At 39.8% G+C, this 72089-nt stretch overlaps 2 protein-coding genes and 1 pseudogene across 8 annotated transcripts; 2 read left to right on the top strand and 1 right to left on the bottom strand.

Annotated features, from left to right (window-relative positions):
- The first annotated feature begins 25243 nt into the window (after positions 1-25243).
- LOC119524244 (60S ribosomal protein L36a-like) lies at positions 25244-27501 on the top strand. The gene is made up of 5 exons (XM_037822885.1): positions 25244-25354; positions 25783-25888; positions 26068-26135; positions 27017-27139; positions 27427-27501. The coding sequence occupies exons 1-5, from the start codon at positions 25244-25246 to the stop codon at positions 27445-27447; spliced, it is 429 nt and encodes a 142-aa protein (XP_037678813.1). The 3' UTR covers positions 27448-27501.
- Positions 27502-28249: 748 nt separating this feature from the next.
- LOC119524106 lies at positions 28250-35624 on the bottom strand (annotated as a pseudogene).
- Positions 35625-39718: 4094 nt separating this feature from the next.
- Positions 39719-41155, top strand: LOC119524186 (heterogeneous nuclear ribonucleoprotein H2-like). 7 transcript variants are annotated; one of them, XM_037822824.1, is made up of 3 exons: positions 39719-40820; positions 40875-41042; positions 41075-41133. In XM_037822824.1, the coding sequence occupies exons 1-3, from the start codon at positions 39719-39721 to the stop codon at positions 41131-41133; spliced, it is 1329 nt and encodes a 442-aa protein (XP_037678752.1). The 7 variants fall into 7 exon arrangements, with proteins under 7 accessions (XP_037678752.1, XP_037678753.1, XP_037678754.1 ...); XM_037822825.1 differs by having other exon boundaries at positions 40872-41155; XM_037822826.1 differs by having other exon boundaries at positions 40875-41155.
- Positions 41156-72089: the final 30934 nt, after the last annotated feature.

Here is a 72089-nt window from a genome sequence, read left to right on the forward strand (position 1 = left end):
AATAAATGCCCAGGGCCAGATGGCTTCACAGGGGAATTCTACCAAACTTTCCAGAAAGAACTGACACCAATCTTACTGAAACTCTTTCAAAACATTGAAGAAAATGGAACACTTCCTAACTCATTTTATGAAGCTAACATCAATCTAATACCAAAACCAGGGAAAGAGGCTACAAAAAAAGGAAAACTACTGGCCAATCTCCCTAATGAATATAGATGCAAAAATCCTCAACAAAATACTTGCAAATCGAATCCAAAGACACATTAAAAAATCATACACCATGACCAAGTGGGGTTCATTCCAGGCATGCAAGGATGGTTCAACATAAGAAAAACAATCAATGTATTACAACACATTAAAAACTCGAAAGGGAAAAATCAATTGATCATCTCAATAGATGCTGAAAAAGCATTTGACAAAATCCAACATCCCTTTTTGATAAAAACACTTCAAAAGGTAGGAATTGAAGGAAACTTTCTCAACATGATAAAGAGCATATATGAAAAACCCACAGCCAGCATAGTACTCAATGGTGAGAGACTGAAAGCCCTCCCTCTAAGATCAGGAACAAGACAAGGATGCCCGCTGTCACCACTGTTATTCAACATTGTGCTGGAAGTGCTAGCCAGGGCAATCTGGCAAGACAAAGAAATAAAAGGCATCCAAATTGGAAAAGAAGAAGTAAAACTGTCATTGTTTGCAGATGATATGATCTTATATCTAGAAAACCCTGAGAAATCGACGATACAGCTACTAGAGCTAATAAACATATTTAGCAAAGTAGCGGGATACAAGATTAATGCACATAAGTCAGTAATGTTTCTATATGCTAGAAATGAACAAACTGAAGAGACACTCAAGAAAAAGATACCATTATCAATAGCAACTAAAAAAATCAAGTACCTAGGAATAAACTTAACCAAAGATGTAAAAGACCTATACAAAGAAAACTACATAACTCTACTACAAGAAATAGAAGGGGACCTTAAAGATGGAAAAATATTCCATGTTCTTGGATAGGAAGACTAAATGTCATTAAGATGTCAATTCTACCCAAACTCATCTACAGATTCAGTGCAATCCCAATAAAAATTCCACCAACCTACTTTGCAGACTTGGAAAAGCTAGTTATCAAATTTATTTGGAAAGGGAAGATGCCTCGAATTGCTAAAGACACTCTAAAAAAGAAAAACGAAGGGGGAGGACTTACACTCCCTGACTTTGAAGCTTATTATAAAGCCACAGTTGCCAAAACAGCATGGTACTGGCACAAAGATAGACATATAGATCAATGGAATCAAATTGAGAATTCAGAGATAGACCCTCAGATCTATGGCCGACTGATCTTTGATAAGGCCCCCAAAGTCACTGAACTGAGTCATAATGGTCTTTTCAACAAACGGGGCTGGGAGAGTTGGATATCCATATCCAAAAGAATGAAAGAGGACCCCTACCTCACCCCCTACACAGAAATTAACTCAAAATGGACCAACGATCTGAATATAAAAGAAAGTACCATAAAGCTCCTAGAAGATAATGAAGAAAACATCTTCAAGACCTTGTATTAGGCGGCCACTTCCTAGACTTTACACCCAAAGCACAAGCAACAAAAGAGAAAATAGATAAATGGGAACTCCTCAAGCTTAGAAGTTTCTGCACCTCAAAGGAATTTCTCAAAAAGGTAAAGAGGCAGCCAACTCAATGGGAAAAAATTTTTGGAAACCATGTATCTGACAAAAGACTGATATCTTGCATATATAAAGAAATCCTACAACTCAATGACAATAGTACAGACAGCCCAATTATAAAATGGGCAAAAGATAGGAAAAGACAGTTCTCTGAAGAGGAAATACAAATGGCCAAGAAACACATGAAAAAATGTTCAGCTTCACTAGCTATTAGAGAGATGCAAATTAAGACCACAATGAGATACCATCTAACACCGGTTAGAATGGCTGCCATTAAACAAACAGGAAACTACAAATGCTGGAGGGGATGTGGAGAAATTGGAACTCTTATTCATTGTTGGTGGGACTGTATAATGGTTCAGCCACTCTGGAAGTCAGTCTGGCAGTTCCTTAGAAAACTAGATATAGAGTTACCATTCGATCCAGCGATTGCACTTCTCAGTATATACCCAGAAGATCGGAAAGCAGTGACACGAACAGATATCTGCACGCCAATGTTCATAGCAGCATTATTCACAATTGCCAAGAGACGGAAACAACCCAAATGTCCTTCAACAGATGAGTGGATAAATAAAATGTGGTATATACACACAATGGAATACTACATGGCAGTAAGAAGGAACGATCTCGTGAAACATATGACAACATGGATGAACCTTGAAGACATAATGCTGAGCGAAATAAGCCAGGCATAAAAAGAGAAATATTATATGCTACCGCTAATGTGAACTTTGAAAAATGTGAAACAAATGGTTTATAATGTAGAATGTAGGGGAACTAGCAATACAGAGCAAGTAAGGAAGGGGGAACAATAATCCAAGAAGAACAGATAAGCTATTTAACGTTCTGGGGATGCGCAGGAATGACTATGGTCTGTTAATTTGTGATGGATATAGTAGGAACAAGTTCACAGAAATGTTGCTACATTAGGTAACTTTCTTGGGGTAAAGTAGGAACGTGTTGGAAGTTAAGCAGTTATCTTAGGCTAGTTGTCTTTTTCTTACTCCCTTGTTATGGTCTCTTTGAAATGTTCTTTTATTGTATGTTTGTTTTCTTTTTAACTTTTTTTTCATACAGTTGATTTAAAAAAGAAGGGAAAGTTAAAAAAAAAAAAAGAAAAACAAGGAAAAAAAAAAGATGTAGTGCCTCCTTGAGGAGCCTGTGGAGAATGCAGGGGTATTGGCCTACCCCACCTTGATGGTTGCTAACATGACCACAGACATAGGGGACTGATGGTTTGATGGGTTGAGCCCTCTATCATAGGTTTTACCCTTGGGAAGACGGTTGCTGCAAAGGAGAGGCTAGGCCTCCCTATGGTTGTGCCTAAGAGCCTCCTCCTGAATGCCTCTTTGTTGCTCAGATGTGGCCCTCTCTCTCTGGCTAAGCCAACTTGAAAGGTAAAATCACTGCCCTCCCCCCTACGTGGGATCAGACACCCAGGGGAGTCAATCTCCCTGGCAACGTGGAATATGACTCCCGGGGAGGAATGTAGACCTGGCATCGTGGGATGGAGAACATCTTCTTGACCAAAAGGGGGATGTGAAAGGAAATGAAATAAGCTTCAGTGGCAGAGAGATTCCAAAACGAGCCGAGAGGTCCCTCTGGTGGGCACTCTTACGCACACTTTAGACAACCCTTTTTAGGTTCTAAAGAATTGGGGTAGCTGGTGGTGGATACCTGAAACTATCAAACTACAACCCAGAACCCATGAAACTTGAAGACAGTTGTAGAAAAATGTAGCTTATGAGGGGTGACAATGGGATTGGGAAAGCCGTAAGGACCACACCCCACTTTGTCTAGTTTATGGATGGATGGGTAGAAAAATAGGGGAAGAAAACAAACAGACAAAGGTACCCAGTGTTCTTTTTTACTTCAATTGCTCTTTTTCACTCTAATTATTATTCTTGTTATTTTTGTGTGTGTGCTGATGAAGGTGTCCGGGATAGATTTAGGTGATGAATGTACAACTATGTAATGGTACTGTAAAGAATCAAAAGTTCGATTTGTTCTGTATGACTGCGTGGTATGTGAATATATCTCAATAAAATGAAGATTAAAAAAAAGAGAGACAGTTTGAAGATGGCTGTTGGAAGCAGACCCTTGCTCTGGAGAAGCTAAGAGAGGATGCCCCAAGAGCAATTGAGAGTGTTGTTTTGAAGAAGAGCTGTGGCCTAGAGAGGAACATCCTGGGAGAAAGCCATTTTGAAACCAGAACTTGGAAGAGATACCAGTCATGTGCTTTCCCAGCTTGCAGAGGTTTTCCAGATGACATTGGCCCTCCTCTAGTGAAGGTACCCAATTGTGGATGTGTTATCTTGGACACTTTATGGCCTAAGACTGTAACTGTGTAACCAAATAAACCCCTTTTATAAAAACCGAAAAGAAAAAAAAAGTTCCCACAGTTTAGAGGTCCTGGAGAAACATAATTTTAACAAAACCCGCTTCTGGTTTAGGTGGATGGCCTCCGGACGCTGCACTGTTTCTCTAGGCTCTTTGCGGAAATTACTGCCGGATTTTCCCGCACGTAGCGGAGTGAGCCAGTCGCACTATCAGTCACTGACATCTAAGGAACCAAGGTTAAACGGAGACCTGAAACTCAAGAAGGGGCGAGCCAAGCAAAGATCAGTACGAAGACGTAGTAGCTTTTGCAAAAGTGGAAAGAATCTGGCTAAACACATTTCGATAGTGAGACGAAATTGACAGAATATTAAGACAATACAAGTTATCAAATTAGATTCAAGAAGGAATGGCAAATATGAATAATAGACTTAAACTAAGAAATAAATTGAATTAGTTGTCAAAAAAAAAGATAATAAAAGTACAGCTTAAACCATATACATAACGCAATTTAAGATGTACAACACTTATAGTAAAGTCTAAACTTGGGATTCTATTCCTCCTTGATATGTGCTGCTGGCAACTCCTGATATCACTTAAGCAACGAATGCACATGTACTCACTGAACGGAGATGAAGATCTCTTGAACTGACATATTATGTTCACAATGCTCCTCTAATAATGTTTCTTCCTATCCCCATCTCAGCACACATCTCTTCCCTGATTCCCTGGTTTAAATGGCCTTTGTTTGGAGTGACCAGCTGATACAGTTTCTGACCAATCAGAGTCCTTTCAGCTGAAACCCCAAAGAAGTTCCTTTTAACATTAAAACTATTCATTTACCTGAAAGCAATGGCAAAACAAGTAATAATACTCTATTCTCAGGAACTGCCAACTCATTGAGATTCCCGTAGTATTATTACTTTTACTTCCCTGACAAATTGCAACTAAGCACTCTTCACAATTAAAAACACAAATTACAGAAGATGAAATAAAGCCCTAAAGGAATTGAGTAGCATGATCAGTAAACAGGATCAGAAGCATTCCACCAAACCACGTCCAGCTGTGCTTTTTTTTTTATCATCATTTTATTGAGATATATTCACATACCACGCAGTCATACAAAACAAATTGTACTTTCGATTGTTTACAGTACCATTACATAGTTGTACATTCATCACCTAAATCAATCCCTGACACCTTCATTAGCACACACACAAAAATAACAAGAATAATAATTAGAGTGAAAAAGAGCAATTGAAGTAAAAAAGAACACTGGGTACCTTTGTCTGTTTGTTTCCTTCCCCTACTTTTCTACACATCCATCCATAAACTAGACAAAGTGGAGTTTGGTCCTTATGGCTTTCCCAATCCCATTGTCACCCCTCATAAGCTACATTTTTATACAACTGTCTTCGAGATTCATGGGTTCTGGGTTGTAGTTTGATAGTTTCAGGTATCCACCACCAGCTACCCCAATTCTTTAGAACCTAAAAAGGGTTGTCTAAAGTGTGCGTAAGAGTGCCCACCAGAGTGACCTCTCGGCTCGTTTTGGAATCTCTCTGCCACTGAAGCTTATTTCATTTCCTTTCACATCCCCCTTTTGGTCAAGAAGATGTTCTCCGTCCCACGATGCCGGGTCTACATTCCTCCCCGGGAGTCATATTCCACATTGCCAGGGTGATTCACTCCCCTGGGTATCTGATCCCACGTAGGGGGGAGGGCAGTGATTTCACCTTTCAAGTTGGCTTAGCCAGAGAGAGAGGGCCACATCTGAGCAACAAAGAGGCATTCAGGAGGAGACTCTTAGGCACAAATATAGGGAGGCCTAGCCTCTCCTTTGCAGCAACCGTCTTCCCAAGGGTAAAACTTATGGTAGAGGGCTCAACCCATCCAACCACCAGTCCGCTATGTCTGTGGTCATGTTAGCAACCATCGAGGTGGGGTAGGCGAATACCCCTGCATTCTCCACAGGCTCCTCAAGGGGGCACTACATCTTTTTTTTTCCTTGTTTTTCTTTTTCTTTTTTTTTTTTAACTTTCCCTTCTTTATTAAATCAACTGTATGAAAAAAAAAGTTAAAAAGAAAACAAACATACAATAAAAGAACATTTCAAAGAGACCATAACAAGGGAGTAAGAAAAAGACAACTAACCTAAGATAACTGCTTAACTTCCAACATGTTCCTACTTTACCCCAAGAAAGTTACATAATATAGCAACATTTCTGTGAACTTGTTCCTACTATATCCATCAGAAATTAACAGACCATAGTCATTTCTGGGCATCCCCAGAACGTTAAATAGCTTATCTGTTCTTCTTGGATTATTGTTCCCCCTTCCTTAATTGCTCTCTACTGCTAGTTCCCCTACATTCTACATTATAAACCATTTGTTTTACATTTTTCAAAGTTCACATTAGTGGTAGCATATAATATTTCTCTTTTTGTGCCTGGCTTATTTCGCTCAGCATTATGTCTTCAAGGTTCATCCATGTTGTCATATGTTTCACGAGATCGTTCCTTCTTACTGCCGCGTAGTATTCCATCGTGTGTATATACCACATTTTATTTATCCACTCATCTGTTGAAGGACATTTGGGTTGTTTCCATCTCTTGGCAATTGTGAATAATGCTGCTATGAACATTGGCGTGCAGATATCTGTTCGTGTCACTGCTTTCCGATCTTCCGGGTATATACCGAGAAGTGCAATCGCTGGATCGAATGGTAGCTCTATATCTAGTTTTCTAAGGAACTGCCAGACTGACTTCCAGAGTGGCTGAACCATTATACAGTCCCACCAACAATGAATAAGAGTTCCAATTTCTCCACATCCCCTCCAGCATTTGTAGTTTCCTGTTTGTTTAATGGCAGCCATTCTAACCGGTGTTAGATGGTATCTCATTGTGGTCTTAATTTGCATCTCTCTAATAGCTAGTGAAGCTGAACATTTTTCATGTGTTTCTTGGCCATTTGTATTTCCTCTTCAGAGAACTGTCTTTTCCTATCTTTTGCCCATTTTATAATTGGGCTGTCTGTACTATTGTCATTGAGTTGTAGGATTTCTTTGTATATGCAAGATATCAGTCTTTTGTCAGATACATGGTTTCCAAAAATTTTTTCCCATTGAGTTGGCTGCCTCTTTACCTTTTTGAGAAATTCCTTTGAGGTGCAGAAAACTTCTAAGCTTGAGGAGTTCCCATTTATCTATTTTCTCTTTTGTTGCTTGTGCTTTGGGTGTAAAGTCTAGGAAGTGGCCGCCTAATACAAGGTCTTGAAGATGTTTTCCTACATTATCTTCTAGGAGTTTTATGGTACTTTCTTTTATATTGAGATCTTTGGTCCATTTTGAGTTAATTTTTGTGTAGGGGGTGAGGTAGGGGTCCTCTTTCATTCTTTTGGATATGGATATCCAACTCTCCCAGCCCCATTTGTTGAAAAGACCATTATGACTCAGTTCAGTGACTTTGGGGGCCTTATCAAAGATCAGTCGGCCATAGATCTGAGGGTCTATCTCTGAATTCTCAATTCGATTCCATTGATCTATATGTCTATCTTTGTGCCAGTACCATGCTGTTTTGGCAACTGTGGCTTTATAATCAGTTTCAAAGTCAGGGAGTGTAAGTCCTCCCCCTTCGTTTTTCTTTTTTAGACTGTCTTTAGCAATTCGAGGCATCTTCCCTTTCCAAATAAATTTGATAACTAGCTTTTCCAAGTCTGCAAAGTAGGTTGTTGGAATTTTGATTGGGATTGCATTGAATCTGTAGATGAGTTTGGGTAGAATTGACATCTTAATGACATTTAGCCTTCCTATCCATGAACATGGAATATTTTTCCATCTTTTAAGGTCCCCTTCTATTTCTTTCAGTAGAGTTATGTAGTTTTCTTTGTATAGGTCTTTTACATCTCTGGTTAAGTTTATTCCTAGGTACTTGATGTTTTTAGTTGCTATTGAAAATAGTATCTTTTTCTTGAGTGTCTCTTCAGTTTGTTCATTTCTAGCATATAGAAACATTACTGACTTATGTGCATTAATCTTGTATCCCGCTACTTTGCTGAATTTGTTTATTAGCTCTCGTAGGTGTATCGTCGATTTCTCAGGGTTTTCTAGATATAAGATCATATCATCTGCAAACAATGACAGTTTTACTTCTTCTTTTCCAATTTGGATGCCTTTTATTTCTTTGTCTTGCCGGATTGCCCTGGCTAGCACTTCCAGCACAATGTTGAATAACAGTGGTGACAGCGGGCATCCTTGTCTTGTTCCTGATCTTAGAGGGAGGGCTTTCAGTCTCTCACCATTGAGTACTATGCTGGCTGTGGGTTTTTCATATATGCTCTTTATCATGTTGAGGAAGTTTCCTTCAATTCCTACCTTTTGAAGTGTTTTTATCAAAAAGGGGTGTTGGATTTTGTCAAATGCTTTTTCAGCATCTATTGAGATGATCAATTGATTTTTCCCTTTTGACTTGTTAATGTGTTGTAATACATTGATTGATTTTCTTATGTTGAACCATCCTTGCATGCCTGGAATGAACCCCACTTGGTCATGGTGTATGATTTTTTTAATGTGTCTTTGGATTCGATTTGCAAGTATTTTGTTGAGGATTTTTGCATCTATATTCATTAGGGAGATTTGCCGGTAGTTTTCCTTTTTTGTAGCATCTTTGCCTGGTTTTGGTATTAGATTGATGTTAGCTTCATAAAATGAGTTAGGTAGTGTTCCATTTTCTTCAATGTTTTGAAAGAGTTTCAGTAAGATTGGTGTCAGTTCTTTCTGGAAAGTTTGGTAGAATTCCCCTGTGAAGCCATCTGGCCCTGGGCATTTAATTGTGGGAAGATTTTTGATGACTGATTGGATCTCTTTGCTTGTGATGGGTTGGTTGAGGTCTTCTATTTCTTCTCTGGTCAGTCTAGGTTGTTCATATGTTTCCAGGAAATTGTCCATTTCTTCTACATTATCCAGTTTGTTGCCATACAGTTGTTGATAATATCCTCTTATAATTTTTTTAATTTCTTCAGGATCTGCAGTTATGTCACCTTTTTCATTCATTATTTTGTTTATATGGGTCTTCTCTCTTTTTGATTTTGTCAGTCTAGCTAGGGGCTTGTCAATCTTGTTGATCTTCTCAAAGAACCAACTTTTGGTGATATTTATCCTCTCTATTGTTTTTTTGTTCTCTATGTCATTTATTTCTGCTTTAATCCTTGTTATTTGTTTTCTTGTACTTGGTTTAGGATTGGTTTGCTGTTCATTTTCTAGCTTCTTCAGTTGATCCATTAGTTCTTTGATTTTGGCTCTTTCTTCCTTTTTAATATATGCGTTTAGTGCTATAAATTTCCCCCTTAGCACTGCTTTTGCTGCATCCCATAGGTTTTGGTATGTTGTGTTCTCATTTTCATTCGTCTCTATATATTTAGCAATTTCTCTTGCTATTTCTTCTGTAACCCACTGATTGTTTAGAAGTGTGTTGTTTAACCTCCAGGTATTTGTGAATTTTCTAAGTCTCTGATGGTTATTGACTTCTAATTGTATTCCATTGTGGTCCGAGAATGTGCTTTGAATAATCTCAATCTTTTTAAATTTATTGAGGCTTGTTTTATGTCCCAGCATATGATCTATTCTGGAGAAAGTTCCGTGAGCACTAGAAAAGTATGTGTATCCCGGTGATTTGGGATGTAATGTCCTGTATATGTCTGTTAAATCTAATTCATTTATCAGATTGTTTAGGTTTTCAATTTCCTTATTGGTCTTCTCTCTGGTTGATGTATTTATAGGAGAGAGTGATGTGTTGAAGTCTCCCACAATTATTGTGGAACATCAATTGCTTCCTTTAGTTTTGCCAGTGTTTCTCTCATGTATTTTGTAGCACCTTGACTGGGTGCATAGACATTTACGATTGTTATTTCTTCTTGCTGAATTGCTCCTTTTATTAGTATGTAGTGGCCTTCTTTGTCTCTCAAAACATCCCTGCATTTGAAGTCTATTTTATCTGAGATTAATATTGCTACACCTGCTTTCTTTTGGCTGTAGCTTGCATGAAATATTTTTTTCCATCCTTTCACTTTCAGTTTCTTTGTGTCCCTGTGTCTAAGATGAGTCTCTTGTATGCAACATATTAATGGTTCATTTTTTTTGATCCATTCTGCGAATCTATATCTTTTAATTGGGGAGTTTAATCCATTTACATTCAACGTTAAAACCGTGAAGGCATTTCTTGAATCGGCCATCTTATCCTTTGGTTTATGTTTGCCATATTTTTCCTCTCTCTATTAATATTGTTTATTGTACCCATACCGAATCTCTTTAGTACTGAACCTTTCTCCAAGTCTCTCTGTCCTGTCTTTGTTTCTCTGTCTGTAGGGCTCCCTTTAGTATCTCCAGTAGGGCAGGTCTCTTGTTAGCAAATTCTCTCAGCATTTCTTTGTCTGTGAAAAATTTAAGCTCTTCCTCAAATTTGAAGGAGAGCTTTGCTGGATAAAGTATTCTTGGCTGGAAATTTTTCTCACTCAGAATTTTAAATATATCGTGCCACTGCCTTCTCGCCTCCATGGTGGCTGCTGAGTAGTCACTACTTAGTCTTATGCTGTTTCCTTTGTATGTGGTGAATTGCTTTTCTCTTGCTGCTTTCAGAACTTGCTCCTTCTCTTCTGTGTTTGACAGTGTGATCAGTATATGTCTCGGAGTGGGTTTATTTGGATTTATTCTATTTGGAGTTCGCTGAGCATTTATGATTTGTGTATTTATGCTGTTTAGAAGATTTGGGAAGTTTTCCCCAACAATTTCTTTGAATACTCTTCCTAGACCTTTACCCTTTTTTTCCCCTTCTGGGACACCAATGAGTCTTATATTTGGATGTTTCATGTTATCTATCATATCCCTGAGGTCCGTTTCGATTTTTTCAATTTTTTTCCACATTCTTTCTTTTATGCTTTCATTTTCCATTCTGTCATCTTCCAGGTCACTGATTTGTTGTTCAACTTCCTCTAGTCTTGTACTATGAGTGTCCAGAATCTTTTTAATTTGGTCAACAGTTTCTTTAATTTCCATAAGATCATCCATTTTTTTATTTAGTCTTGCAATGTCTTCTTTATGCTCTTCTAGAGTCTTCTTGATTTCCTTCATATCCCGTACTATGGTCTCATTGTTCATCTTTAGTTCTTTGAGTAGCTGCTCTAGGTGATGTGTCTCTTCTGGTCTTTTGATTTGGGTGCTTGGGCTTGGGTTATCCATATCATCTGGTTTTTTCATATGCTTTATAATTTTCTGTTGTTTTTGGCCTCGTGGCATTTGCTGAACTTGATAGGGTTCTTTTAGGGTTTGTAGACCTATTGAAGTCCTTATCTCTAATTTATCAGATCTACAGCTTCGTAGAGTACACTTTCTCTAACTAACCAGCAGGTGGCGTCCACGAGCCACCTGTTCTCCACGAGCCAGTTCTCCCCTGCTTAGCCTTTTTGGTGAGTGGGGGAGTGAGTCTTGTGGGGACCAATTGGTGTACCAAGCTTGCGTGTGTAGTTGGTGTTGCCTGCCCTGTATGTGGGGTGTGTTTCTGGGCAGTCGGGGAGGGGTGGTGGCCCTAACAATCAAATCTCCCTGATGATCCTAGAGTTTTAAAGCTGCTGCAATAGTCTAATCCTTCAGTTCAGTCCTGCCACAGTTTGTCTCTGCTACTGACCCACAAGTCTTTGGTATTGGCGTATGGCTCCTGAGACTTGCAAGTGGGCCCCTCTTCCAGGCTGTGCACGCCGGGTTCTCTGTTGAGGGATGACTGTGCTATGTCACAGGTGAGTGCCGTCACCCCAGGGCAGTTCTGGGCTGCTGGGCTGTGTAGGGAGGCTCCCAGTCTGCTCAAATGATGGCTGAATGGGGCTTTGTTAATTCACACTGCTCCACCTTCCCAGCTCTGGGAGAATCAGCTGAGGTTGCAGGGAAGGCTAATGTCCACGCCCAGTTTTGTGGTGTGTGCCTGTTATTTGAAGCACTTCCGTCACACTGGGTTGTCTGGGGCAGCTCTGGGCTATGGGGCTGGCGATGGGCAGGAGTGTTTCCTGTCTACCAGGATGGTGGCTGTGAGCGGACACCCCCCTTTTCTTGGGAAGTTGTGGTGTTTAGTGAATTTTCTGAGCCACTGGATTATTGCCTTTTGTCTCAGAGCTCTCTTAGTTCTGCTCTTGACTTGATGTGCCCAAATTGCAATTCTTTGAAGCTTTCTGTATTGGGCTTCTTAGAGTAATTGTTTTAAAAAAAGAAAAAAGGATTAAAAAAAAGAAAAAAAAAAAAAGGGCCCTCCTCAGAGATCTAATGGGTTATTGAAATGCCAATAGACAAAGCAACCAGGGCCGTTAAGGAAAGGTCCACAGGGCAGAGAGATCAGCTTTTCTTCGGGATTTGCATATGCGCCTCAAGGCCTGAGCTCCACCCTTCCCCTTTCTGTGTTCACCAGAACTCCAAAAATCCTCTGCTTTTATTTTGGAGTTTTTCGTGTTATTTTTTTTTTTTTCTATGCCTGTTTCCTCTCTGCTGGGCTGGCAGCTCTCAGATTCTCTGGTGTCTGGTCTCAGTCTATCTATGGTTGGAGTATGGATCAGTAGAATGAGTTTCCGAGAAGGGCTACCACTGCAGTTCTCCCTTCTCCTTTCCGGAGCTGGCAGCCCCTCCTCCCACGGGACTGAGCCTGGCAGGGAGGGGCGCGGGTCCCCTGGCCGCAAAAACTTACAGATTTCGCTGATCTCAGCAGTTCGACATTTTCATGTGTGTTGTATGAAGTATGCCCAAAGACAGATTGCTCTGTGGTGTCCAGTCCACGCAGTTCCTGGCTTTTTACCTACTTTCCTGGAGGAGTAACTAAAACTTACATCTCACCAGTCCTCCATCTTGCCCCGCCTCCAGCTGTGCTTTTTTTTAGTAAAGCACACATAGCATTTTACCTTTAGTTTTGTTGCCTACTCCCTGATTAGATCCAGCATCTGCTCAGGTCTTGTCCTCTGCTCTTATTTCCTATAAAACATGCCATGTTGGAAGCTGCCTCTGCTCTTTTTCTTTTTTAGAACAAATCCAGTTTGAACAAAAGGAAGCCTTGGTCTCTTTCATGTGTCTGTGTCAGGGTAGGATTTAGCACTGGTCTAAGTATGAGGAAGCAAGTAAACCTGACACTAGCCATCGCCTCACTGAGCAAAGAATGAAATGGCTTCCATCTCTACATCATTGAGCTGGCTGGTTACCGGGATTTCCAGGGCCTGGTATCCCCCTTTTTCTTTTTTCTTTTTTTTTTTTTGCCTTCCTTTTTTTTTTTTTTTTCACTTTTACCTTGTTCCTTATGATCCAGTCCAGATGCAAATCACACATAGCCTGGAAATGTGTTCTTCCTTAGTCACCACTGGTCCTTCCACCAATAATGTAAAAGGAGAAGCATCCATTTTCATGTTTTCCCCATGGTTGGTATGTAATGGACAATTCAGAATTAGACGTAGCTGCAGCTTCTTTAGGTACTTATTGTGGAAGGTCCCCATTTTTTCCCTAACAGTTTTAGCAACTTACAGAGTCAATTTGACCACAACAGATGTATAGTCAAGGCTGTCCCCACACCTCACTTAGGGAGTAGTGGGTGGAAACAGAAATGACATGAATGTTATACACAAACACACACACACAAACACACAGACTATTGTTCATATAGAGAAAGAAAGAGGGGAAGGAAAAATAATAGAGACACAGAGCTCTTTCATTTAAAATATAGAGTTCCAAAGTTACAATATTCTCTTTACTGAATTTCAAATGCAAGGATTTTCACATGGTCACCTTTTGCAGCCTCCAGCTCCCCATGGAGCCCAGAATTTAGAAAGAGGATGCGTATTAGACAGGGTTCAGCCATCATACCAACTGCACTATGCGAAATAATTAATACAAATAGCACTTGCAGAATCAGTAAACTAAACTATCTTTGGCTTCTATATTTGCTAATGTTAAGATAAAACACTATTAAGGACAACACCAAAGCAAAATTCGCAAGACTACACAGACTGCCTATGATTGGAATGAGACCACAAGATGCTGGTTAGAAGTGACCAGCCAATCGTAGTTCAAATGATAACTACCTAACCAGAATATCCAAGAAGCAATGTTTCTTCTTTATTTCTCCTTTAGAGTACTACTTAACTGAGCAGCAAGGTTCTGTCTATTCCCTTTCTCTCCCCAGGAGAATGGAAAGGAACTACTGTTTCTCTCATTGCTGTCTATCTATCAGGCATTTTACATGCATTATCTCATTCATTCCTCACACCAAACAGATGAAGAAACTGAGACTCAGAAAAGTTAAGTGACTTGCCCAACATCATCCATATGTGATTCCATAGCCCTTGCTCTTTCTGTGGTACACCGAGAGGAGTCTTTGATGAGGTGTGATGTGTGATGCCATATACCTTAACACCCTGTCATTCCCAATGGCTATCATCAAAGAGCAGTTCTCACAGATCCACTTTGCATCTTCTTGGAACATTCAGCAAAGGAGGAAATGGTGGTTAAAAGGGGGGGGGGGGCGTGTAAAAAGAGAAGTCAGGGACATGGAGCAGTTTCCTTGTAATATTCCTCCAGGCTGATAAGGATGATCTGTTCCTGTAAACTGTCAGCTGTACTTTACCCAATCTGAGTACTTTTCTCTCAGTTGCATCAGATTTTCTTACATTTTCCTTTGCAGGAAGATCCTGTATAACTGGTGCGTTCCTGGAATCACTTGCTATTTCTTTATTAGGATGCTCTATTGTTGATGGAATGAAAGCATAGGGTTTGGGGAGGACACCCACTCTTCTCTGTGTGTATGGTTGTTATTGTTTACTGTGAATATTAATGCTTTGATGGAATGTGTTTTCTTTTATATTATGAGATATTTCAAATAGAAAGTACAGAGAATAGCATTTCACTCATGTACTCACCAGTGAGCTCTATGGAATCCTAATATTTTATCAGAATTGCTTTGGGTGTTATTTTAGAAATAAAATATTATCGATAGAGTCAAAACTCTCTTGTGTAATCCTCCACAATCTTAGTTCTCTCCCTCCTTAGAGGTTGCCAATATCTTGAATTTGGTGTTTATCATTCCTAGGCATGTTTTTATATTATTACTACATGTGTGTTGGTTTGCATGTTTTAAAATTTTTTGTAAGTGGTATGTATTCTTCAGCAAATTGCTTTTTTCCTCAATGTAATGTTTTTCAGATTTATTTATCATTGTCGCTCAGGTTCATACATTTCAATTCATTTTTATATGTATAAAGAATTCTATACCATGAACATACCACTTTATTTATCCATTCTCATGTTGATGGACACTTGGGTTGCTTGTTTTCAACTATAAATGATGCCAAAATGAACATTCTTGTATATGTGATCATAGTTTTCTACTTTCAGAAAAAATTCTCAGTTACTCAGACAACATGGTAACCAAGGTCCACTTCATCTGTTGGACTACGCACTTTGTGCTACTCCTTGTTCCCTTTTCAGCCCTGTCTTCCTGAAAATTGATAGAATTATGAACTGTCTAATTAGATGTAGAGTATAACTGATAGGCTAAATTTTGCCTTGCCAAAAATCTCTTCTCAATTCCAAGAAGAAGTCGTTTTTAAGAAGTCATAGCCATAATTTAAGAAAGGATTATGAATACTGAATCTTCTCATATATATATTTAGATGCTAGGGTATTAGAATAGCTAGAAGGAAATAACTGAAATGGTGGAACTGTAACTATAACATTCTTTGAAATCTGTGCTATAGCTACTCGTTAAATTGTACTTTGAATGTTATCACCATTCTGTATATGTTATATTTTACAGTAAGGAAATAACAAACTGTGGAACTGTAACCCATAACATCCCTTGACATTACCTATATAACTACTTGTTAAATTGTACTTTGAAACTTATCAACTTTTTGTATATATATTTCACAATAAGGAAATAACTGAAATGGTGGAACTGTAACCCATAACATTCTTTGAAATTTGCTCTCTAACTACTTGTTAAATTGTACTTTGAAAGTTATCACTGTTCTGTATATATTTCACGATAAAAAATGTAAAAAAAAAGTCACAGCCATAGCAACAAAGCAAACTAATTACTCTTGTTAAGTTCCCAAGAAACTCTGTTCAGGCCACAGTGAAACCTAATTATATGATAACAAGGGTCAGATTGACAGGGTGACCAAATTTATTGTGAACCCCTACAGCCAAAATCAGTTTTCTGGCTGCATACTACCAGATACATTCTCATCTGCTGTAGTCATTTCAAAGAGGTCCCAAGGCTCTGGCCCTTCTCCAGTATTTCATGATTTTTACATTTGGCTAACATTTTGCATTTTGATTCTGTGGTTTTGGAAACTTCTGGATCTCTGTGATTCATCATCTCTTCTGCCTTGCACTACAGACAATAGGTTCTCGCAAAGTGATGATGAAAGGAGAGCCAGCTAGCTAATCTGCAATTTTACACTCAGGAGCAGAGCGAGGGTAGTACTTTCAGTATGGCCCCTCTGCCTTGAGGGTGATTGCTAGGGTGTCCACCTTCCACTCCAGATCAGTGCACCATCAGGCCATTTTTCAGTTTACTTCTGTTTTCCCTGGTTTAAACATTTTGTGTGTTTTCCCCCTTGACATCAAAATGATATGCATCCATTATAAATGTTTCAAGTACAGGCATATTAAAAGAAGAAAACTCAATTATAAGCTTATTATCAAGAGGCATTGATATTTTGGCATATTTCCTTACATTTTCTCTGTGCATTTTTCTTATCAATCATATTGCCCATACTATTTGTAGCCTGTTTATTTTTCTTAACATAATCTAGCCATTCATCCACCCATCCACCCCATCCATGTCTATATGTCCAGCATACCTTACCTTCTTTTTTTCCTTAAGAACAGTAACATAGCTTTATTTTTCTTTTAAACTCAGTTGTATTGAGACACATTCACACACCATGCAGTCATCCACAGTGCACAATCAACTGCCCACAGCACCATCATATAGTTGTGCATTCATCACCACAATCAACCCTCGAACATCTTCTTTACTCCAAAAAAAATTAAAATAAGAATAAAAATAAAAGCAAAAAAGAACACCCAAAGCACTCCATCCCTCCATTCCACCCCATTTTTCATTTAATTTTTGTCCCCATTTTTCTACTTATCTGTCCATGTTCTGGACAAAGGGAGTGTGAGCCACAAGGTTTTCACAATCACACAGTCACACCATGTAAGCTACATAGTTATACAATTCTCTTCAAGAATCAAGGCTACTGGGTTGCACTTCAACAGTTTCAAGTATTTCCCTCCAGCCACTCCAATACACTAAAAACTAAAAAAGGAGATCTATATAGAGCACAAGAATGCCCCTCAGAGTGACCTCTCCACTCCACCTGAAATCCCTCAAACACTGAAACTCTACCCTGCTTCATCTTGCCTCCCTCTTTCGGTCAAGATTTTCTCAATCCCACAATGCCAAGTCCAGGCTCATCCCTAGTCATGTCTCACCATATCTTACCTTTTTTTAATGCATTTTTTATTGTGAACTTTAACGTATATACATAACAGTGATAACTTTCAAAGTATTATTTAACAAGTAGACAGAGAGCAAATTTCAAAGAATATTATGGGTTACAGTTCCACAATTTCAGTTATTTACATTATTGTAAAATATAACATACATACAGAAAGGTGTTAACTTTTGATATACAGCTCAACAGGCAGTTATATAGGTAATTTCAAAAATTGTTATGGGTTACAGTCCCACAGTTTCAGGTCTTTCCTTATTGTGAAATATGTGATATATAAAGAAAGGTGAAAACTTTCAAAGCACAATTCAACGAATAGCTATAGAGCAAATGTCAAAGAATGTTATAGGTTACAGTTCTACCATTTCAGTTATTTCCTTCTAGCTATTCTAATACCTGAGCATCTAAATATATATACGTATATATAGTTTCAGTATTCGTAATCCTTTGTTAAATCCTATCTTGTCTATTGCTACCCTTTCCTCTCGTTTAATCTCTTTCTCCGTCTTCAGGGGTGTCTAGGCAGTGAGTACCCTAACTTGTTAATATAGAAAGGGGTTGTCGACAGTATGGGGAAGGGGGCTGGAGCTGATTGTTGATCTTAAAGAGGCTGATGCCTCTGAGTTTTAGGACTTGTCTGGTGTAGGAACCCTCGGGTGAATTTAAGTTTCTGAAAGATAAAACTTATTGAGTGAGTCTTTTATGGAATCTCAGATAGCGACTTAGGTATTTGGGGACTACTGTTGGTAAGGGCATGGCATACTGTGGCCATATGGGATATCTAGCTGGAGCTGGCATAAGAGAAACCTCCAGGATAGCCTCTCGACTCTATCTGAAATCTCTTAGCCACTGTAACCTTATTTTGTTACCTTTCTTCCCCCCCCCACCCTTTTCGTCAAGTATACCTTACCTTTTAACAAAAAAGATCTAAGGTTCTTATTTCACAATATACCTAATTATTTTCCTTTTGTTAGAATCTCTCTGTAAACATCATTTACCAAGTCAAAAAGTATGTGTATTTTGCATTTTGAAACACAGTGCCAAAAAATAGTCATCAGAAACACCAATTTCCATTCCAAATAGCAGTTTTTAAGAGCCCCCTTTCCCAACATGTTTATCTCCTTTCTGTTCCATGTCAAACCAATTTTTTCACACTTCATTGTACTGAGGACTGGTCTTTTTCCGCTAGCCAGTGATCTTGGATTCTAGTATATTCAAGCCTACAACTTGTCTAAAATGTAACTTCTCTTGACTCTCTAGAACTCCTTTCTTCTAGGAGTGACCTAATAGATTATTATTTTCATTTCAGGGAGTCAGGGTCATGAAATGAGAGTCTTCTTGAGATTCAAACAACTGACATTAGCTCTAAGGGCATCTGGTGATGGCTGTCAGAGAGAAGGGAAGAAAGCCTGGGATTAAGGTTACCAGGTTTCCAAAAGTCTCTGAACACCCTCAGTTACTGTACTCAAATCTCCATAGAAACTGAAAGTCACAGGAGGCCCAATTGTTTCAGGGTCCTCAGAGTAGCTCTCCCTTCCCCTCTCCTGATGGTTTCATTTGCATAGCCAAGCAGCTCTGGAGTGAAATAGGTCAAGGTTTCTTCTCTAGCTTGTTGAGCACTGCCTCGCCGAAAATGCTAACTCTGCCTTATTCCCAGGAATTACCAATAAGATCTCAGCACCATTGGGGGAGAAGCAGCAGCTATATGAGGACCCTTTGGAGAACACTCAAATTTTGGCTTTCATAAGCCATATCTTCTCTTTATACCTAAATCACTTCCTGGTGTGGGTTTCGTCCACTGAAAGGAAACCCTCTATAGGAAATTTGCTTGAATGGAAAGAATCAATCATAGTGGTGATAATTTAAACTTGTACCAGCACCCTACAAGTGGGTGAATAGTTACACTCATTCTCACCATAAAGAATTTACAGAGGATTCTAAACAAGAACATCAATAGCCATAAGCAATGTGAATTTGGACTTTGTAATAAGCAAGCAGTTTTAATAGTCTTTATGCGCTGTGGGGAACTGAGTCTTCAGTGTTGCCTGAGGCATATCTGGGGTGGTGGCTTGGAATGCTGAGCCACAGGCCTGCAGAGAATGCCATGCAGGTCCGCCCTGTAAAGATGTGTGTCTTGTGACTACCATTGTCTTAAACCTAGATTGTATGCACCTGATGTGAACATAGGTCTCTGGTGGGCTCTCCGCTACCTGAGCAACCTTTAGCATATACACCTGATCTTCTGAAATAAATAGCTGGAGCAAGGCTGCACTGTCGTCCACTTAGCACGAGATGCAAGTGGGCCCCCTGCTCCCTTAATTTTTAGCTTTGTGTCCGTGTCTCATTCTTGCGTCTCCCTGTCAGCAATAATGCGCGAGAATAAAGCATATAGGGCTAGCTTTAGGGATGCTGTTTCTGGTCAAATGCTTTAGGTCTTTGTGACTATTTGCATTTTATGGCTTATTTGGAGGGTAACATCGTTTTATGAAATAACTGAAGCTCCAGAGAGGCTGTAACACCCTTGCTTCAGGGGCTTAGCATGCAAAATGAAGCAAGGAACAGAACTAACACACAACTAACAGTACAGAGGCCTCCCCTGAGCTCTGTAGACCCCCAAACTCAGGGTGTTGTTGCTGCCCTGCCTCTAGAAATGCATCGTATGGGAAAGACACTTTCAGCTTTGAGAGGTGGGTGGCTAGGATCTTGGACTGGGATTCCATTTGGTGATCCATCAATTCATCCAAGGATATCTTGATCAGGGTCAGCAATCCCTTTTATTCTAAATGCCATGCCATTTACTCTAAGTAGGACCCTCTGGGGACAATGGCAGGTCTCAAGCAGAATGAAAATAATAACAAACATTGATAAATAGCACTTAATATTTGCCAGGTACTGTTTTAACTGCTTTATATATATTAATACACTTCCTCCTCACAGCAGCTCCATAAGGAAGATGTAGGCAAGTTGAGAGAAAAGGGGGAAGAGAAAAGAGTAGGGGAAGAAGAAGTAAGGGACAAGAAAAATTCAATGTAATTCAATGATTAATTATTAAGCAGCTGGTTCTGTGCCAGAGGATATAGCAATGAACAAAATAAAGGAGGGTATGAAGAAGAGAGGAGATAGGTAGAAAAAAGAGGAGGAGGAGGTGGAGAAGGAGAAGGACAGAAATAACAAAGAAAAGAGAAAAGAAAGCCATGCACATGGTAGGCAATGGTAATAGGAGAACACTTCACCATGACCTTAAGGGTTGGCCCCACAACATGTGGGCCGAAGTAGAGGCTGCTTTCTTCTGTCCCAGTCTCCTACCCACTGTTACCACGAGGTTGGCTCACTTGCCACACAATCCTTCCAACAAGCCAGCTCTGCTCCGGCCTGCTGCAGCCCTAGGTAGTTAGCCTACATTCTAGTCTAGCTAGTGCCTTTTCCCAGCTAAGGAAGGTCAACTGCCTGTTGTAGCGTTGTGGGTTTTTACTGTTTTCTCAGAGAATCTGCTCTTAGAATTTCTTCTTCTAAGGGCCTCATTGACACAAGTATAAATTTTGGGTCTTCAAGTAATGCATGGCCAAATGGCTTATTTTTATCCCACTGCCACCTGCAATGGTACTTTTCTGCCAAGTTTTGCAGAGGTATCCCTTTCCAATATTTGCTACCTGTTCAGTTGGCCATCTCTTAGCATCCCTCCCCCTTCATGTTCCCCCCACAGCCCTCCTCAGAAAAGACCCTTATAGCCCCTTCTGGTAGCCAGAAGGGACTTCCAGGGCCTTGTGTTGATGACACTGCCACCCTCTGTCAGCCTCCTCCGCCAGCAGACTATATAGCACCAGCCATGCTTTCTTTCTGGCCTTTGGGGTTCCCAAGAAAGGTATGTACTGCTGCTGCCCAGCCCCTGCCATGCCCCAGACCCACCTCAGTCCTAACTTAATGCAGTCCTAACTTAATGCAGATTCATTGAGATGCCAAGACTTTAAAGGTGGGACTCAATCTCAGAAGACACTGGCCCTGGAGACGTATTCTTACAGTCCAGAGAGGAAGGACAGTCTGAGCAAACCCCACCCTTTCACAGCCACTCAGTTCCCTTTTTTTTGTTTCCTGAGTTAAACCAATGTCTTTTTTTTTCTTCTTCTTAGCAGTGTGGTATCTGGTTCCCTGCTGCTGTCCTTGTTCTGCCCCCCACCTCCAGCTGTCCCCGCTCTTCATTTGCTTGGACCTCTAACGCTACTAGCGTGAATTCAGCTCTGAAAGAACCTTCCTCAACATTACAAGGCCACTGAGACTCTAGATGGGGCTGGGTTGAGCAGACAGGTAGGCAGGCTGACCTCCCCCAAAGTAAAGGGACAGCATAATTAAAGGACTGTGGGATGGTCAGCACAGAGAGAGAGCAGGCATATAGGAAAGGGGAGAAAAGCAGAGACTGGCTGAGGCAGGAAAAAAAGGGACTGCCTAGGTAAGGTGTCTTTAGAGTCTCATATCCTCTGAGATAGAGGAGACTCAGGGTCACCCAATTAGCCGTGATGGTGAAAGGATGGAGAGTGCTCACACGGAGACCCCAAAACACAGAGCCTGACAGAAGTAGAGACAAGACTTCCCCCTGCTGAGTCATTTTCTAAGAAAGCATTTTTTTCCACAGATAAAAATGTCAGAATGTAAGCCCAAACAAAGACTTGTGTCCTTCCCCATTTTCTGTGGATGTTGATTTTCTCCACTTAAAATTCTGCCTCCGAGATTAACTCTTAAAATTTACACTTTTCTCTTTAATCCTGTGAAGTGATAAATCAGACTAGCTTTGTTCTTGCAGTCTGGATGTTTTCTCATCTGCCTCCTAGCCTATTTCAGCTGCAATATTCTCCCTGAGGATTCTCCCAAGAAAACAGTGATGGTGACAGAGCCCCTGGTGACTCATCCACTTGCCCACCTGGACACATCAGATACTCCCATATTTACTTGCCCTGAGGCACTGTACCCTAATGTAGAAACATCACAGGTCTTGTTAGAAGTCTGTTGGAATTTTTAAGGCAACAGGGATTTTAATTTTTTTAAGCATTTGCAGGATGTTGAAGTGGTTAATCCTCACATTTTCACAAGTTAGATGGAAAGCAAGTGTTGTATGCTCTCCCTCTTTTACTGGCAATTTATATCTATTCACTATTCACCCCCGTAAAGCTGCTCCAGAGTTGACCACAGAAATTCACCAACTCTGTCCTTTTCTTCAGTCAGATGCTGTTTGTTGTTATGTCTTGTGCCTTCTTATGATCCATATTGGGGTGGAGACTAGAAGTTGGTAGGCATAAAATGGAAGATCTAGACAAGGGAGGACAAGGAAAAGGGGAAAGTAAACCCCAGGCTATTTCTTACCCTGTGCCCCACAACCATTCCTCTAGCACAATTACCTATACTGATGGAAGGACTGTACCCAAATAGAGCAAATGAATGACCTAATGTTAGCTCAAAAGTTTCCCAATATAATATAGGATTCTGTTCTTGGTGTTATCCTGTTCAACATTTTTAATTGTTAACGTGGAGGAAAATGTAGAAAACAGCCTAGCTGACTTGCAAATGGTGCAAGGCTGGGTAGACTAGATTGGACAGCAGAGACAGGGTAATTAGGTTAAACAATATCTTGACACCTGGAGTAATGAGCCAAATTCCACAAAGTGTATTTTACGAGGGCTAAGGGTCATGTGCCATAATTGGGCCTCAACATTGAACTTGAAAAGACTCCAGATCAAAGTGGTGTAGCAGTAGCACTTGTGAAAATGGTTCAGGATTTTTGCCAATAGTAATCAGGCAAAACATCATATCAGTGGTGTGGCTACCAGTTAAGCCAAGGTGATATCAGGCTTTGCATGTAGAAGTAAAATATCTAAACAGTGGAAAGACTGACTGTACCATTTACTTCACAAGGTCAGGCCACACCTAGTTGGAGTGCTGCATCTTAGGAGAACTTAATGGGGAGAGACTTGTCCAAAACAGAGGCAAAGATTGGTAAAAGGAATCAAAACCAAAACCATTTCACATGAGGAACAATAGAAATAAAGAAGGTTTATTAAACCAAGAGGGACCACCTTTTCTGTCCTTGTACTTCCATGTTACATCAAAAACCTCTACAAAGTCCCAAAGACCAGTGAGATCACTTAAGAGCCTGGAGAGAAGAAAATGCTATGGGACTGCAGGCTGACTGTTTGGCAAAGAAACTCTAAGAAAATGTAACAGGTTGTGGTAATAATTATATTATCTCATTCCCAGAGACCAAACAACAAAAAAGAGTGTGGTCAGAGAACAAGCTTAGGACACATGGGTGTTCCTGGAGGGTTTCGAAAGCAGGAGATCTCAGACTCTTAAAGAGTTTCTTAGCCCCTAGTTCCCTTGTATCCCTTCCTACATATTAGCTCACATTAGCTCAATTCTCTCTTGCCATCCCCTACCCCACATATGCCCGTGTTTTCCCTGTAAGACGTCATGGTTAAGTGCATGGTTGTGTTCTTAGACTACCTGGGTTTGAACTCCAGCACCACAAAGTCACGTGTGTGACTTTAGGTAAGTGAATTTAATGTCTCCGGTGCCTCAGTGTCCTCACCTGTAAAATATGAATAATGGTATACACCTTCTGCGTTTGTTGTCAGGATTAAAAGAGTTAGCATGTAAGGTGGTTAGGAGAATGCCTGGCATATAAGTGCTCACTAATTGTTAGCTATTATAATTATTAGGTAACAACATCAATATCGTATAATGGTACAGGAATCCAGGCTCTAGAGTCAGATCAATTGGGTTTGTATCCTGGCTCTACTAAATACTGTGGACACTGGGCAAGCTGTATAACATCACACAGCTTCAATTGCCTCATCTGTAAAATGGGAATAATGTACCACCGACTTCCTAGAGTTACTGTGAGAATTATGTGAGACAATTGATTTTACATGCCCAGTAAACTGTCTGGCACCTAGTAAGAACATAATTCAAAATGACCTTGCAGTCTTTCTCACTGGACTTTCTGGAAACTTAGTGCATGCCTTTTACCCAGTAGGCAGGAAAAGGAAGAGCTGCTGGCTACTTTCTATCTCTTGGCATGATTATTGCTATTGTGGGAGCCAAACAATGTCATCGTTACTTTTCATAACTGATACCAGCCAACTTACTCCCTCAACAAAAGGAGGCTTTCTTAATGCTGACAATTGTTGCTCTTCTTCAAAGGACTCTAATTATCCATTTATAAGTGTGATTATTTGTGTCCCTCCCCTAGAACGGTACTGCTGGCACATAAATAGGTATTCAATAAACATTTGTTTAATGGATCAACTGGCCATGTGATGGATTACCTAGAACAACTGGTTTCCTCTAACCCTTCAGTGAACCAGCAGTTCACTGAGAGAGATGCTTGCAGTGCCCTTGGTGGAACAGGTACGGCACACAGAGGTGAAGGGTCTCTTCACTCGTCCCTGGTCCCTGCTTTTTCAGAGACAGGGCGGTCAGAGGGTCAGGGAAGGGCACTGCAGGCTCCACCTGAAGCTGCTATCCAATAGTACGCCAAATGTGATGATGCGAGGAAAAGCTGAAAGCTAGGGGCAGGAAGAGGTCGAGGGAAAGGAACCAGCCTTAAGTAGAACCCTTCCTTAGGCTCCCGCCCGCGACTCCGAAACGAGTCTTCTCAGCCGCCTGAGGGCGCTCGGAACAGAGCTTTAGACTCTATGGTCGCTCCCATCAACTCCCATGAGGAAGTGCGATCAGGAACCTCTTATATACTTCCATTTCCAGCCCGGCCTTTTTCTTTTCGCGCTGCTAGCGCTCCAGCAGACATGGTAGGATGGTGGGGTGCGCTCGGCAACATCCAGTCTAATCTTTCCCCCCGTATTGACGGTGCTGCCCCACAATGGGTCCAGCCACCTGCCTGGACTCGATGTGCTAAAAAACTCAGAGTTGATGAGGTCGGCTTGGAGGGACCGGGCTCTGGAGCCAGGAATTGCAATGGTGGGGTCAAAGAAGTATATTTAGCTGGTAGCCGGGGATGAAGTTATATTCCCTTCCCTCTTTGGGGCTTGGTGGAAGGTTTCATGCCAGGAACACGTACAGCTGGGCTGCTTTTCTAATCAACTCCGGGAGCGTTGTGTGGTAGCGAGGAGCCAGAGTCGAGTCCTCGTGCGACGCCCGGGTTTCAGGTGGATCTTGGTAGTGCGTTCTGCTGTTGTGGTTTGATTACAGTGCACGTTCTGAACGGTTTATTTACTAGGTGAACGTTCCTAAAACCCGCCGGACCTTCTGTAAGAAGTGTGGTAAGCACCAGCCCCACAAAGTGACACAGTACAAGAAGGGCAAGGATGCTCTATATGCCCAGGGTAAGAAGAGTTTTACGTAATTGGGTTCAAGGTGGCATTTGTGTAGTAGTGTAATATACGAGCCCACTGTTGTTTCTTTTTGCAGCTGCCAACAGATCTCATAAGAAGGCTTTTCCATGTGGCTATTTTGATTTCTGGTCTTCCAGGGTACCGTAACAAATGATTTTAATTTTTTCCAGGAAAGCGGCGTTATGACAGGAAGCAGAGTGGCTACGGTGGGCAGACTAAGCCAATTTTCCAGAAGAAGGTTAGTGGTAATTGCTATTTGACATGCTTCCCAGTTACTGTGTAAGGGACTTGTACTTGTTGTTTCTAGTCCCCATACCTTAAATATGGGTAAAGTATAGGCTCAGTGAAGTTATCTAAATTGCCTGCAGTGACACATCTAAAGACTGAAGCCTGTTCCCTGTTGCTCTGTTCCCTATCATGTCCCTGTGAGTTCCCAGCTTTTGGTTGCAGCAGAAATTGTTGTTATTTATAGTCTGTCAGCTCAGAAGCCTGCAGTTAGTCTTACCTATCTTGTGAAGTCTTAAAACTCTTGAATAGCCATTTAGACCTTTACCTGGCCTCTTAAAATCAGTATTTTTGTCATTCCCAGTCTGAATGAATTTCTGAAAGGTGGGGCAAGATTCTAGCTAGGCTTTGACTTATTCTAGATTATAGTTAGTGTTAGGAGAATTGACAGATCTTAAGTAACAATTATCCTAGTTAATGAATTGTGAAAGTTGTGTTTAGTTCATAATGGCATGGAATCAGTTGACTGTTTTGATTGTCTGGAATACTTAAGAAATCTGTATAGTGCTGCTGAAAGAACCACAAGTTCAAGGTGGTATGGTGAGTTATCTTTTTGGTAGGAAGCCCTCTTGGATGTTCTGAATTAATGGTTGATAGTAGAACTTGATGGAAATTGGATGATCTGTCATCTTTGCTATCCTTAGTCTGGAAATTACATTTAAATCTGAGATTTTTAAAAAAATTACTGTTTTTTCCCTGAGGCTAACAACAAATTATCACAGCTTTAACATTAATAAAGGTTTACGCTTTAAGTTGTTAGCTCAACATAGTAATATTTTTGAAGAAAGTGATTTTTGGCAGTGATTTATGAAGTTTGACCTAATCTTTTTCCAGGCTAAAACTACAAAGAAGATTGTGCTGAGGCTTGAATGTGTTGAGCCCAACTGCAGATCTAAGAGAATGTTGGCTATTAAGAGATGCAAACATTTTGAACTGGGAGGAGACAAGAAGAGAAAGGTATATAATTATGGGTGGGACATAGCTTTTAATATATTTGAAGAGATGAACATTTCTCTTATTGTGGCATAGAGATCCAGAGGCATTCTGCTCTAAAAGTTACTATAGATCCAAACCCGAAGTATAAGAATCTTGGTGCTAGCTCTGGCTTAAGTAGGGAAGGAAGAATGAGAAGACTTCCCTTAATTAAAGGGTGGTGATCCCTTTCGGAAAAAGACATTGTTTTTGGAGGGGTAGAGGTTCTTTGCAAAAAAAAAACTGACTTTTTTTTCCCTGTTCTATTACAGGGCCAAGTGATCCAGTTCTAAGCTTTGTCTTTTGTTTTATTATGATAATAAAATCTTGAAGTTATGGTCACTTCATTTGGTTGCAGTTGGTCTTTTGGGAGGGAAATAAACTAGGTGCCCCTTTTGTAGGGAGATTTATGCTTGATGGGTCTTCTTGGTACTGAACCCATTTTGGATTGAATTTGGTGTTCAGCTAACATCGAATAGCAAGATGATCTAATTTGGTGTTTATTAATCCTTTGGGGCTTTATGGGGTTCCAGTTGGCTGAAACAAGTGATTATTGAGAATCATGGGAGATAAGACCTGAAACTCAGGATAATAAAGGGTGATCATTAACAGTTAATATCCATAGAGAATGTAAGGTGAGGCATAGAAGTGAAATAATCTGTCTCACATATCCTTACTAGGTCAATCAAATATTCTCTTTAATAAACTTTAGCCCAGTTCTCTAGGCTAATATCTGTACCCTTTTGTACAGATATTCTGATAATACAATTCTCCAGTTTTATTGAAAATGTAATTGTACTTTGTATTTTCATAGTTGGTTCTTACACTTGTATATTTGAGATGGGTGAGGTGTTTGCTTGTGGGGGGAAAGGGTAATTATAAAAGGGGAAGTGGTGATGGCACATGCTTGAAGCCTTGAGTGTGTTTGTTCTCAGGCAGTTTTAGGAAAAGTAAGGAATTAACAAATTCTCTTAAAATTAGTCATGCCCACACACCCAAGTTTGAAGATCACTGCCTTATGGGACTCCATGATGATAAAGGGGTGGGGGGCGGGGCTTCTGGGCAAAGTTACACATGCTTGCCTTGTATTCTAGGTCATAATGTATCAGCATCCTGCAGAGGAAGTTTTTTGAAAATAGTCTGGCTTGTTTCTTCTAGTCTAAATAAAACAGTGCCTGTGGGATTTAATCGAGTTTTTAAGATTGAAGTCCAGTCATAGAACCCAAGTTCTCTTTTTACAGGGAGGAGCTGGGTGATTAGGCAGGCAGGATTGCAGGCCACTCCTCGACCCAGGGAAGCAATTGAGATGGAGTGAGAACGAGGTCCACCAATCTCCTGTAGGTTTACCATAGCCACAGCCCAGGCTAAGCCTGAGAGAGGTCTCTCCCACACCTCAAAGTTGTCTTCCTGAAAAGTAAGCCAAGATAATAGGTATGATAGTTGCCTTTTTAGTTCTGGCATTTAGCCTTAACTAAATGAGCTATCATGCACTTGTAGGAAAAATTAAGGAGCCTCACTACCTATAGTAATATGAAGATCAAGGAAAAAATCCAAGTATTCTCAGATCAGTGCATGTCCTCACAGGCCCAAGACAAACTACTTGGGTATAAAGCCACCTTCTTACAATACACAACCAAAATAAACATTTGGATTAACTAGATCTACAAGAGAAGACAGGAAAACATGTTTCTGGCTGATTTCCTTTTTCCTCCTTTAGAGCATTATTTACTGTACCTTTCTAAGCTGATAGCCATGCTTGCCCAAGGGGTTCTGGTTGATTACAATTACATCCTTATCTTGGAGGAGAGCTTTGGCTGTGAGGGCTGATGTGTCCGAGGCCATTCGACATGAGTAATGGAGCTGCCATGATAGCCCAGAGGGCCATCTGAGTTACCTGCTGGTCCTAGCTGAGGCCAAAGTTGCCAATCACTAACTGGGATAAAGAATGAAATAATTAAAATGAGACAAAGTTACCTAGAACATAACAGAAGCCACTTTCAATAGCACCCTGCTATAAGTACTATCACAAAGTTTCCTCCTAAGGATTCTACTTTCCTATTTATCTTGAATGCCAAAGAGGAAACAGTCTCACTGCAAGGTCTTGGAACAAAGAGGGTTCTTACCATATCTGGGTCATTCCAGCCCCCTGGTCCAGCAACATCGACAATGTTCTCCTGGTTAGAAGATGTCCATTCCAAGATACTCTTTACACTTTGCCAGGAATCAAAAATGTCACCAAAATTTCTCCAGTGATTGCAGTACTGTCGGATTTCTGTGTAATTGGGCTGTGAAAACAGATAGATAGGGCCTGATTACTTTCTATTAACATCCTAGTGAGATGAAAGCAAATTGAAAGAAGGCACTTGGCAACCTTTTTTTTTTTTTTAGTTTACAGATCTAAGATCTCCATGAGATCCAAATTCCAATTATAATGGAATTTTATTGTAAGAATTTTACTTTAGAAGTAGGCCATATTACTTAAAATCTACTTAAAATGACTAACACTATGTAGAAATTTACCAAGAAGTAACAAGGTGTTAAGATTATTGATGATTTTTATTTTCTTTACACTTTACTATATTTTCAAAATTTTCTAAAATGAACATGTATTACTTTTACAATAAGTAAATAATAACTAAAATAATCTTAAAAGAAAAAGCTGCAAAATTACATAGAGCTCATCGTCAAGCATATGATAACACAATCTGAATTCTAGGCATACAATTTGTTAATGGAATGAATAAAAGTATGTAAGTAGATAGATGGGATATCTGAGGTTTAAGATGATGAGAAAGGACAGGCTATTTTGCAGAGACTTGAAAGAAATAGTACGGGTTCTTTCCATAAATATTCAACATTTACGGATACAGTGATAAAGTTATACAAGGTCCCTGCCCTTTTGGAGCTTACAGTCTCATGGGGGTGACAGAAAATAAACAAGTCAACAAATACTTGCATATAGTGATAAGTGCTTTGAAGGAAATTAAACAGGATAATGTGATAAAGAATGAATAGGTCAACGGTTTTTTTAAAGTAGGTAGAGAAGAGCTGTCTGAGTAGCTTTGGTCTGAGACTTCAATGATAAGGAGTTGGCCATTTAAAATTTGGGGGAAGAGCATTCCAGGCTAAAAATAAAAATCAAGTACAAAGGCCCTGAGGCAGCAGTAGGCTTGGGGTGAGGGACAGAAAGAAAATCCAGTGTCATTTGGGAAAACAGTGATGGAAAATGAGGTTGAAGAGGCAGGCAAGGGCCAGATGAAATTGGGCCAGGTAGGCCATGGTATGGAGTTTGATTTTAAGGGTTTTAAGCAGGGGAGTGATGTGATCCCATCTAACTTTGACAAGATCACACTGGTGCTGTGGGAAATGGATTGACAGTGGGGGCAGAGAATGCAAGTAGGTCAGGCTGTTGTAGCAGTTTGGGTGAGATGATGGTGGCTCGGATGACCAGGATGTAGCTTGGACTCCAATTACAGCAGTGAAGATGGTGAGAAGAGGGTGGATTCTGAGAGGATGATAGTAGCTAGCAACTTTGCAATAAGTTGAAAATTGAGCAGCAGGCTATAGTGGATTCTGGGCTTACTAGCTCACCTTCTGAAAGGGCATCATATAAAGTGGCCACTCACAGGAGTACACAATGCTTCTGCCAGTCCTGTTCAGGGCCAAGGACATGTATTTATAACCTGTAGGAGAAAACAATGGGTAAAATAAGGGAAAGAAGGGAATTTCCTTCCAGCTGGAGCTGTATATTTTTTTAAAAAGGCTGCCTAGAAGGTCCATGTTATATTTTAAATCAGCAGCAGAGACAGGAGTTTGCTCTATGCTTAAATTGTGTATAGTACCTTTCAGACTGCTAGAACTGAAGACGCTTCTTCCTCTGAGACTGATGTCCTGGACTCTTTCCCCTCTTTTTTTTTTTTTTTTGCCCAGGGCACCATACATGTGATATTATAGAGATTTACGATTACAAATTGTAATAGACTCTGAAAGCCCTCTCAAATTAAAAGTGCACAATATTAGCCAGGGATTATTAGAATTTGTGGCTTTTACATGAATGAAAGAGTGAATGAATGAATGAATGGACAAACTGAAAGAAGAGAAGAGGTAGGAATCTCTGACAATTATTTCTAGTATTTAAATGGGTATTTAAAATTTGAAGATTAGTTCCACAGATGCTCAGATACTTGGCCTCAAAGTTCCTCCCTTTATTTGTTGCTATATCTCTTGAAACATACCATCTGCCAAATGTTTCAAACTGTCACAGTAACAACCATCAAATTTTAGTAGATCTACTCCCCAGTCAGCAAAGGTCTTGGCATCAATGTCATAGTATCCAAAACTCCCAGGGAAGCCTGCGCAGGTGTGGTTTCCTACATCTCCACAAAGCCCTAGTTTCAGTCCTTTGCTATGGACCTGAAATTAGAGGAAACAGAGTCACCACAATAACAGGGCAATCATGCCATGGCAAAAAGAGAGAACCACTCCAGGGAAGGGTAGAGACAAATTTACTTCACCAGGGATCAAGAACTTTTTTTCACAACCCCAAAATTATCCAGATGAGTTTGTTGGGAGATAAAGAGCAAATACGTCAATTCTGCTGAGCTTGTTGAAACTATACATGTGAGCTATGGCATAGACAGAGGAGAAAGCGATCAGCCACTCTAATCTCACTCTGATAGGATCCTAAATGTTATCTTTATAGGGAAATGATAGATTTGTCCCCAGAATATTTCTTTTCTATCTTCTAAAATTCTATTATAGTACAATTCCAATAGCTCTTCAAAGAGTTTAGGGAAATATATGCATACGTTTGTCAAGCACCAAGTTCCTTTTTCCTCCTAGAGGAAACCTAGAGAATTCAGTGGTTTCAGCAAAAGAACTTCTCCAAAATGGGCCCCTAGAGCTATTGCAAAACATTTGTCTGTGTCTGTGGATGAGATGAAAATTCCCCCTGAGGAGCCTCACAATTCAGTGTTTGGATAACTGCAGCTATTCTACTTTCTAAGTGTCACTAGGGCTGTTTCTGAACAAGCTCTGTTCAGAAGTGCTTATGGTTCCCTGAATGTAAAAGAGATTTATCTATAATCTCACTTAATTAGCCAGGTGACGGATCCCACCAGGAAAGCACTTAGGATCAGCCTGAAGTCTGCCTTTTGAATCTCGTTTGGGAGCCATCCAACAGTCATCAATGCAGAGGTATTCGTAACCTGCATCCTTCCAGCCATTGGATACCATGAGGTCTGCCATTTGCATGAAGAGTTGCTCACTGAAACCCAAAGTCCAAGAATCACAATTCATTCAACAAACACCTGGGTACTTCCTATTTGTCAGGTACTATGGGGTTTTATAATTTGATGGATTTTTCATTGGGCCCTTCTCTTCTGTCTCCCCTACCCCCTTAATTCTTCCTCCTCAGCAATCCCAAACAATGATTAAATTGAAAAGGCTATTACAATTAAGAAAGCTCAGTAAAGTAACTGTAATGTAACTAATTACAAAGTTAACATAATCAACAGCTTTCTTACATATCAACAATAACTGATTTGGAGAGAAAAGAGCCCATTTGCAAGAGCAACAGAAAAACCTAAAATATCTAGAAGTAAATTTAAGATATGTGCAGAGTCCATATGAATAAGTCAGTGGTGCTCCTAAAGGATTTGAATAGAGTGTTAATTTGCTCTTAGATAAGAAAAGTCAATAAAAAGAAGCTAAATCTCCCTAAAATATTTTATACATTTAATGAAACCCTGAACAAATCCCAAAAGGAATTTTTAAGGAACTTGGGAAAATAATTTAAAAAGTTCCCCCCAAAGGATTAAATGTGAACAGTCCATAAAACATAAATGAAGCTGGTGAAGTACAACTAGAATTAAAATAACAGATCAGTGGAATTAAAGAGAAAGTTCAGAAAGTGATCCTTCCAGCCATCTGATACCATGGAATTTAGTATATATTATAACTGTGGCATTCCTTATAGAAGAATAAAGCTCAGATGTACTAAAGATTTAGATGTAAACAAAGTTAATAGGAAAATGTTGGTGACAATATTTTAAGGTAGGAAAGGACTTTCTCAGCATGATCATAAAGCCAGAAATCACAAAGGAAAATATTGATGGGTTTGTTTACATAAAAATAAAAACATAAAGGAAAAACCACTGTAAAAAATATTTGCAATGTATGGTAGGCCAAAAACAGAAACAAAAGACACTCCCATTGAAAAATAGGGAACATAAACAGGGGATCCATAACAGAAATTATGCAAAAAGCCAATTTAACATATGAAAAGATATCCGATCTCTTTAGTAATCAGAAAAATGCAAATAAAAACAAAAAAATCATTTCTCACCCATAAGATTGGCAAAGTTTTAAACGAATGACAAAAATGCAATGTTGGCCAAGGTGTGGGGAAACAGGCAATTTCATACACTGTTGAGCATACCCTGGAACCCTAAAATATTCTATACATTTAATGGAAGCCTGAACAAGTTTTAAAAGTTATTCTAAAGAATCAGATAAGAATAAAATTATGTCTGAGGATGATAATTGCAGCTTTGTTTATAAAAATGAAAATCTGAAAAGAGCCTGAATAGCTATCAACAAGGGATTGCTTAAATTATGGAATATACATACAATAGAATACAAAGTGAAAAAGATCTTTAGCTTTTCATGGAAAATGGCATGTTCTAAACAGCTAAAACAAACAAAAAAACAGGTTATAGACAATTATCATTTATGAATCTCTTATTCTATTCCAGGCATTTAAATTAATTTGCCCAAGGTCATACAGGTAAGTAATGCTGAAGTAGAATTTGAAGCCAGACAGGAGGGCTCTAGTCTTGCTGTTAACCACTACATAAACATGATACTGTTTTTACTGAAAACAATGAAAAGACAACAATTGCTTAAAAAAAAAGACAAAAAGAAATATATGATGGCACAATTGCCACACACTGTACCCAGGGTCACAATGGACTTAGTCTGCAACCTGGAAGGCCAATTTCTTCTGTCATGTCTGACCAATACCTTGACTTTATCTGTGAAGACTTTCATGGGAATCACTTATGGACACAGGGATGTACTAGGACTGCTGCCTTTAGAGGGGCTTCTACATCATGGATAACCTTATATTGTTAATAATACCTCTTGGAAGTCCTTACCCTTTTGTAGACCCGTAGATCACAGATCCCTTTGAGAATCTGATGAAAACTAGAGAACTTCTCTCCAGAAAAACACATACAAATGTGCATTTTCCCATGGACTCCAGTTTAAGAAAATTTGGTCTAGATGCCTATTATGCTATGTGCTTTACCTGGATTACTGCATTGAAAGCTCACCAGTGCAAGATAACAACTATTTCTATTTCACTGAAAAGAAAACTGAGATTGAGGGAGGGCCTTATTTCCCTTCAAGCAATCCACCTCTACCTCCAACCCCATTACCAACTCTAGACTTTACTTGGAAATTCCTCCAGAATAAATTTGGGACCTCGGGCTTGGATGGAACCCCCCGACTCCTGACAACAAGCCACCCACATATGTATCTCTGGCTGTGTGACCTGACTGCCGAGCCTTTCTGATGATGTCAATTTCCAGTCTGCCCAAGCTGCTGCTTACTGGCTTGAATCGGTCCTGTGAGGTGAGAACTGGTTTCCCAATTTACAGACAAGGAATGTGAGAATCAGATAGGTTTTCTATCTGTCTTATCCTGCCTCAACCCTCGCCTATTGATAAAGTCCCTGAAGGCAACCTTCCAGCCTGATGCCACATTAAAAGGCGAGGAGGTGGGGGAGATCTCAGAGACCACGTATCTTATGATCTAACTTCCTGGAGTTACAGCCAAGGAACCCGTGACCCCAAAGCGGAAGAAATGGCCACGGGTCTTAATCCCTCGTCTCTCCTACCCACTCCAGCAGTGCTCAATGCTATCCACAGGCACAGGCAAAGCAGAAGCTCACAAGAAGGATATGAATGGAACTGGATGGTAAACGAAGTCCCCAGTTGGGTGACTGGGATGGGAGGGGGTGGGGTGAGGTGGAGGAGAAGTAGGGGCGACTGGTCTGACTTCTACCCCAGATGGGGTAACAAGAAGACGTTTAGGGCTAGTCCTGACCCGGGGCAATTTGCTGCGGATAAAAAAGCTGCAGCGGTAGGGCAGCTCTCATTCCAGATCAAACATTCCCGCTGTGACTCTCCATACCTGAAAACACACCACGACAGTCACACGAAAAGGCGATGGGAGGGGGCACCCAATATCTCTGACACCTGATACAGGAATCCAGCTCTTCCTGGCAGTCAACGTTGCACAAGAAGCGCTCCCAGTGCAGCCAGCCCATGGTAGGGGTCACCGCCAGGCCACTGTCCAGGGCCCTGGCCCTACGGACGTTCCAGAGAACCAGCGCCAGGATTCCAAGCGAAAGCGCTCGGTCCAGTCGCAGGTCTCTGCTCATCAGCTTCATTGTCTCCAAGATCATCCGCCTGCAGCCCGGACTTTGAAGTTTAACCTTAAGAGGCGGACCAATCACCGTTGGGTTATTAAATAACGACGTTATTGTTTCTCAGGCAACTGGGATAGTTATCCCCAGAGGCAGACCAATGATTAATCATATAAGACGCACCATAACCAATCACACTCTTCCTTTCTTGATATTGACCCGCCCAATTTTTTCATACCAGAAGGAAGTGCGGCATCTCAGTGATACCGAGTTTAAGCCGAGAGTTGCTCACGTGACCGAGATCTCACATGACGTAGGTGCTCACGTGATCAACCGCTTACGTTAGCAGAAGTAGTTCTGGTCGTCTGTCGTCTTGCTGTAGCGCTTTGAGGGAAGAAGGAGGAAAATTATCCGATTTCGTTAGAAGTTGGTGTGTGGGTGGGAACTGGGGACCCAGGGGTGGTGATGGAGGCCAAAGTGGGGCCAAGGGGCCGCCTCCGCCTTTTTCATTCCTTGCCTACCCCTTCCCCCGCCTCTTACCCCCTCCACCTCCCCGCCTCCCATCTCAGTGCTGGGAAGCAGCCTTTGCTGCGCCTGGTGCGGAAATGGTGGACGTTCGCGACTGTGTCTGTGTTTTTGTATTTGTCTGTCTGGGCGGGTATCAGGGAATCCCTAAGAACGACCATAAGCTGAAAAACGTTTTAAAACCACGATCCTGAATTTGGAAAAACAGATACTGAAACCAGTGGTCTGAGTGCTGGTCCACCCATACAAGCCTTCAATCTCCACTGTCTGATTGTAGGAGTAGGCACCAAGTGAATTATATCTGTAGAGTTACATCTAGGCAAATGCTGCGTGCCTGAAAAGAGGCGCCCGATAAATGTTTTTACTGAATATTTAAATAACGTTTATTTTTCTGCTTGTAACAGTGATTTACATGTTTTCGAGGATTTGAAAAATAACAGTATACTATAAAAAGAATTCGCCACCCGGAAATAACTGCCCAACATGAGGATGTATTTTCTTCCCAAAAAGAAAATGTTGGAAAGAAAATACACTCATTCCACATGTCATTACAGTTTTTGAAAAGTATATGTAACTCACAAATGGAATCCGTCAGAGTTCTGGTGGTCTTCCCAGGAGATGCGGTAATGAAGCACAACCTCTGTCAGTACAGAGGGGTAGCTAAGACATAGGATGCTGCAGGGATATTAAATGGGATGGGCCATCTCAGGGAGAAGGCAGGCAAAAAATCAGTCTGTAAGTCTGCCACTCAGATGGAAGGATGTTTTATAGAAAGACTGTTTTCACTGCAGATGCAGTGTGCCAGGCACATAATAGGCAATTAGTAAATGTTTATTGAATTGAATCCTTAGTAGAGTTTTATGGCAGTTATTACACTTTGTACTTTCCTTGCAAGAGGCCCAGTGTTCCCTGACCATGTCAGATACGCCATCCACATATAAAAATTAGAAGATTTTATAAAATCCCAAGAAAAAAATCTGGGATTTACCAATCCTAGAAAAGCAAACATTTTAATTTGTTTATTTTATATTTTTGCTGAAATGAAAGTAATAATTCACTAGAAAATGAAGAACGTACAAAAAGTTGAAAAAATAAAATTGGAAAAAGCCATAAAGTTACCACTCAAAGTAATCACTGCTAGTATTTTACATATTCCCTAGGCATATTTTTTAATATTGTTTTATATTGCATTTACAGTGATTTTAAAGAATCAAAACAATATAGAAATATATAGTGAAAATCCACTTTTTTCCCCTGTATCCTCCAGTTCTTTTCATACAGATACAAGTTTATATTATATCCCTCCGGATCTTTTTCCTGGCATTTACATACATGTATACTTGCCTAGTTATATTTTAATATAGGTAGGGTCATACTGTGCATATTTTTTCATTTAATGTATTTTGGAAATCTTTCTAGGTCAGGCAGATAAAAATTTTTTAACAGCTGCATAGCATTCCATTTTAAGGATTAAGCATAATTCATTTAAGCCACTCCCCCTCCCCCGTTAAAGGATATTTAAGTTTCTAGTTTTCTCCCATTACTAACAGTGCTAAAGTGAACATTTGTGGATATTTCAGTTGGTGATTCCTAGGAGTAGAATCCCAGGGTCAAAGGGTATGAGGACATAATATTTTTAGTACAGTTGAGATTATAAAGTAGCTGTGATCTTGGGTCATTTAAGATTATAGCGTAAGTTTTTAAAGATTTTAATATTCCATGTTTATTTATTGTAAAATACTTTTCAAAGAATATGTAACTCCATAAATCTTCACTTGAATTTCAAATCATCTCCTTAGGGCACATAACCTAAAGTAAACTTGACTGTGTCAAAAAGTGGGAAACCTGATACATATTACCAAGTGCTTTCCAGAAATACTGCATCAGTTTTCACTCTCTCTAGGAGTGTATCAGTTTGTGAACTCTGTATATCATTGACTTATTCTCACAGTTCAATTTTCTTCTGTCTTGATGGGTGAAAAATAGTGATCAATTCTGGTTTTAATTTGAACATGCTAGTGTTTATTAGACATTGATATTTCCCAAACTACTCCTCTTTTGTGCTTTCTATATGCAATTTTTCATCAACTCCTGTAGATTCCACATTTCTGATGTGTTTAAATCACGTCCCTTTCCCTTTTTGATGCTGTTGCCCTAGGAGAATATCCTTACCACATCTTCAAGAGACCCATTCTAACTGATCTTAGCTAGTTTCAAACCAACCCCCTTCCCTTTGAGTGTCACATTGTTGCCAGGGTGATTTATCTGAAAGGGTTCTGATGATGTCACTTCCCTGTCTGCCCTGTTTAAAACCCTTAAAAGGCTTTTAGTATTTGTCAAATAAGGCCTTCTGGATTATGTACTCTATCTTGCCAGCCTTATCTGTCTTGCCTTGCCCCCTCTTATGCTGTGTTCCGTTATAATTTTTTATTTGTTTCTGGATCCCTGAACTGGTTAGTCTGTTTCACTTACCCATCCTACATCCCTTCACAGAGTTCTGTCATAGCAGCTATAAAATGCTTTTTTTTCTTTTTTTTTATTGTGGAATATAACATATTTACGTAGAAATGATAACTTTCCCAATGCAATTTAACAAGTAGAGAGCAGATTTCAAAGAATGTTATGGGTTACAATTCCAGTTTCCGTTATTTCCTTATTGGGAAATATAAGAAAGATGCAAAAGGCGATACTTTCAAAGTACGATTTAAGAAGTAGTTATATAGGAAATTTCCAAGAATGCAATGGGTTACAGTAACATAATTTCAGTTATTTCCTTATTTTGAAATGTAACATATATACAAAAAGGTAATAACTTTCAAATTACAATTTAACAACTGCTATAATGTATTTTTGCATTAGTGAAGACATACAGGCCCCCTATAGGACCATAAGCCCTCTCTAGGCTTATTGGTCCTTGTAAGCAGAGCCTAGTGCTGGACCTGGCAACTAAGAAATGTCTGCAAAATGAGTGAGGGTATTGCCTGTAGTCTTTTTTCCATTTATCTCTTAGTTTTTAATGTTTCCTGATTTCATTGGTTCTTTATGTTATAAAGACATTAATGTACCTGTTGCCAGTATCTTCATAAGCATGAGGTTTGCCTTTTAATTCTGTTTAATCTTACTTTTGATCTAAAGTTTTCCATTTTTATTCCATCAGATACAGCCATCTTTTATTTATTGACATCTTCCACTGATTTTGTTGCTGTTAATTTTTAAGCCTTCTTATTTTCTGACTTTGTTGTTAATGCATATTCAGTGCAGAAAACTTGGAACATACAGAAATGTCCAAAGAAAATAATTCCCTACAACAGAAGCACCCATAATCGTATCACTCAGAAATAACCACCGTTAATGGTACCTGATACATAATAGGCTGTCAATAAATAATTGTTGAATGAATGAATTAGTTAAAGATTTAGTGCTGTCTTTTGTTTATACCATTATTTACAAAAAAAGCTCAGTGTAATTAAGTTTTGTGTTTATAGTTTGCTTTTTTCACTTAATATATCATGAATATTTTCCCATGACAGTGGTTGTCTTCTAATTTTTTTTCAGCCACACCGAAATTGCATTAAGCCTAGCTTGCCACCAAGAGCCAAACAGTCATCATGATGCTGAGCACGGAAGGCAGGCAGGGGTTCGTGGTCAAGGTCAGGGGCCTACCCTGGTCCTACTCAGCCGATGAAGTAATGCGCTTCTTCTCTGATTGCAAAATCCAAAATGGCACATCAGGTATTCGTTTCATCTACACCAGAGAAGGCAGACCAAGTGGTGAAGCATTTGTTGAACTTGGATCTGAAGATGAAGTGAAATTGGCTTTGAAGAAGGACAGAGAAACCATGGGACACAGATACTTTGAAGTATTCAAGTCCAACAGTGTTGAAATGGATTGGGTGTTGAAGCATACAGGTACGAATAGTCCTGATACCGCCAATGATGGCTTTGTCCGGCTTAGAGGACTCCCATTTGGCTGTAGCAAGGAAGAAATTGTTCAGTTCTTTTCAGGGTTGGAAATTGTGCCAAATGGGATGACACTGCCGATGGACTTTCAGGGGCGGAGCACAGGGGAGGCCTTTGTGCAGTTTGCTTCACAGGAGATAGCTGAAAAGGCCTTAAAGAAACACAAGGAAAGAATAGGGCACAGGTACATTGAAATCTTCAAGAGTAGCCGAGCTGAAGTTCGAACCCACTATGATCCTCCTCGAAAGCTCATGGCTATGCAGCGGCCTGGTCCCTATGATAGGCCAGGGGCTGGCAGAGGGTATAACAGCATTGGCAGAGGAGCTGGATTTGAAAGGATGAGACGGGGTGCCTATGGTGGAGGGTATGGAGGCTATGATGACTGTGGTGGCTGTAATGATGGGTATGGCTTTGGGTCTGATAGATTTGGAAGAGACCTCAATTACTGTTTTTCAGGAATGTCTGATCATAGATATGGAGATGGTGGGTCCAGTTTCCAGAACACCACAGGGCACTGTGTGCATATGAGAGGGTTACCTTACAGAGCCACTGAGAATGATACTTACAATTTTTTCTCACCTCTTAACCCCATGAGAGTACACATTGAAATTGGACCTGATGGCAGAGTTACTGGTGATGCAGATGTTGAATTTGCTACTCATGAAGATGCTGTGGCAGCTATGGTAAGAGACAAAGCCAATATGCAGCACAGATACGTGGAGCTCTTCTTGAATTCTACTGCAGGAACAAGTGGGGGTGCTTATGATCACAGCTATGTAGAGCTGTTTTTGAATTCTACAGCAGGGGCAAGTGGTGGTGCTTATGGTAGCCAAATGATGGGAGGGATGGGCTTATCCAACCAGTTTAGTTATGGGGGTCCTGCTAGCCAGCAGCTGAGTGGTGGGTATGGAGGTGGTTATGGTGGTCAGAGCAGTATGAGTGGATATGACCAAGTTCTGCAGGAAAACTCCAGTGATTATCAATCGAACCTTGCTTAGGTAGAGAAGGTGCACCAAACAGCTACTACAGAAATAAAAGCTGTGCATTTATGGGAGTTGAATAGAATGGGAGGGATGTCTAGCATATCTGGTATGGTTTGATAAATGGGAAATGTAATTGATTCTGATCACTCTTGGTCAGCTTTCTTTCTTTCTTTCTTTCTTCCTTTCTCTCTCTTTTTTTTAAGAAAATAAAAAATTCAGTTTAACAGTTTTGCATTACAGGCTTGTGATTCATGCTTACTATAAGTGGAAGTCAGGATTGTTTTAAAACTTCAAGCTCAGTAGTTTTGAACACTGAAACATTCATCTAGGATGTAATAACAAAGTTCAGTATTGACCATAACTATTATAAAACAATTTTCAGCTTTCCTCAAGTTAGTTATGTTATAGGAGTGTACCTAAGCAGTAAGCATATTTAGGTTAAAGCAGTTTCACTTATGTTAAATGTTGCTCTTATACCACAATACATTGAAAACTTTGGATGCATGTTGGGAAACATGCTTTTCTGTAAAACTCAAATATAGGAGCTGTGTCTATGATTCAAAGTGAAAACATTTGTCATGTTTGTTAATTCTAGCTTTTTGTTTTAATATCCTGTAAGGCACGTGAGTGTACACTTTTACTTTTTTTTTTTAAAGATCTGGGACAATTTTAAGATGTAATACCAGTACTTTAGGAGTTTGGTCGTGTTGTCTGTATGAAATTCCTAGGCTTTGATTTAGATTTTTCCTTGTATTGTGATTTCCATTTAGATGTATTGTACTAAGTGAAACTTGTTAAATAAACCTTCCTTTTAAAAACTGGACAAATAATCTTGTACAGCTTGAGTTTTTATGATGTTCTGTCATACAGTCACACTGTAATTTACTTTTAATCCCCTGCCACTTATTACTATTTTTTGAAACTTTTAATGCCCTAAACATGTCTTTGCACATATTATTATTTCTAAGATACATTCCTAGAAGTGGAATTGCTGAGTCAAAGGTATACACATTTTTAAGGCTTTTGACGAGTATTACCAGAGAGATTATGGTACTTTGTGTTTCTGCCAGGATTGCATGTTTTATTTTTTTCCCATACTCTCCTCAATGATGCACATTATTCTTTTTCATCCTTGCCAGTTTATTAGTTGAAAAATCCTACTGATATTTTAATTTGTATTTCTTTCATTAATATTGAGATTGAGCATTTTTTTGTTCATTTCTAAATGCATTATCACTATGTCCACAGGACTATTGAGCTACACTGGAGACCTTGTACTTCATCAAGATAGTGTTCTCCAAAATCCAAAGAAATAAAAGCAAATAGATAATAATCCTTTTCCTTTCATTTAACTACAAACTAGAAGACCTAAGTAACCTTTATGTTTTAGAAAATAATTAGGCCTATGTTATTATAGAAATCATTCCGTCTCTCCCTGAATTCATTAATAGAGCCTATTAGCCCTTTACTTTTAGGTTTCTCAGGGCATCTAAAGCTTGTTTTAAACCAGTGGTTTTCAAACTTTAGCGTGCATCAGAAACACCTGCAGGGCTTGTTAAAATGATTGCTGGGCCCCATCCCACTCTAGAGTTTTTGATTCAGTAGTTCTGGGATGGGGCTTGAGAATTTGCTGATGCAGCTGCCCTGAGGCCAACGCTTTGAGAACCGTCATGGCTCTCCATTGGCTAATGCTTACATGAACTCTCTGTTTTCCCCAAACAGCAACTTTGAGGAACAGAGCTTCCTTCAGGATCTTTGAATGCTTAAGCTGTAAGTACAGATCACATATGACTATGTATGTACAATTTCCTTGCACCTCTCAAGAGGACTCTGAACTCCCCTAGCAGCTGGGGTTATGTTGCATTTCTCTCGTGATCACAACAGTATTAATAATCCTGCAACTCAATGAACTTTAGGCTTTGATTAACTCAGGGCAGTTCCAGTTGTACCTGAACCTCTACAGACCTCTTCGTAGATCTGATGAGCCTGGAACTGGACTGTTATCCTGGGCTTGGGGACCAGGGAAATGCCCTGAGATCCGAGACATACTAAATTAGTATTAACTGACTCCAGTTTATTCAGGGGCACTTTTCATTGAGAACTATTTCTAGAAAATCATTTAAACTGGAGATGCAGTGGGAGGTAATTTAAGATTCTTTGATGACTTCCAGTTCCTATCATAGCTGCCAGGAGAGCAAGAAACCCATTTCACTCTTATTCTATACTAAGCCAGGCATTACCTTGCTCTCCTAAGCTCTTCAGGAAGCCTTTCTCAAAGGATTCATGAGTCGGTGGTTTTTGGTTTCCAGGCTGCTCAGAGTTAATTTTCCAGAACCTTCTCTGAGTCAGGATTCTCCAGTTAGCCACTAGATGTCATCAAATTCCAGGAAAGGATAGGCTGGGCCCAGAGATCATAGGTGTTCGCTTCCTCTTCTTTGCTGTATAAGAAACTCAGAAGGGCTCAGGTAAGCAGTCAAAGGAAGGACGTCCTGGAGAAGGTAGCGGTTAGCACTAATGGTATGGAAAGGGATGGCAATACTTGTCAGGAAAGCAGCACAAATGCTCACACACACGTACCCTTGGTGATCCAATGTGGGCCACCCACCAACACCTCCAACCACCAAGTCAGGATTCATTTTACACCGTGCACATGAGCTCCTTGGCAGGATCTGGCCAAAAGTTTGAAGTCATGGTAGTAATCTTGGTCTATCTCCATTGAGGACTTATGCCAGTCATTGATGACTTATGTCAGTGGTTTTCAGAATGTGGTACCTGGCAAGCAGCATCAGCATTACCTGGTAACTTGTTAGAAATGCAAATTCTCAGACCTCACCCCAGACCCCCCACCAACTCATAAACTGGGGGCAGGGCCCAACTATCTGTTTTAAGGTGACCTCCAAGTGATACTGATGCACTGAACCACTGGCTTATGTGTGGAGTCCTGTATTCACCCAATCACGTTCATGTATTTTTTTATCCAACAATAAAGGAGATAACCAGAGTGGAGATAATCCAATCTGTAAATATGGCACATCTTCTCCCCCGCTCCAAGCAAATTGATATGGAAATACTTTTCAAATTCATTTACAAATCATTTCCTTTTCCATCAGAAATAATTCCTAGCATGGTCAGCAAAATTGAGGATTTCTCCAAGATGGGCCTCAAGGCCTATTGCAAAACAGCTAGCTGCTGATGGTATGAAATTCCACATGCTGTGCCGGATACCAAACGGGTTGTCACAAGACTTGTTTCACAACCTGCTCTTAAATTGACCAACATGGAGTCTCAAGAAGGCATAGCTGCTTTGTCCACAAAGTCACCATGTTAGCAGGTTACAGTATCCCACCAGGGAGGGGCGGGGGTTACCTGAAGCCTGTATATAGATGCCCCCCAGGAGTCCTCAGCACAGACAGATAAAGAGAACACGTATCCCTTCAGTTTTCTGATAAGGACGTATTAGGCTTCTGAAAGAATATAGTCAGTAAGTATTTTCTGAGCCATTTACCTATGTTAGACCATGGGGTATTGAAACAGAAACAGATAATCCCAATTCCAGTGCTGCCATTAGAATAGCTGTACTATCCTAATGACTAGGCTTTGTTCCTGAACTGAGCTCATTGCACCTGGCTCTGCTGTTCCTCAGGATGAATTCTCTTGTAGCAGGCCACCCCCATATGACCTGAAAATAGTCTTGTTTCAGGCCTCTGGGCAGTTCACCAGGTGTGCCCTGATTCAATCAGCTAACAAAGCTTGAATTCTTTCCTGGAGGCTCTCAGGCTCTGTTGGCAGTAGACTTCCATTGAGCCTGTTTCACCAGTTAGCTCTCCAGACATGCTCCGGGGATATCTGACCACCAGCACCCCCTTGCCTCCCCCAAAATACAAAAGTCATGAATTCCTTCCAAGGAGGCTCCCCAACCCACCCATCCAAGGTCTCCTGCCAAATATGCCTAGTCCCGGTAGATTCCTAAGTATGGACATATGCTTCTGGTCTTGGGGAGACAGATCCATCCTACCAAAGCAGGTTTCTGACATCTGCTATGCTGAAGACCTTGGTAAATTCGGCAAATGTATGTCTCCTTTGGTGTCAAACTGCTAGCCTTCCCCAGACCATCCCTCCCCCCCACCCACCCACCACTTTCTCCTTGTTCATTTTCTTCACCCGAGGGCACACTCCTCCCCAAGTCTGCTTGGTTCTGCTGGCAGGGGATTTTAGCTTCCGTGTAAAGCTCCTGAAATTCAGGAATGGAAGAAAGGATGCCTTCTAAGAATACATAGTTTTGGCTCAACTTTGGCCTAAAGGGAGGTCCCAGCAAGAAGGTTTGCTTGAGGCAAATGGACAGAAGAGTGCTGAGTTAGGATAAATCGGCAAAAACAGGTCCTTGACCACAGAGATTGAAAGGGATGAGGAAATAATGAAGGCTGCACAGGCAAAGGATATGCTATTATTTTGAATGTTCTCCTGTAGGTAGTGGGATGTATGGTGGGGTTGGGGGCAGAACTGTAGGCATGATGAATCAGCACAGCTGCTTCAATATCCCACCAGGATTATCACTTTTGTGTGTGGACTCTAAACAATTTGTTTCTAAAATTTAGAATTTAGGGGCAATTCAGGTTTACACTGTTGCTAGTGGAGGCACTGGGGAGTCTGTTAGGTTGGAATTCTATCTTAGGAGTGTAACTGAGAATTTAACGGATGCTTATCATTACTGAATCATTCTATACATATTGCTTTTTTACTTTCTGGTATATTAGAGTAGACCGAGGGAAATTTCTGAAATCTCGGATCTAATCCAACTGCCTTGATCTCTGATAATGATTGTATAGCCTTTATCTTGTGCCCTTGTGATTGTAAAAACCTTGTGACTGACACTCACTTGTACCCGTTTTATCCGGTTTTTCAACTTTAGAGTCTTATGATCACTAAAGACAGCCCCTTATCTTTATTAATGAAGGGCCTTGAGTCAGTCCAGAACTAACCCACCCCAATCCCAAGGCTGTCTTGTTAACCGAAGCTGAATCTAACTAAAATGCCCCCCCTGATATGCACAGTAGCTTAAACTTTAACCTGTAGTTAAAGTGACCTATACCTCATTATAAAGTGACCTATACCTCATTATAATACTAAGAATCACACCCATTATGATAAGGTCGCCATTTTCTTACATACATTCTGTGACCAAGCATGTAATCAATCTGCACATGCTCAGTAATTAGATCACTTCTAATTATATCATCTAGAGACATTGTGCTCCTTATCCTAAAACCTGCCCATCATCTTTGGATACTAGAAAACCATCAGAGTTACTGCAGTTCGGGGAGCAGATTTTTAGGCTGATGGGCCATCTGATCTCCTGCTTTACACCTAGCAATGAACTCTTTCTCCCTTTGAAACGCTGGTGTCTCAGAAATTGGTCACTTGAGCACATTGGACAGAGAACCCACCACTTTTTTCCTGTATCAGGAGGAAGTAAACAGTGCTTACCAGTCAGACAGACATAGGTCAGCATCCTGATTCAATCTTTTAATTGGCTCTGGCTTTAAACATGACACTACCTTTCTGAATCTGTTCTATCATCTGTTACATGAAAGTAGTAATAATACCTGGTTAATAGTGTTGTTGCAATTTGGTACAATGTAGCAAGCTGAAACAGTACCTGTCACGTATTAAGTAAATTCCAAATTTACCCAATAACACTCATCAACTTTCAGTAGATGAATTTCGTAGGCAGTAGTCATCTTGGTAACAATTCTGTAACTCCAGAATTGCCAGGTTCCAGTGCAGATACAATTTCTTACATCCTGCAAACCTTTGGATTTAGATCTAAATTTAGAGGGATAAGAAAGAGACTGAAAGGGAAGGGTAGGCATGACTTTGCAGAAAGAAAGAGGAGGAGAAACACAGGGCAGTGGCAAGGCAGGGACACCCCTAGAGCCCACCAGGGCTCAGACTTACTTCCTGAAAGGACGGATAGTTGGCCGAGGGGCCAGTAGGAAAGAGACCACAGTTCAACTGAGCCCATTTCCAGCCATGCCCAGGTGCACAACTTGACAGCACTCAGCTTTCATCTTACAGGAGCAAACAGTTTCCTCTGCTGAGATTCCAACCCATCACCTGTACAGGTAAGTGACAGGGGAAGAATGTTCTGGAAATCACCCCACCGTTCCAAAGTTTTAGTACATTTTGCCATAGCCAATAAGGCTGATCATGCCACACACATGAATTCCATCCAGCCCAAATCAGTGTTTTCAGCAAAAAGACCCATCTCTAAGATGGGTCTACAGGACCACTGTGTACCATCTCTTGGCTAATGGAATAAAAATATCACCTTTTAAATCCCTCAGTGTATAATGGGATACTAGTGAGATCTCTACTTTTGAGTATTTTCTTTTTCTTTGTTTTTGACTTTTCAAAGCCCAGAAATTTTTGAGTATCTTCATCAGAATTCTGAAAGCTGTTTCCCAATAGGCCCAATAGTCAATACCCAGAGTGGGAAGCAGATTTGTGTTTGGATTCCCCTAGGTGGCCTGGCCCTGGGTCCCACATGGGAGATAAGGCTTGAAGACTCCTGAAGGATGCTGCCCTTTGAATCTGGGTGGATGGCATCCAGCAGCCACAGGACAGAGGTGCTCAAACTCTGCTTCTTTGCAGCTCCCTGCATGAGGATGTGGGGTTTTTCACCAGAGGAAAATCCCAGGAGTTATCATTACTCATTCATTCAAAACCAAATTGTAAGTAGCTGGTATAGGCCAGTGAGCATAGCAGGCAGGATAACAATGCCTAAGTTAGTTAGTATCAACCAACTTCTATTACTCTACCTGTATTAGTTTCCTAGGGGTATAGTAATAAATTATCATAAACTTGGTGGCGTAAAACAAGTGAAATTTATTCTTTCACAGTTCTGAAGTCCAGAAGTCTGAAATAAAGGTGTGAGCAGGGCCACACTCCTGATGGCTCTAGGGGAGATTTTGTTCCTTGCCTTTTCCAGCTTCTGGTGGCTGTCAGCATTCTTTGACTAGCAGCCACATCACTCTCTGCCTCCACTGGTCACATTGCCAAGTCCTCTTGTGTGTGTCAAATCTCCTCCTGCTCCCACCCCTCTCTCTCTTTTAAAATTCAGTTTTATTGAGATATAGTCACATACCATACAGTCATCCATGGTGTACAATCAGCTGTTCATAGTACTATCATATAGTTATGCCTTCATCACCCCAATCTATTTTTTTTTTCATTTTTATTGAGATTGTTCAGATACCATACAATTATCCAAAGATCCAAAGTGTACAATCACTTGCCCCTGGGTACCCTCATACAGCTGTGCATCCATCACACTTAATTTTTGTTCAATTTTTACAAACTTATCATTACTCCAGACAAGAAATAAAGTGAAAGATGAAAAAAGAAAAAAAGAAAAGGAAACTCTAATCCTCTACTATCCTTAACCAACCCCCCTCAATTGTTGACTCGTAGTATTGGTATAGTACATTTGTTACTGTTTATGAAAAAATGTTGAAATACTACTAACTGTAGTATATACTTTGTAATAGGTATATGGTTCTTCCCTATATGCCCCTCTATTATTAACTTCTAATTGTATTGTCATACATTTGTTCTGGTTCATGAAGTGATTTCTAGTATTTGTATAGTTGATCATGGACATTGCCCACCACAGGATTCAGTTTTATACATTTCCATCTTTTGACCTCCAACTTTCCTTCTGGTGACATATATGACTCTGAGCTTCCCCTTTCCACCTCATTCACACACCATTTGGCACTGTTAGTTATTCTCACATCTTGCTACCAACACCCCTGTTCATTTCCAAACATTTAAGTTCATCCTAATTGAACATTCTGCTCATACTAAGCAAGAGCATCTACACAAGGCAGGAGGGAGAGTCAAAGAAGGTAGAGAGGCAAAAGAAAGAGGAAACAAAAATGACAGCTAGGAAGCAGCAAAAGGAAAAATAACCTTAAATCAAAGTAGAATAAGGAATCAGACAATACCACCAAAGTCAAGTGTCTAACATGCCTCCCCTATCCCCCCCTCTTTTCTGCATTCACCTTGGTATATCACCTTTGTTACATTAAAGGAAGCATAATACAATGATTCTATTAGTTACAGTCTCTAGTTTATGCTGATTGCATCCCTCCCCCAATGCCTCCCCATTTTTAACACCTTGCAAGGTTGACATTTGCTTGCTCTCCCTCGTAAAAGAACATATTTGTACATTTTATCACAATTGTTGAATACTCTAGATTTCACCAAGTTACACAGTCCCAGTCTTTATCTTTCCTCCTTTCTTGTGGTGTCTCACATGCTCCCTATCTTCCTCTTTCAACCATATTCATAGTTACCTTTGTTCAGTGTACTTACATTGTTGTGCTACCATCTCCCAAAATTGTGTTCCAAACCACACACTCCTGTCTTCTATCACCCTGTAGTGCTCCCTTTAGTATTTCCTGTAGGGCAGGTGTCTTGTTCACAAAGTCTCTCATTGTCTGTTTGTCAGAAAATATTTTGAGCTCTCCCTCATATTTGAAGGACAGCTTTGCTGGATACAGGATTATTGGTTGGTGGTTCTTCTCTTTCAGTATCTTAAATATATCACACCACTTCCTTCTTGCCTCCATGGTTTCTGCTGAGAGATCCGCACATAGTCTTATTAAGCTTCCTTTGTATGCAATGGATTGCTTTTCTCTTGCTGCTTTCAGGATTCTCTCTTTGTCTTTGACATTTGATAATCTGATTATTAAGTGTCTTGGCGTAGGCCTATTCATATCTCTTCTGTTTGGAGTACGCTGCGCTTCTTGGATCTTAATTTTATGTCTTTCATAAGAGATGGGAAATTTTCATTAATTATTTCCTCTATTATTGCTTCTGCCCCCTTTCCCTTCTCTTCTCCTTCTGGGACACCAATGATACATACATTATTGTACTTTGTTTCATCCTTGAGTTCCCAGAGACGTTGCTCATATTTTTTCATTCTTTTCTCCATCTGCTCCTTTGCGTGTAGGCTTTCAGGTGTTTTGTTCTCCAGTTCCTGAGTGTTTTCTTCTGCCTCTTGAGATCTGCTGTTGTATGTTTCCATTGTGTCTTTCATCTCTTGTGTTGTGCCTTTCATTTCCATAGATTCTACTAGTAGTTTTTTTGAACTTTTTATTTCTGCTGTATACATGCCCAGTGCTTCCTTTACAGCTTCTATCTCTTTTGCAATATCTTCTCTAAACTTTTTGAATTGATTTAGCATTAGTTGTTTAAATTCCTGTATCTCAGTTGAAGTGTACGTTTGTTCCTTTGACTGGGCCATAACTTTGTTTTTCTTAGTGTAGGTTGTAATTTTCTGTTGTCTAGGCATGGTTTCCTTGGTTATCCAAATCAGGTTTTCCCAGACCAGAACAGGCTCAGGTCCCAGAGGGAAGAAATATTCAGTATCTGGTTTCCCTGCAGGTGTGTCTTAGAAAATTGCTCCACCCTTTGATGCCTCGGGTCACTGTGCTTTTCTGCCCAGCAGGTGACGCCTGTTAGCCTATAATTCTTGACTTGTGTGAGGAGGTATGGCCGTGTTCCCCCAGGCTCTGGGGTCTGTTTCTGAATGGAAAGGGCCCCACCCCTTTCCTCCTGGAGAAGACAGACCCCTCAGGTGGAGGTCATTAGCATTTCAATGGTCTCGCTCTCTGCTTGTGGTGTCTCCACCCTTCCCAGAGTCACAGCCCTGGAAACTGAAAATGACTGGGGCTTTCTCCACTGAGCTGAAAAAGAAACAGATAGTCCGCTTCAGACCCAGTCCAAGGCAACCCTCCAGCTCTCCTAGGTCAGTCGTCACCCAAAGCCTCTGTCTGTTTTTTGGGGCTGTGTACCTGTAGTGAGCAGTTCACACTCGCTACTTAAAACCCCAGTTGGAGCTCAGCTGAGCTGTATTCGCTTGCTGGGAGAGAGCTTCTCTGTGGCACCACGTGGCTCTGCAGCTCGGGCTATGGGGGAGGGGGTCTCCCGACCTGGTTCCGCTGGTTTTACTTACAGATTTTATGCTGTGTTCTCGGGCATTCCTCCCAATTCAGGTTGGTGTATGATGAATGGATGTTCTCGTTTGTCCCCCCGCAGTTATTCTGGATTATTTACTAGTTGTTTCTGGTTTTTTGTAGTTGTTCCAGGGGGACTACTTAGCTTCCACTCCTCTCTATGCTGCCATCTTGCCAGACTCACCCCAATCTATTTTTGAACAGTTTCCTTACACCAGAAAAAATCAGAATCAGAATAAAAAATAAAACTAAAAACAAACACCCAAATTGTCCCCCCATCCTACTCTATTTTTCATTTAGTTTTTGTCCCCATTTTTCTACTCATCCATCCATACACTGGATAAAGGGAGTGTGAGCCACAAGGTTTTCACAATCACACTGTCAACCCTTGTAATCTACATTGTTGTACAATCATCTTCAAGAGTCAAGGCTACTGGGTTGGAATTTGATAGTTTCAAGTATTTACTTCTAGCTATTCCAGTACATTAAAACCTAAGAAGGGTTATCTATATAGTGCATAGGAATGTCCACCAGAGTGACCTCTTGACTCCATTTGAAATCTCTCAGCCACTGAAGCTTTATTTTGTTTCATTTTGCATCCCTTTTGGTCAAGAAGATGTTTTCAATCCCAGGATGCTGGGTCCAGATTCATCCCCAGGAGTCATATCCTGCATTGCCAGGGAGATTTACACCCCTAGGAGTCAGGTCCCATGTAGGGGGGAGGACAATGAGTTCACCCACTGAGGTGCTCCAGCTAGAGAGAGAGGGCCACATCTGAGTAACAAAGAGGACTCAGGAAGACTATTAAGCACAATTATAAGCATTTCCCTGTTAAGCTGTACTCTAAGATTCAATTTTGAGTTTACACATTGTAGTTAGTCCATATTGGTGAGGCATTGTAGTGTTTGCCTTGGTTTCTGGCATCCTTCACTCAAAATGCTGTCTACAGGTTCCATTCACCTCCTTGTGTGTCTCACAACTTCACTCCTTCTCGTGGTTGGTCAATATTCCATTGTATGCATACACCACAGTTCACCATTCTGTTCCTCAGTCAGTGTACCCTTAGGCCACCTTCACCCATTGCAAATCATGAATACTGCCTCCATAAACACCAGTGTGCAAATGTCCATTCATGTCTCTGCTCTCAGTTCTTCCAAGTACAGACCCCATAATGAAGTTGCAGGACCTTATGGCCCCCACATACTTACCTTCTTGTGGAACCACCACAGTTATCTCCAGGAAGGCTACAGCATTCTCTTCCTCATCAATGGTAAATAGGTGCATCCCTCTCTCCATGTTTTCTCCAGCACTTTAACCCCTATTTATATTTTTTCCTATAATTTTATAGAGATATATTCACATACCATACAATTATCTACAGTGTACAGTCAGTTCATAGTTTCATCATATAGTTGTACATTTATCACCACAGTCAGCACTTGAACATATTGATTGCTATGAAAAAGTTTTTTTTGGTGAATAATAAAAAAGATAATAAAAAGAAAAATAAAATGTCATACATTATAATAGTAAGGACAGAAAACAACACCACTACCAAAAATCCCATATCCCTCCCTTATATCCCCCTTTCATACACATTTAACTTTGGTATATTGCCTTTGTTACATTTTGTGGAAGCATATTACAGTGCTACTGTTGACTACAGACTCCAGTTTGCTTTGATTATGTTTTTTCCCAAATATCATCCCTTTTTCAACACTCTGCATGGTTGACATTCATTTCTTCTCCCAAATGTAAAAACATTTTTATATTTGAACATTTAGCAACAGTCATTGGCCACTCCAGTTTTTGCCAAGTTATACAGTCCCAGTCTTTATCATCTATCTTTACCTCTGGTTGCATACATTCCCCTATCCCACCTCTTTCAGCTTTACTCACAGCCATCTTTGTTTAGTGTACTTACAATATTGTGCTACATTCACACAATATTATGCTATCTATTTCTGGATCTATACAATCAATCCTGCTGAACATTCTGTAGTCCTTCAGCATCAAATGCCTGATCTCTACCCCCTTTCTGTCTCCTGATAGCCTGTGTTATCAGCTTTTAACTCTCAAAGTTTGCTCATTAATGTTAGTTCATATTAGTGAGACCATACAGTATTTGTCTTTTTGTTTCTGGCTAACTTCACTCAACATAATGTCCTCAAGGTTCATCCACATTATTACATGATCCATGTCTTTATTCTGTCTTATAGCTGCATAATATTCCATCTTGTGTATATACCACAGTTTGTTTATCCACTTGTCCATTGATGGACATTTGGGCTGCTTCCATCTCTTGGCAATAGTGAATAATGCTGCAATAAACATCAGTTTATGAATGTCCATTTGTGTCTTAACTTAAAGTTCCTTTGAGTATATACATAGCAATGGAATAGCTGGGTCATATGACAAATCTATACTTAGCTTCCTGAGGGACCTCCTCACTGTCTTCCAGAGTGGTTGCACCTTTCTACATTCCCACCAACAATTAATAAGTGTGCATCTTTATCCACATCCTCTCTAGCACTTGTAATTTTCTGCTTTTTGGATAATGACCATTCTCATAGATGTGAGGTGATATCTCATTGTGGTTTGATTTGCATTTCCCTAATAGCCAGAGAAGTTGAGCATGTTTTCATATGTTTTTGAGCCATTTGTATTAACTCTTCAGAAAAGTATCTATCCATGTCTTTTGCCCATTTTTTAATTGGGTTGGTTGGCTTTCTGTTGTTGAGTTGTAGGATTGCTTTATATATTCAGGATGTTAAACCCTTATCTGATACGTGGTTTCCAAATATTGTCTCCCATTGTGTAGGCTGTCTTTTTACTTTTCTAATGAAGGCCTTTGATGTACAAAAGTGTTTGATTTTCAGGAGATCCCATTTGTCTATTTGTTCTTTGGTTGCTCACGCTTTGGGTGTATAGTGTAGGAAACCACCTCCTATCACAAGATCTTTAAGATATCGCCCTAAGTTTCCTCTAAGAGTCTTATGGTCTTAGCGCTTATGTTTAGGTCTTTGATCCAATTGGAATTAATTTTTTATAAGGTGTGATATAGGAGTCCTCTTTCATTCTTTTGGAAATGGATATCCAGTTCTCCAAACACCATTTCTGAATAGGCTGCACTCTCCCAGTTGCTTTGGTTTGACTGCCTTATCAAAGATCAATTGTCCGTAGATGTGAGAGTCTACTTCTGAACGCTCAATTCAATTCCATTGGTCAGTATCTTTGTCCGTTTGCCAGTACCATGCTGTTTTGAGAACTGTAGCTTTGTAATATGCTTCAAAGTCAGGTAGTGTGAGACTTCCTACTTCATTCCTCTTTCTCAAGATACTTTTGGCTATTTGGGGCACCTTGCCCTTCCAAATAAATTTGGTTATTGGTTTTTCTATTTCTGCAAAGTAAGTTGTTGGGATTTTAATTGGTATTGTATTGAATCTATAAATGAGTTTAGGTAGAGTTGACATTTAATTATATTTAGTCTTCCAGTTCATTAACACAGTATGTTCTTCCAGTTTTTTAGGTCCTGTTCGATTTCTTTTAGCAGTTTCTTGTAATTTTCTTTAAATAGGTCTTTGGTGGCCTTCATTAAATTTATTCCTAAATACTTCATTCTTTTGGTTGCTATTGGAAATGGATTTTTAAAAAGTTTTTTCCTCTTATTGCACATTACTTGTGTATAAGAACACTACAGATTTTTGTGTGTTGCTCTTGTAGCCTGCCACTTTGCTGTATTCATTGATTAGATTTAACAGCTTTGCTGTAGATTTTTTTTTGATTTTCTACATGTAGAATCATGTCATCTGCAAAGAGTGAAAGTTTTACTTCTTCCTCTCCATTTGGAGGCCTTTTATTTCTGTTTTTTGCCCAGTTGCTCTAGCTAGAACTTACAGCACAATGTTGAATGACAATAGTGACAGTGGGCATACCTGTCTTGTTCCTGATCTTATAGGGAAAGCTTTTAGTCTCTCTGCATTGAGTACAATGTTAGCTGTGGGTTTTTCATATATTGACTTTATCATATTGAGAAAATTGCCTTCTATTCCTATCCTTTGAAGTGTTTTCATCAAGAAAGGATGTTGAATTTTGTGAAATGCCTTTTCTGCATTGATCAAGATGATCATGTGGTTCTTTTGCTTTAATTTATTGATGTGGTGTATTACATTAATTGATTTTCTTGTGTTGAACCGGCCTTGCATACCTGGAATAAACCCCACTTCGTCATGGTGTATAATTCTTTTAATATGTTGCTGGATTCAATTTGTGAGAATTTTGTTGAGGATTTTTGCGTCTATATTCATTAAAGAAATTGGTCTATAATTTTCTTTTTTTGTGGCATCTTTTTCTGATCTTGGTATTAGGGTGATGTTGGCTTCATAGAATGAGTTGGGTAGCTTTCCCTTCTCTTCAATTTTTTTTTGGAGAGTTTGAGCAGGATTTGTATTAATTCTTTCTTGAATGCTTGGTAGAATTCACATTTGAAGCCATCTGGTCCTGGACTTTTCTTTTGGGGGAGCTTTTTGGCGACTGACTCAATCTCTTTACTTCTGATTGGTTTGTTGAGGTCATCTATTTCTTCTCAGGTCAATGTTGGTTATTTATGCTTTTCCAGGAAGTTTTCCATTTTTTGTTAGTTGTCCAGTTTATTAGCATATATTCCTCATAGTATCTTCCATTATCTCCTTTATTTCAGTAGTTATGTTTCCTTTCCCATTTCTGATTACACTTATTTGCATGTGCTCTCTTTTCTTTGGTTAGCTAGCTAAAGGTCCATCAGTTTTGTTGATTTTCTCCAAGAACCAGCTTCTGGTTTTGTTGATTCTTTCTATTGTTTTCCTGTTCTCAGTTCATTTATTTCTGCTTTGATCTTTGTTATTTCTTTCCTTCTGTTTGCTTTGCAGTTAGTTTGCTATTCTTTCTCTAGTTCCTCCAGGTGAACAGTTAATTTCTCAATTTTTACTCTCTCTTCTCTTTTAATGTAGGCATTTATGGCAATAAATTTCCCTCTCAGCACTGCCTTTGCTGCATCCCATAAGTTTTGATATGCTGTGTTTTCATTGTCATTTGCCTCAAGATATTTACTAATATATGTTGTAATTTCTTCCTTTATCCACTGGTTTTCTAAGAGTGTGTTTTTTAGTCTCCATATGTTTGTGAATTTTGCAATCTTCTTCCTGTTATTTATTTCCAACTTCATTCCATTATGATCTAAGATAGTTTTTCTTTATAATATCAATATTTTTAAATTTTTTGAGACTTGCTTTGTGACCCAGCATGTGGTCTATCATAGAGAATGTTCCATGAACACTTGAGAAAAATTTGTATCCTGATGTTGTGGGGTGTAGTGTTCTATAAATGTCTGTCAAGTCTAGTTCATTTATCATACAATTCAACATCTCTGTTTCCTTGTTGATCCTCTGTCTAGATGTTCTATCCATTGATGACAGCACTGTATTGAAGTCTCCAGCTATTATTGTGGAGTTATCTACTTCTCCTTTCAGTGTTCTCAGTGATTGCCTCATGAATTTTGGGGCACTCTGGCTTCGTGCATAAATATTTATGATTGTTATGTTTTCTTGATGAATTGATCCTTTTATTAATATATAGTGTCCCTCTTTGTTTCTTTTGTTTTACTTTTGAAGTCTACTTTGTCTGATACTTAATATTGCTACTCCAGCTTTTCTCTGGTTGTTGTTTTCATGGAATAACTTTTTCCAATCTTTCACTTTCAGCCTATTTTTGTCCTTGTGTCTAAGGTGAGTTTCTTTTAGACAGCATATAGATGGGTCCTGTTTTTTAATCCATTCTGCCAGTCTGTGTCTTTTTATTGGGAAGTTTAATCCATTAACATTTAGTGTTATTAATGTAAGGACAGTACTTTCTTCTATCATTTTGTCTTTTGGATTTTATACGTCATGTCTTATTTTTTCCTCTTTCTTTTTACTCTTCCTGATAATGTTCATTTCTACACTCTTCTCCAAACCTCTTTCTCCTGTCTTTTTTTTTTAAAGTTTATTTTGAAATAAATTCAAACTTACAGGAACAGTTGCAAAAACAATACAAACCCCATACACAGAACTCCAGCATACCCCGACCCCCTTCCCCTGATACCCCAATCCACCAACTTTAACATCTGGTCACACCATTTCTTTCTTTCTCTCCCTCCCTCTCTCCCTCCCTATCTATCATCCGTCATCTATTGCTCTGTCTTCTGAACATACGAGAGCAGGCTGCACACATCCTTGAACAAACAATATAATTCGCATATGCATTTCCCATGAACAAGAACATTCTTTTATGCATGTCCATTAAGCGCAGCTAAGAAGTTCAAGAAATTCAACATTGTTACAAAGCTTACATTCTACATTTCCTTTTTTTTAATGTTCCAACTGTGTCCCTTTGAGCCTCCTCTCCTCCATCTTCAGATCCCATCCAGGATCATCCTTGGCATTTAATTGTCATTGTCTATTTAGACTGTCTTTTTTTTTTCACTTGTGGAAACACATGTTCGGCCTAAATCTTCCCACTCCAACCCCTCCCTAGCATTTCATTAGTGGGATTAATCACATTTAGAATGTTGCAATGCTATCGCCTTCCCACCATCCATTAATAGAAATTTCCCTTCACCCCAAACAGAAACCTACACTCCTTTCTTAACTCCTCATTGCCCCTTCCCCCACTTCTCTTCTTTTATTAGCAAAATTGCTCAGCATTTGTTTGTCTGTGGAAAATTTAAGCTCTCCCTCAAATTTGAAGGAGAGTTGTGCTGGATAAAGTATTCTTAATTGGAAATTTTTCTCTCTCAGAATTTTAAATATGTCACTGCCTTCTTGCCTCCATGGTGGCCACTGAGTAGTCACTACTTAGTCTTATGTTGTTTCCTTTGTATGTGGTGAATTGCTTTTCTCTTGCTGCTTTCAGAACTTGCTCCATCTCTTCAGTATTTGACAGTCTGATCAGAATATGTCTTGGAGTGGGTTTATTTGGATTTATTCTATTTGGAGTTTGCTGGGCATTTATGCTTTGTGTATTTCTATTGTGTAGAAGGTTTGGGAAGTTTTCCCCAGCAATTTCTTTGAATAATCTTTCTAGACCTTTACCTTTCTCTTCCCCTCCTGGACACAAATGTGTCTTAAATTTAGACAGTTTATTTCATCTATCATATCCCTGAGATCCGTTTGAGTTTTTTGATTTTTTCCCCATTCTTTCTTTTGTTCTTTCATTTTCCATTCTGTGGTCCTCGAGGACCCTGAGTCGTTGTTCAATTTCCTCTAATCTTGTATTATGAGTATCAGATGCCTTTTTAATTTGGCCAACAGTTTCTTTTATTTCCATAAGATCTTGTATCTTTTTATTTACTCTTGCAATTTCTTGTTTATGCTCTTCTAGGGTCTTCTTTATGTCCTTTATATCCTGTGCCATGCTCTTCTTCATGTCCTTTATATCCTGTGCCATGCTCTCGTTGTTTGACTTTAGTTCTTTGATTAATTGCTCGAAGTACTGTGTCTCCTCTGATCTTTTGATTTGGGTGTTTGGGTTTGGGTTATCCATATCATCTGGTTTTAGCATATGCTTTAAGATTTTCTGTTGTTTTTGGCCTCTTGGCATTTGCTTTACTTGATGGGGTTCTTTCAGGGTCTATAAAATACCAATCTCTAATTTGTCAGATCTACAGCTTGGTGGCGTACACTTTCTCTAACTAACCAGCAGATGGCGTCTGTGAGTCACCTATTCCCCTCAAGTCAGTTCTCCCCAACTTTGTCTTTGTGGTGTGTGGGGATCTGATTCTTGTGGGGTTCAATTGGTGCACCAAGTTTGGGTGTGTTGTTGGCGCTGTCCTCCCTGAATGTGGGGTACGTATCTGAGCAGTTAGGGAGGCAAGGCAGCTTTAATAATCAAACCTCCTAGGTATTCCTGGAGATTTAAGGCTGTTGCAAGAGTCCAAGCCTTTACCTCAGTCCCACCGCAGATCGTCTCTGCCGCTGACCCACAAGTCCCTGACACTGGCATAGGTTCCCTGGGATTTCTGAGCTGGTCCCCCTTCTCAGCTGTGCCCTTCCAGGACCCCTGCCAAGGCAAGGCTGTGCCACATCATAAGTGTGTGCTGGCCCTCCAGGGAAGCCCTGGGCTGCTGGGCCATGCAGGGGCATGCCCAGCCTGTTGTAAAGATGGTTGAATGGGGCATGTTAATATCCCCCTCTTTGCACAGCTCTGCCTTCCCAGCTCCAGGACAATTAGCTGTGGGTTCCCTAAAGGCCACTGTCCACAGCCGATATTGTGGTGTGTGCGCGGTACTGTGGGAATTCCTCCCTGTCACACTGGGTTTCTTGGCACGGCTCTGGGCTGTGGGTCTGGCCCCAGGTGGGAGCATCCCTACTTGCAGCAGAGACAGTTGCAAGAGGAGGTTTCTTTCTCCTTTTGGCTCTCCTCTGCCCCCCTGGCCCCAAGACAATCAGCAGTAGGTGTGGGTAGGGTTATCCTTCATGCCAGACACCGAGGTGTTGGGAGAGCCTGCTCCTGCTGTGCTTCACTGCACGGTTCTCACCATTGTATCTGCAGTCAGTCCCAGGTTTTTTTGTTTGTTTTTTTTTTTTTTAAAGAACTAGTCCATCTCCAAATGCCAACCCACAGTTTCCCCATACCACAGTGTGGCTGCTGGACTTTCAGCTGGCTCACTCTCTCATTTCAGAATGCAGACTCCTGGTTTCACCAAATGCACAGTCCCTGTGGGTTTAGTAGACCTTGTCCAGCTGGTACATCACTGGAACTTCTCTTGTCTTTTCCTATCAGCCTGTAGCACTCCCTTTAGTATTTCTTGTAGCACTGGTCTCTTATTCACAAACACCCTCAGTGTCTGTTTGTCTGAAAATATTTTAATTGCTCCCTCATCTTTGAAGGACAGTTTTGCCAGATATTGAATTCTTGGTTGGAAGTTCTTCTCTTTCAGTATCTTAAATATATCATACCACTGTCTTGCCTCCATGGTTTCTGTGGAGAAATCTGTACATAGTCTTATCGAGCTTCCCTTGTATGTGATGGATTGCTTTCTCTTGCTGATTTCAGAATTCTCTCTTTGTCTTTGACTTTGGAAAATCTGATCAGTGTCTTGGAGTAGGTCTATTGGGGTCTATTCTGTTTGTGATGTGCTGTACTTCTTGAGTCTCTAATTTTCTGTCTTTCCTAAGAGTTGGGAAATTTTCAGTGATTATTCTATTATTCTTTCTGCTACCTTTCCCATCTCTGCTCCCTCTGGACACCCATGACACGTATATTTGTGCATTTGATGTTGTTGCTCAGCTCCCTAAGATCTTGCTCATATTTTTCCATTCTTTTCACCATCTGTTCTTTTGTGTGTGTGAATTCAGATGTCTGGTCTTCCAATTCACTGATCCTTTCTTCTGCCTGTTCATATCTAGGTTGTATGCCTCCATTGTCTTTTTAATCTCTTCCATTATACCCTTTATTCCCGTAAGTTCTGCCTTTTGTTTTTTCAAGTTTATGAATTCTTCCTTATGGTCATCTTCTGTCATCCTTATATCCTTCATCTCTTTTGCTATGTCTTCCCTGAATTCATTGACTTGATTTCTGAATTGGTTTAGATTTGTTTGAATGTCTCCAATTAGTTCTTCCTTCAATTCATTGAATTGATTTAGCAATATTGCTTCAACTCCTGTATCTTGGTTGAACTATTAATTTGTTCCTTTGGCTGGTCCATATTTTCATGTTTCCTAGTATGCCTCATTATCTTAAGCTGCGTAGGCACCTGACTTTCTTGATTATTTGGGGGGAGCTTGTTTTCACTGTTTTACCTAGAGTTTTCTTCTTGGTTGGCTTTGTTCTCTAACTTTTGGTGTTCAGTTCAGCTTATTCTAGAACTTTAACTTAGATTCTGTTTAGTTGATCAGAGTTTTTCACCTCTTTTTTTGTTTGTTTGTTTCTTGCCCTGCCTCTATGTAGTGTTTTTGTGTTATTGTCTCCTCAGATATGGTCAAACCTAGTCAGGTTTTCCCAGTCCAGAAAGACCTAGTTCTCAGCAGGAGGGTATGCATTTTCCTTGAGAGTGAGACCCTCCTGTGACCCTTTAGACTCTGTGCTTCTCCTATGCCATCCGGCAGGTTGTGCTTGCCAGCCTGCAGTTCCCCCACCAGTGTAAAGAGGTATGGAGCCTTTAGTTCTCCCAGTGACCCTGACCCTGTCAGGGGCATAGCTGACTGAAGCTGGTTTCTGAATTCCAGCCCCTGGGGTCTGACTTCCCAAAAGGAGGGCTACCACTGGAGCTGGGCCACAACCCCCTTTTCTTGGGAAGTTATGGTGTTTAGCAAATTTTCTCCACTAAGAGGCTTATTGCTTTATCTCTCAGTGCTGTCTTACCTCTGCTCTTGCCTGGGCCCAAATTGAAAGTCTTTCAGGCTTTCTGTAATGGGTTTCTTAGAATAATTATTTTAAAAAAAGAGAAAAAGACTTGAAAAAAGAAAAAAGAAAAAGAAGGGCCCAGTATGAACTATTTACAGTCCTTGCAGATCTAATGGGCTATTGAAATGCTAAAAGACAAGGAGTTGAAGGCGATTAAGGAGCAATCAAGAAAGCAGAGAAACCAGCTTTTCAGACAAGGGCTCTCACCCCCTGGATTTGTATATATGCCTGATTGTGTTTTAGCCCTGACCTTCTCTGTATTATGTTCACCTCCAAAAAGTCTCTGTTTTTATTTTTATTTATTTATTTTTTTGCTGTTTTTTCTAGTCCTATCTCCTCTCCACCAGGCTGACTGCTCCCAGATTCTCTGTTGTCTGGTCTCAGTCTATCTATGGTTGGAGTTTTGTTCAGGAGTCTGAGCTTGTCAATCAGAGCTTCAACTGCAGCTCTCCCTCCTGGTTCCCAGCACCATCAGCCCCTCTCCCTCAGGACTGTGCCTGGCAGGGAGGGGCATGGGCCCTCTGCCCACAAAGATTCATATATTTCACTGATCTCAGCTGTTCACACATCTGTGAGTGTTGTACGAAGCATGTGCAAACTCAAATTCCTCTGCAGTGTCCAGTCCCCACAATTCCTGACTTTCTACCAACTCTCTCTCTTTTTTATAATGTGTTTTTTATTGTGAAATTTAACATATATACATAATAGTGATAAATTTCAAAGTACAATTTAACAAGTAGTTAGCAATTTCAAGGAATGTTATGGGTTACAGTTCCACCATTTCAGTTATTTCCTTATTGTGAAATATGACATATATACAGAAAGATGATAAACTTCAAAGTACAATTTAACAAGTGGTTATACAGGTACTTTCAAAGAATGTTATGGGTTACAGTTCCACAGTTTCAGTTATTTCTGTATTGTAAATTATAAACTATATACAGAAAGGTGATAACTTTCAAAGAACAATTCAATGAATAGCTATAGAGCATATTTTGTAAAATGTTATAGGTTACAGTTCCACCATTTCAGTTATTTGCTTCTACCTAGTCTAACAACCTAGCAACTAAGAAAAAAAAATCTACTTATGTAAAGATTCAGTATTCATAATCCTTTGTTAAATCCTTTTTTTAAATGCATGTTTATTGAGATATATTCACATACCATACAATCATGTGAATTGTACAGTTGATCACAATATCATCATATAGTTGTATATTCATTACCATAATCAATTTTTGAACATTTTCATTGCTCCAAAAAACATAATAAATAAAAATAAAAAAATATAAAAATAAAAGTAAGGAAAACAAAGAATGCACAAAACATCTCATGCCCCTCCTCCTCCTCCTATTATTCCTTTACTTTTTGTCCCCATTTTTTCATTCATCTGTCCATACACTGGATAAAGGGAGTGTGAGCCACAAGGTTTTCACAATCACATGGTCACACCATGTAACCTACATAGTTACAAGATTGCATTCAAGAATCAAGGTTACTGGGTTAAATCATATCTTGTCTGTTGCTACTCCTTCTCATTTAATCACTTTCTTGATATTGAGGGGTGTCTAGGCAGTGACAACCCTAACTTGCTCATATTGAAAAGGAATGTCAATATTATGGGGAAGAGGGCTGCATCTGATTGTTGTTCTTAAAGAGCTGTTGCCTCTGGGTTTTTGGACATGTCTGGCATCAGAACACTCTGGTGGATTTAAGTTTCTCAGACACCTAGGTATTTTGGGACTACATTAGTTAGGGCTTGGCATACTATGGCCATTTGGGATATCTAGCTGGAGCTTGCATAAAAGTAACCTCCAGGATAGCCTCTTGACTCTATTTGAAATCTCTTAGCCACTGTAAGCTTACTTATTTTTTTCTTTTCTTAAAATTCAATTTCATTGAGATATATTCACATACCATACAATCATTCAAAGTGTACAACAGTTGTACACAGTACCATTATAAAGTTGTGCATTCATCACCACAATCAATTTTTGAATATTGTCATTACCACACACAAAAAAGAGAAAGAATAAAAGTTAAAGTAAAAAAGAACACTCAAAACATCTCATAACCCCCATCCCTCCCTATTATTCATTTACTTTTGTCCTCATTTTTCTATTCATCTGTCCATACAGTTTATAAAGGGAGTGGGAGACACGAAGTTTTCACAATATCACAGCCAAACAGTGTAAGCTACACAGTTATATGATTGTCTTCAAGAGTAAAGGCTACTGGGTTGCAGTTCAACAGTTTCAGGTATTTCTTTCTAGCTATTCCAATACACTAAAAACTAAAAGGGGATATCTATATAATGCATAAGAATAACCTCCAGAATAACCTCTCAACTTGATTTGAAATCTCTTTGCCACTGAAACTCTATTTTGTTTCATTTCTCTTCCCCCTTTGGGTCCAAGAAGGCATTCTCAATCCCATGATGCCAGGGTCAGGCTTATCCCTGGGAGTCCTGTTCCAAGTTGCCAGGGAGGTTTATACCCCTGGGAGTCATGTCCCACATAGGGGAGAGGGCAGTGAGTTTACCTGAAGAGTTGGCTTAGAGAGAGAGGGCCACATCTGAGCAACAAAAGATGTTCTCTGGGGGTGACACTTAGGCATACTTATAAGTAGGCTTAGCCTCTTTTTGCAGTAACAAACTTCATAAAGGCAAGCCCCAAGATTCAGGGCTCAGCTTTCTAAATGGGTAGCACCCAGTGCTTGTGAGAATGTCATTAATTCCCCAGGTGGGGAAATTTAATATTTCCACATTTTCTCCCAGTCCCTCAAGGGGGCTTTGCGAAAACATTTTTTTTTCCTGGTGGAAATTTTTAATGGTACAGCCACTTTTTTTTTTTAACAGGATCATTTAATTATACTTTGAAACATATCACTTTTCTGCAACTATTATATTTCACAATAAAAATGTTTTCTTAAAAAAAGTAAAGGACAAGGATATATCCCAAAGTACAGAAAGTTTACAGAAAAATAATTAGACACTGGTTTAAATTTGTGAAAATCTTGCTTAACCTTGCTTCTAATTTATATTTTAATATTTATAATTAAGACCATAATGAGGTTTTTTTCTTCAGATTGGCAAGGATTTTAAAATTCAGTAAGTGCAGGAGAGTGGGTGTCTGGGTATCTAATGTTTGTTCTGGTCCCACAGTAATAAATTTATAAGTGTTCTTGACTCAAATGATTTATGTTAATATGAAGAAGCTGAATGAGGTGAGTAGATAGAGTTAGTTCAGCACTAAGGGGAGTGTGTGTTATGTTCTCTTCATTAAGCTGTGCATTGTATGACTAAGATTAATGAGTTATGCCTGATGCAGATGCAGAGTATGTAGGCACGTCTCTGACAAGAACTGTTTAGTCTCATGTTTACCAGTCTGGATGTGAAATGCGGAGCTGGGCTTCCATAAGCCCCGATGTACTTTTTTTTTTTATCTTCATTTTATTGAGATATATTCACATACCACGCAGTCATACAAAACAAATTGTACTTTTGATTGTTCAAAGTACCATTACATAGTTGTACATTCATCACCTAAATCAATCCCTGACACCTTCATTAGCACACACACAAAAATAACAAGAATAATAATTAGAGTGAAGAAGAGCAATTGAAGTAAAAAAGAACACTGGGTACCTTTGTCTGTTTGTTTCCTTCCCCTATTTTTCTACTCATCCATCCATGAACTAGACAAAGTGGAGTGTGGTCCTTATGGCTTTCCCAATCCCGTTGTCACCCCTCATAAGCTACATTTTTATACAACTGTCTTCGAGATTCATGGGTTCTGGGTTGTAGTTTGATAGTTTCAGGTATCCACCACCAGCTACCCCAATTCTTTAGAACCTAAAAAGGGTTGTCTAAAGTGTGCATAAGAGTGCCCACCAGAGTGACCTCTCGGCTCCTTTTGGAATCTCTCTGCCACTGAAGCTTATTTCATTTCCTTTCACATCCCCCTTTTGGTCAAGAAGATGTTCTCCGTCCCACGATGCCAGGTCTACATTCCTCCCCGGGAGTCATATTCCACATTGCCAGGGAGATTGACTCCCCTGGGTGTCTGATCCCACGTAGTGGGGAGGGCAGTGATTTCACCTTTCAAGTTGGCTTAGCCAGAGACAGAGGGCCACATCTGAGCAAGAAAGAGGCATTCGGGAGGAGGCTCTTAGGCACAACCATAGGGAGGCCTAGCCTCTCCTTAGCTGCAACAGTCTTCCCAAGGGTAAAACCTATGGTAGAGGGCTCAACCCATCAAACCACCAGTCCCCTATGTCTGTGGTCATGTTAGCAACCATCAAGGTGGGGTAGGCGAATACCCCTGCATTCTCCACAGGCTCCTCAAGGGGGCGTTACAACTGTTTTTCCGTGTTTTTCTTTTTTTTTTTTAACTTTCCCGTCTTTTTAAAATCAACTGTATGAAAAAAAAGTTAAAAAGAAAACAAACATACAATAAAAGAACATTTCAAAGAGACCATAACAAGGGAGTAAGAAAAAGACAACTAACCTAAGATAACTGCTTAACTTCCAACATGTTCCTACTTTACCCCAAGAAAGTTACCAAATATAGCAACATTTCTGTGAACTTGTTCCTACTATATCCATCAGAAATTAACAGACCATAGTCATTTCTGGGCATCCCCAGAACGTTAAATAGCTTATCTGTTCTTCTTCGATTATTGTTCCACCTTCCTTAATTGCTCTCTACTGCTAGTTCCCCTACATTCTACATTATAAACCATTTGTTTTACATTTTTCAAAGTTCACATTAGTGGTAGCATATAATATTTCTCTTTTTGTGCCTGGCTTATTTCGCTCAGCATTATGTCTTCAAGGTTCATCCATGTTGTCATATGTTTCACGAGATCGTTCCTTCTTACTGCCGCGTAGTATTCCATCGTGTGTATATACCACATTTTATTTATCCACTCATCTGTTGAAGGACATTTGGGTTGTTTCCATCTCTTGGCAATTGTGAATAATGCTGCTATGAACATTGGCGTGCAGATATCTGTTCGTGTCACTGCTTTCCGATCTTCTGGGTATATACCGAGAAGTGCAATCGCTGGATCGAATGGTAGCTCTATATCTAGTTTTCTAAGGAACTGCCAGACTGACTTCCAGAGTGGCTGAACCATTATACAGTCCCACCAACAATGAATAAGAGTTCCAATTTCTCCACATCCCCTCCAGCATTTGTAGTTTCCTGTTTGTTTAATGGCAGCCATTCTAACCAGTGTTAGATGGTATCTCATTGTGGTCTTAATTTGCATCTCTCTAATAGCTAGTGAAGCTGAACATTTTTTCATGTGTTTCTTGGCCATTTGTATTTCCTCTTCAGAGAACTGTCTTTTCATATCTTTTGCCCATTTTGTAATTGGGCTGTCTGTACTATTGTCATTGAATTGTAGGATTTCTTTCTATATGCAAGATATCAGTCTTTTGTCAGATACATGGTTTCCCAAAATTTTTTCCCATTGAGTTGGCTGCCTCTTTACCTTTTTGAGAAATTCCTTTGAGGTGCAGAAACTTCTAAGCTTGAGGAGTTCCCATTTATCTATTTTTTCTTTTGTTGCTTGTGCTTTGGGTGTAAAGTCTAGGAAGTGGCCGCCTAATACAAGGTCTTGAAGATGTTTTCCTACATTATCTTCTAGGAGTTTTATGGTACTTTCTTTTATATTGAGATCTTTCGTCCATTTTGAGTTAATTTTTGTGTAGGGTGTGAGGTAGGGGTCCTCTTTCATTCTTTTGGATATGGATATCCAACTCTCCCAGCCTCATTTATTGAAAAGACCATTATGACTCTCTTCAGTGACTTTGGGGGCCTTATCAAAGATCAGTTGGCCATAGATCTGAGGGTCTATCTCCGAATTTTCAATTCGATTCCATTGATCTATATGTCTATCTTTGTGCCAGTACCATGCTGTTTTGGCAACTGTGGCTTTATAATAAGCTTCAAAGTCAGGGAGTGTAAGTCCTCCCCCTTCGTTTTTCTTTTTTAGAGTGTCTTTAGCAATTCGAGGCATCTTCCCTTTCCAAATAAATTTGATAACTAGCTTTTCCAAGTCTGCAAAGTAGGTTGTTGGAATTTTGATTGGGATTGCATTGAATCTGTAGATGAGTTTGGGTAGAATTGACAACTTAATGACATTTAGTCTTCCTATCCAAGAACATGGAATATTTTTCCATCTTTTAAGGTCCCCTTCTATTTCTTGTAGTAGAGTTATGTAGTTTTCTTTGTATAGGTCTTTTACATCTTTGGTTAAGTTTATTCCTAGGTACTTGATTTTCTTAGTTGCTATTGAAAATGGTATCTTTTTCTTGAGTGTCTCTTCAGTTTGTTCATTTCTAGCATATAGAAACATTACTGACTTATGTGCATTAATCTTGTATCCCGCTACTTTGCTAAATTTGTTTATTAGCTCTAGTAGGTGTATCGCCGATTTCTCAGGGTTTTCTAGATATAAGATCATATCATCTGCAAACAATGACAGTTTTACTTCTTCTTTTCCAATTTGGATGCCTTTTATTTCTTTGTCTTGCCGGATTGCCCTGGCTAGCACTTCCAGCACAATGTTGAATAACAGTGGTGACAGCGGGCATCCTTGTCTTGTTCCTGATCTTAGAGGGAAGGCTTTCAGTCTCTCACCATTGAGTACTATGCTGGCTGTGGGTTTTTCATATATGCTCTTTATCATGTTGAGGAAGTTTCCTTCAATTCCTACCTTTTGAAGTGTTTTTATCAAAAATAGATGTTGGATTTTGTCAAATGCTTTTTCAGCATCTATTGAGATGATCAATTGATTTTTCCCTTTTGACTTGTTAATGTGTTGTAATACAGTGATTGATTTTCTTATGTTGAACCATCCTTGCATGCCTGGAATGAACCCCACTTGGTCATGGTGTATGATTTTTTTAATGTGTCTTTGGATTCGATTTGCAAGTATTCTGTTGAGGATTTTTGCATCTATATTCATTAGGGAGATTGGCCGGTAGTTTTCCTTTTTTGTAGCATCTTTGCCTGGTTTTGGTATTAGATTGATGTTAGCTTCATAAAATGAGTTAGGTAGTGTTCCATTTTCTTCAATGTTTTGAAAGAGTTTGAGTAAGATTGGTGTCAGTTCTTTCTGGAAAGTTTGGTAGAATTCCCCTGTGAAGCCATCTGGCTCTGGGCATTTATTTGTGGGAAGATCTTTGATGACTGATTGGATCTCTTTGCTTGTGATGGGTTGGTTGAGGTCTTCTATTTCTTCTCTGGTCAGTCTAGGTTGTTCATATGTTTCCAGGAAATTGTCCATTTCCTCTACATTATCCAGTTTGTTGCCATACAGTTGTTCATAATATCCTCTTATAATTTTTTTTAATTTCTTCAGGATCTGCAGTTATGTCACCTTTTTCATTCATTATTTTGTTTATATGTGTGTTCTCTCTTTTTGATTTTGTCAGTCTAGCTAGGGGCTTGTCAATCTTGTTGATCTTCTCAAAGAACCAACTTTTGGTGATATTTATCCTCTCTATTGTTTTTTTGTTCTCTATGTCATTTATTTCTGCTTTAATCCTTGTTATTTCTTTTCTTCTACTTGTTTTAGGATTGGTTTGCTGTTCATATTCTAGCTTCTTCAGTTGATCCATTAGTTCTTTGATTTTGGCTCTTTCTTCCTTTTTAATATACGTGTTTAGTGCTATAAATTTCCTCCTTAGCACTGCTTTTGTTGCATTCCATAGGTTTTGGTATGTTGTGTTCTCATTTTCATTCATCTCTATGTATTTAGCAATTTCTCTTGCTATTTCTTCTTTAACCCACGGATTGTTTAGGAATGTGTTGTTTAACCTCCAGGTATTTGTGAATTTTCTAAGTCTCTGATGGTTATTGACTTCTAATTGTATTCCATTGTGGTCAGAGAATGTGCTTTGAATAATTTCAATCTTTTTAAATTTATTGAGGCTTGTTTTATGTCCCAGCATATGATCTATTCTGGAGAAAGTTCCGTGAGCACTAGAAAAGCATGTGTATCCTGGTGACTTGGGATGTAATGTCCTGTATATGTCTGTTAAATCTAATTCATTTATCAGGTTGTTTAGGTTTTCAATTTCCTTATTGGTCTTCTGTCTGGTTGATCTATCTATAGGAGAGAGTGATGTGTTGAAGTCTCCCACAATTATTGTGGGAACATCAATTGCTTCCTTTAGTTTTGTCAGTGTTTCTCTCATGTATTTTGTGGCACCTCGATTGGGTGCATAGACATTTACGATTGTTATTTCTTCTTGCTGAATTGCCCCTTTTATTAGTATGTAGTGGCCTTCTTTGTCTGGGAAAACATCCCTGCATTTGAAGTCTATTTTATCTGAGATTAATATTGCTACACCTGCTTTCTTTTGGCTGTAGCTTGCATGAAATATTTTTTCCATCCTTTCAGTTTCAGTTTCTTTGTGTCCCTGTGTCTAAGATGAGTCTCTTGTATGCAACATATTGATGGTTCATTTTTTTTGATCCATTCTGCGAATCTGTATCTTTTAATTGGGGAGTTTAATCCATTTACATTCAACGTTATAACCGTGAAGGCATTTCTTGAATCAGCCATCTTATCCTTTGGTTTATGTTTGTCATATTCTTCCCCTCTCTCTATTAATATCCTTTATTGTACCCATACCGAATCTCTTTAGTACTGAACCTTTCTCCAAGTCTCTCTGTCCTGTCTTTGTTTCTCTGTCTGTAGGGCTCCCCTTAGTATCTCCAGTAGGGCAGGTCTCTTGTTAGCAAATTTTCTCAGCATTTGTTTGTGTATGAAAAATTTAAGCTCTCCCTCAAATTTGAAGGAGAGCTTTGCTGAATAAAGTATTCTTGGCTGGAAATTTTTCTCACTCAGAATTTTAAATATATCATGCCGCTGTCTTCTCGCCTCCATGGTGGCTACTGAGTAGTCACTACTTAGTCTTATGCTGTTTCTTTTGTATGTGGTGAATTGCTTTTCTCTTGTTGCTTTCAGAACTTGCTCCTTCTCTTCTGTGTTTGACAGTGTGATCACTATATGTCTCGGAGTGGGTTTATTTGGATTTATTCTATTTGGAGTTTGCTGAGCATTTATGATTTGTGTATTTATGTTGTTTAAAAGATTTGAGAAGTTTTCCCCAACAATTTCTTTGAATACTATCTTAGACCTTTACCCTTTTCTTCCCCTTCTGGGACACCAATGAGTCTTATATTCCGACATTTCATATTATGTATCATATCCCTGAAGTCCATTTCGATTTTTTCAATTTTTTCCCCATTCTTTCCTTTATGCTTTCATTTTCCATTCTGTCATCTTCCAGGTCACTAATTCGTTGTTCAACTTCCTCTAGTCTTGTACTATGAGTGTCCAGAATCTTTTTAATTTGGTCAACAGTTTCTTTAATTTACTTAAGATCATCCATTTTTTTATTTAGTCTTGCAATGTCTTCTTTATGCTCTTCTAGGGTCTTCTTGATCTCCTTTGTATCCCATACTATGGTCTCATTGTTCATCTTTAGTTCTTTGAGTAGCTGCTCTAGGTGCTGTGTCTCTTCTGATCTTTTGATTTGGGTGCTTGGGCTTGGGTTATCCATATCGTGTTTTTTTCATATGCTTCATAATTTTCTGTTGTTTTTGGCCTCTTGGCATTTGCTGAACTTGGTAGTGTTCTTTTAGGATTTGTAGACCAATTGAAGTCCTTATCTCTAATTTATCAGATCTATAGCTTCGTGGAGTACACTTTCTCTAACTAACCAGCAGGTGGCGTCCACGAGCCACCTGTTCTCCACAAGCCAGTTCTCCCCTGCTTAGCCTTTTTGGTGAGTGGGGGAGTGAGTCTTGTGGGGTCCAATTGGTGTACCAAGCTTGCGTGTGTAGTTGGTGTTGCCTGCCCTGTATATGGGGCGTGTTTCCGGGCAGTCAGGGAGGGGGGTTGCTCTAACAATCAAATCTCCCTGGTGATCCTAGAGTTTTAAAGCTGCTGCAATAGTCTAATCCTTCAGTTCAGTCTTGCCACAGTTGGTCTCTGCCACTGACCCACAAGTCCTTGGTATTGGCGTATGGCTCCTGAGACTTGCAAGTGGGCCCCTCTTCCAGGCTGTGTACCCCGGGTCCTGTGTTGAGGGATGACTGTGCTATGTCACAGGTGAGTGCTGTCCCCCCAGGGCAGTTCTGGGCTGCTGGGCTGTGTAGGGAGGCTCCCAGTCTGCTGAAATGATGGCTGAATGGGGCTTTGTTAATTCACACTGCTCCATCTTCCCAACTCTGGGACAATCAGCTGAGGTTGCAGGTAAGGCTAATGTCCACGCCCAGTTTTGTGGTGTGTGCCTGTTATTTGAAGCGCTTCCATCACACTGGGTTGTCTGGGGCAGCTCTGGGCTATGAGGCTGGCGATGAGCAGGAGTGTTTCCTGTCCACCAGGATGATGGCTGTGAGCGGACACCCCTATTTTCTTGGGAAGTTGTGGTGTTTAGTGAATTTTCTCAGCCACTGGATTATTGCCTTTTGTCTCAGAGATCTCTTATTTCTGCTCTTGTCTTGACCTGCCCAAATTGCAAGTCTTTGAAGCTTTCTGTATTGGGCTTCTTAGAGTAATTGTTTTAG

The sequence above is a fragment of the Choloepus didactylus genome, chromosome Y, assembly GCF_015220235.1.
Source record: "Choloepus didactylus isolate mChoDid1 chromosome Y, mChoDid1.pri, whole genome shotgun sequence".
NCBI lineage: Eukaryota > Metazoa > Chordata > Mammalia > Pilosa > Megalonychidae > Choloepus > Choloepus didactylus.

Bases quoted from the DNA above. Each gene is read 5' to 3' on its own strand.
- LOC119524244 (XM_037822885.1), top strand. From the start codon at position 25,244: ATGGTCGCTCCCATCAACTCCCATGAGGAAGTGCGATCAGGAACCTCT. The intron at 25,355-25,782 runs GTAGGATGGTGG...TTTATTTACTAG, and splicing joins CTAGCGCTCCAGCAGACATG to GTGAACGTTCCTAAAACCCG. The intron at 27,140-27,426 runs GTATATAATTAT...GTTCTATTACAG, and splicing joins GAGGAGACAAGAAGAGAAAG to GGCCAAGTGATCCAGTTCTA.
- LOC119524186 (XM_037822823.1), top strand. From the start codon at position 39,719: ATGATGCTGAGCACGGAAGGCAGGCAGGGGTTCGTGGTCAAGGTCAGG. The intron at 41,043-41,074 runs GTGATTATCAAT...GCTTAGGTAGAG, and splicing joins AGTTCTGCAGGAAAACTCCA to AAGGTGCACCAAACAGCTAC.